The sequence below is a fragment of the Vigna angularis genome, chromosome 7 (genome assembly GCF_016808095.1).
Source record: "Vigna angularis cultivar LongXiaoDou No.4 chromosome 7, ASM1680809v1, whole genome shotgun sequence".
Classification (NCBI taxonomy): domain Eukaryota; kingdom Viridiplantae; phylum Streptophyta; class Magnoliopsida; order Fabales; family Fabaceae; genus Vigna; species Vigna angularis.
The window spans coordinates 10,801,550-10,873,638 of NC_068976.1; the positions used below are offsets into that span (position 1 = coordinate 10,801,550).

A 72,089-nucleotide genomic window follows, 5' to 3' on the forward strand; every position below is an offset into this window, starting at 1 on the left:
ATGGGCTCAAATTCTGCAGATTTGATGCTGCACAATTATGCAGTCTCGCTGAGCGAGAGATGAGTGAGCAGAACTCACTGCTTTTGTTTTCGCACAGCGAGCTGATGTACGTTGAGCGAGCAGAACACTTCTAGCTAAGCGAACTCCCTGCTGAGCGAGAGTTGAGGGAGAAAAACCTACTATTTTTGCTTTCGCACAATGAGTTTGGTGCGTTGAGCGACTAGTTCAGAATCTGTTTTGAATATTTCTTTGTTTTCTGATAACTTTAAGCTATGTTTTGAATTTGAGGGTGGTGTAGAAATATATATAGTATTCTATAGTGGTTCCCCTTCTGATAGGAGGTCTACTTCTGGATATTGTGTCTCTATTGGTAGCAACCTGATATCTTGGAAAAGTAAGAAGCAAAGTGTTGTGGCAAGGTCCAGTGTAGAAGCAGAATATAGAGCTATGGCATCAGCTACTTGCGAGCTTGTGTGGCTTAAACAATTGCTTAGTGAATTGAAATTTGGAGATGTCACTCACATGATACTTATATGTGATAATCAAGCTGCTCTCCATATTAGCTCTAACCCTGTCTTCCATGAGAGAACCAAACACATTGAAGTTGATTGTCATTTCATTCGAGAAAAAATCATATCCGGAGATATCAAGACTGAGTTTGTTAACTCAAGCAACCAGTTGGCAGACATATTCACTAAGTCCTTACGAGGACCTAGAATTGATTATCTTTGTAACAAGCTTGGAACATATGATTTATATGCTCTAGCTTGAGGGGGAGTGCTAGATGTTAAGATATGTGTTTCTGTTATTTGGGCTTAGTCTATTCTGTATTAAGGGCATTGGCCCATATCTTACAATATAAATAAACTACCTTATGTGTATGCTAAACACACAAGGAATATTTTCTCCCAATCTTCTCTATTTCTCTCTATTTCTCATAGAGAAAAATAAGAACAATGTCATAAACAAAAACTAAAGGGGAAGAACATGTTTTGAATTGTTACCTCAAGTCAGTTGAGAATCCAAGTGTGAGTATAAGTCTCACATTGGGTTAAATAAAAAAGTAAAATACCATATAATAATAAAGACCCATAAATTTATTGACTTAAGGTTTTTGGTTAAGAATAATATCAGTCTTTTAGGTGGTTAGATCTCATTGTTGTTATATAAATTGAGTACACTTTAATATATCTTAAAATATGGTACAACTAATATGACAAAAAAAAATATGAAAGCAAAACTTCCATATTTAAACCTCTAATACCAACTTGAAAAGGATTAAATCGTAAGATTTTTTTTTTGAGTCGAATAATTAAAACATTACCTGAGCATTTGTGTATAAAGAACTTTGGTCGTAGACTCTAATAACATAGAGCTATTTTACTTATAACGATTAAAATATTGTGCTATAACTTTAAAATATTTTTGGCCCAACTTTTCTATTCTTATAGTGATTAAAATATCTTGTTTTAAAGTATCTTTGGGTGTAAATTGTTATAAATAAAATCTTTTACCGCAACTAAATGATTTAGCTCATCAACACTTTAAAAGTTTCCCACGCAGGCAACAAAATTTTCGTCACAACTGTATCTTCGGATCAGCTCTTTCAAAATAAAAGAAACATTTCTGGGTCAACTTTTTCATATTAAAAATTGAGTAAACTCTCCATAAGACCCATTTTATATATATATATATATATATATGTATATTAATGTATATTAATTTAATCGTTGACCTAAATCTTTAACAATATTAAAAATACTTTTATTTTATAAAATTGATTTAAATTTAAAGTACACACTTTTTTTTAAATCACATCGATGTCATTCTAAACATATCCTTATCAATTTTGTTGAAAGTAAATTTATATTTCTCTTTATCAAACAATCTTATAAAATTAAATTAAACTTAAATGCCAAATACTTTTCAAAATCCTAATAAAAAATAACATGAATAAAACTTAGCTAAGTGGAAAAGAAGGATCTCATCACCAAAATTTCTTGCCCTTTTCTAATTACAATGAAGCCCCAACAAAACCAGTCTTATGTAAATAAGAGAGATACATTAAATTGTTTTTTCCCTTCAAACACTTTATTCACTTAACTTTTATCAAATATAATAAAGATCCTATATCATAAGAGGGATACATTAAATATAATAAGATTACCTTCAGCAATCTTCAAATTTAATTTCAAATACAGCTTCAGATATTCTTGATAGTTAACTTTATTACCTGAGCGCCCACACTATATTCATACCTGCACAATGTAATTTTTTTTTTCAAAAACCTCATAAAACAAGAAAATTTCTTTTAAAATTAAAAAATAGAAATTAATAAAAAGAAGTATAAGTCAATTGAAAGTATAACATTTAGCACGTTTAAAAAATTCAGAGATTTTTTAAAATTTTGTTCATTGTACGTCCATGGAATGCAATATCCATGCGTACAAAATTGTGTGTGAACATTATATCTATGTTCAAGAGTCAACCCTGAGTGGTGCTATGATTTGTGGTGCTTTAGAGAGTAAGTATTGCATATTTGCCTTAACTCTTCGATTTCATGCCCTAGTCACAATTTACTAATTGAGTTTCTTATAATATCAGGGATTTGCAGGAAATTCATAGTTATTATGAGGAATTGTATGAAATTGAAACACGAATCATTCAAGATTTCACAACTGGATGAGATTAAAAATTACGGAGACCATTTGGAATGATGGCCTGACCTGTAATTTTAATAAACAAAGAGTGAGGTGACCCAAGATGCGAGATTGCATCCTTTAACATACCATGCAAATTTCCTATTGGCTTTTGACTGCTGCTAACTCTTTCTTTAGGTTAAGCACTTCTACGCATTTTGAAGCCAACTGGTCTTTATACTTCTTATTTGTTATGACTGATTCATCGATTGCTTCCTTGTATCTACAACGGAAAGCATCCAGTTTTGCTTGTGTTCCGCGGAGTCTCATTCTGAGCTTAGCCATTTCTTTGTTGTTTGTTACACCATCCTGTCATAAAAAAAAAGATGTTTTTACTGGTGCAACTATGTTTTTACTGATTCATCCAGCACAAACAATCTAAATAAATGCAGATAAATTATTCCTAGAGGTATTCGCTTGACAATGTCAACAAGGGATTATATTATTTCTTTTTTCCAGATATACGCTGTATATAATAAGAATAAAATATCTACTTATTCACTGCAGACTATTTGCTTTCCTGATTTTGATTAAATAAGTTAAATAGAATTATTGTCTTAAATACTATAATGGGTATGTATTATTTATAGAGAGAGTTGTCGACTTAATGGGTATGTATTATTAAATACTAGAATCAATAAAATCATCAAAGAGAGAAATTTTAACATGGTATTAGAATCTAGGACTCATCTTAGAAATTGTCGACTTGCTTGGTTTGACAGACAGATATGGAGGGAGGGGAGATGCTGGGAAGTTCCATATCATCTGTCTTAATTTTTAGAGTGCGACTTATGTATCTATTTGACATGGTACAAAAATATTTACTTTAACCACTCTACTCGACACTCCTCTTGAGGTTAATGTCGAATTTCATCAAGATGAGGGAGATCCTTTGTCAAACCCTTTATTATATTGTCGGTTGGTTGGTTGTCTTAACTATCCAATGATTTCATTCCTCATACTCCGTTTGAAGCCCAACAGATGAGCCAATTTAAGCATTCCTCTCACCATCTTCATATGGCCACCATTTGACGCATCATTCATGAATCAAAAAGGTGCTGATGGCCTATTATTTTCTATTGGGAAGCTTATTAGTTTGGTTGACTAAAGTGATGCAGATTGGACTGGCAACCCTGGTACACAAAGATCTATTACTGGTCGATGCATGTTTCTTGGTTCTGCACCGATCTCTTTGAAGAGTAAAAAGAAATTGTGTATCGAAGTCCTCCACCCAATAAGAGTATCATTTGGCTCCGTGGACTCTTGGTTGAGCTAGGTTTCCCTGAAAAGCTGCCACACCTCTTTATGATGACAACACTAGTCCATCCAATTTGATGCTAATCTGGTTTTGCATGATGGCACAAAAACATAGTGGTGGATTGTCATTGTACTCGAGAAGTATTGGATGCCCATGTCATTTCTCTTCTTCATGTCACATCCCAACTTTAGCTTGCAGACATCTTTTCCAAGGTTGTACCTCAACATCAGTTTCTTGATCAGTGACATCATATTGAGGAAGATGTCAACAAGGGATTCTGATATTATTTTGTTTCCTGATACATGTGTATATTATGAATAAATATCAACTTAGTACTGTTGCTTCTTAATTACTGTAAATTGGGATGTATTATTATGGACGAGCAGAATCAATGAAATCATCAAAGAAAGAAATTCTGACAGGCAATTGGTATATGTGATCAATACAACCCATATTTGAACTGATAACCCCAATAAGGTACTTACCGCATGCATTTTGACTTCCATACAAGAAAGTTTCTGTTTTAGTTCTTCAACCTGGACCTTTCCCTTCGATAACTGATAAAGAATATGCATAATGTGATTACTGAAATTAAGATAACAGATAAAGAATATTCCTTAATGTAATTACTAAAATTAGTAGAATCTAGCCTTTTAGGCTTCTTTCAAAAAAAAAAAAAGAGAAAGTGAGCTAAAAACATCTTTTGAAAAACTCTTAAACATAACAACAATTGTAGGCGTTTATTTTACAAAGGATGGGTGAAGGAACTTCTACAAAAAATAAAAACACTTCTCTCCTCGTTTTCTCGTCTATCCCCATCCTTTTAGTTCTCTCAGATTATCTGTTTTAAGCTATAAAAGAAATAAAAAAATTCAAACAGTGTTCTACTATAGTTTTGAAACTTATTGATTTGACTTTAAAAGTAGGTCAAACACACCCTTAGAAACTTTCAAAAGGTACCATTTTCCTTTTACCTCATCCTGGAAATTCTTTCGCAGAAATTCCATTTGTTTCTGTTGATCTTCCATCTCAATCGTCAGTATATCTTTTTCTGTTGTCAAATAATATAGTTTGGTCTCGAGATTCTGTCATGTAACCTGGGATGATCAGTAAAACTTATACGGTACATGGAGTCTCAAAGATTTTTATACTCTTCCCAACCCCTTAATTATAAATATAGATATATGAATGCACAAATCTTCTAGTGACAATGAAGGAGAAACCTGAAGCACGTTCGGGTTGGATAGAGTATCTCCTTTATCAAGAACATCCAGTTCCTTCGGAGTTTCATTTTCTTTCTCTTCCATGGGACAGTCATGCGGCTCATTCTCCAAAGGTTGTACCTCTGAAGTGGCTTTTGACATCTAAAATACGTGCAAATAATATTATGCCTTGCAGTAAGTCACAACTCAAACCACGAAATTGTTAACAATAAATAGTCCTTACTTCTAGTTCTAGAGATTGTTTGCTTTCAGCATTGGTTGTTTCAATGTGCTTTTCCAGTTGATCCCTCTCTGAAACCTTTTCCCTGCAGCCATAAAATAACATGACAGGAATAGTGATTTAATACGTTTGACAGTTCAAGCTCGCGAGCCATCTAATGAAAAAAAAAAAAGACTGGGAGTAGCAAACGGGGTGGCTGAATAGAGTAACCATTAGAAACCAAGTCAAATATGAGAATGTCTAAAAAGCAAAAACTGACACAAGCTGAGATGTGTCGCAAGGAAAATAAATTTAGATACAAAAAGACAAAGGGAATGAAATTCCAGCTGCATTAACAGTGTCACGTCGTTATAACAAATGCAGTGTAAATGAACATCCAAAACATAAATTGTAGGATGCACATCTTTTGAATGTTTCTGTGACACGCTATCATAGTCAAAATACAAAAAATATGCTCAAATCAACAAAATAAAAAAAAAAGGTATGTTATAATTAGAGGGAAATTTTCCTAATTAGAGAAAATATCTATAGAATATTCTTAACTAAAGAAAATATAAGTAAGATCTTCTAGTTTATTTTTCAGTATATTGTTTCTTTATTTTCTTTTTTTTAGAAGATTTGATTGTTACAAATAGAGGTAAGAAGAATGTAATAGACATGAATGATAATAATAAAATTTATTCTCTGTTCAAGATGGTATAAGAACTCCTGATTTTGGGAGCTCTGTGTCCGCTGCAACAGTAGCCACTGCCGCTACTATCTGACCATTGCGATTGCCACCGTAGTAGTTGGAGTTGTTGATAGGGTACAAAGGTGCACCCATTTCCAGCGAACACAACACTAGAAATCACTCCGGCGTCACCACACGCCTAGTTCTGACAAGAGCCACTCGTCGCCACCGTCACAGAAAGGGTCGTCGGAGCCTCTGAATTCGTTCCACAGGTTGGTGACGTCTCATTTGGCCTAGATTTGAGTAGATTTTGAGTTCTGCTCCTTCTTCCCGATGTAGCCTACAAATTGTCATCGTCTTGAATAGCGCCGTCGGAGACACCTTATTGTGCTCCAAGGGATGGTAAAAATTATTCCTTTGGGTTCTAATGATCTTCCAAATGTGGTGGGTTCCTATCGGTTCGATGGTCAAAATTTCTTACAATGGAGCCAGTACATTCGAAGGATTCTCAAGGACGTTCAAGACTAGATCACATAGCAGGAGGAGGGCCAAGTAGAGATGACATTCATTTTCAAATTTGAGACAATGAAGATTCACTAATTATTACTTGGATGTGACATTCCATGATTCCTAAGATAAGTCGAAATTATATGTTTCATTCTTCTGCCAAAGAGATATGGGATGATTTACAGGATACTTTTTCATTAAAATAGGATTTTGGTGCCTACTATGTAATTAAAAGTAGGATATTTAATAAAAAACAGGGCTCCCTTTTCATATCAGAATATCATGAAATCCTTAATAGACTTTGGATTGAATTAGATTAGTACCAAACAATAAATACGTGTAAAACAAATGTTGTCACAGATGCTGAAGTCATGGAAAGAGGAAGAATCTTTAAATTTTTCCATGACCTGAATCATGAGTACGACCCAATCCAGGTACAAATCTTAGGAAGAGAAAAATTACCATCCCTATCAAAAGTATTTTTTATGGTAAAAGGCGAAGAAACTAGGAGAGTTGTCATGCTTGTGGGGGGATCTCCAACACAGACTCTGTCATGACAACCGAAAAAGGGTCCACAAGAGAACAAAAGTTGGACGAAATTCATTTGAAAAATGTAATCGTAGAGACTATTGTTTATACTGTAGAAGATCTGGATATACCAGGGAAACATGTTTCAAACTCCATGGAAGAAATAATGTTCTCGAGCACATGGGAAACAACAAAGGGTCTGCTCAAAGATGGGAAAATAATATTACCTCAAAACAGGAAGCCACCAATCAATCTAGTACTTTACCACCACTAGATCTTGATATGAAAGCTTATAAGGAGGAACTCGAGCGCTTGAAAGCGATGGCTGAATCAATGAGTAAGGCCTCTGGATCATGTACCATGTCCATGAAAGTTAAGATTTGTCTTAATATTGTTCGTCTTGTGTCTCTAAGTATTTCGGTTCTTGATTCAGGAGCAATAACTGATCATATGACACCTTTTCGTGTATCCTTCGACTCATACAGTAAAAGAAATAAAGAACAACTTATTACAGTTGTGAATGGTCAGGACATGTGGCTCTGGAAATATAATTTTGGACTCATCTATTGTATTAAAAGATGTTTTACAAGTTCCACAATTAGCCAATAGTCTTATTTATGTGCAAAAACTCACAAAGGATTTAAATTGTTTAGTAACATTTTTCTCAACTTATTGTGTTTTTTAGGACTTTGCCACGAGAAAAACGATTATTGCTAAGGAGGAGAGTGGGTTGTATCTGTTGGAGTCGAATGACCAAAGCAAAACAAAAATCATGAGTCAACAAGCTACATCTGAGACGTGAGCAAATTCCTAAATATGGTTTCATCATAAAAGGCTTGAACATCCTTCATTCAATCTTATCAAATCTTTATTTTCCCATTTGTTTACCAAGGAGTCTGTTGAGTCTTTTAATTGTGATATTTGTCAATTGTCAAAACATCATCATGCACCTTATCCTATTAGTAATAAAAAGAGTACTTCTCCATTTGATTTAATTCATTCTGACGTTTAGGGACTTGTCATAGAATCTATTTTTAGAGCTAAATGGTTTGTTACCGTTATTATTGTACCTGTGTCACATGGACATATCTTGTGAAAAATAAATCAGAAGTTTTCTAAATCTTTGTTAATTTTTACCGTCTTGTCCAAAATCAATTTGGAAAAAATATCAAAAGAATCAAGTCTAATAATGGTACTGAATATGTGGATCATGAATTTCTCAATTTTTTGTCTCATAATAGTACTATTCATGAACTAACATGTGTAAACACCCCTCAACAAAACAGGGTTATAGAAAGAAAGAATTGTCATCTTTTTTTTTAGGTAACTAAAGTTCTTATTTGTCAAATGTTTGTTCCAAAAAATTTACTAGGGGGAAACTGTGTTAACTGTCACATATCTCATCAACAGGTTACCCACCTGTATCTTAAATGACATTAGTCCTATAGAGTCTATATTGTCTTTTGTTCCTTCTTCCCCCCTAATATCAAGTCTACCTAGTCGAGTCTTTGGATTTATTGTTTTTGTTCACTCTCATCATCCTAATCGTAGTAAATTTGATACCAGAGCTTTAAAATGTGTCTTTATCATCCTCAAAGTCGTCGTGTCTTTATCACCATGGATGTCATCTTTCATGAAACACAATCCTTTTATGTCAGTCCACCACTTCGGGGGAGAAAGCACTTGAAGTGGATGAACTCTCCTTCTTGTCCTTACCATGATTGTCTTTGTAGGATGCCAAGATCTGAGCAATGAAGCTACCATAGTCTAATGTTCCCAACTGTACAAACCTCCAAAAGGGGGATTAATCCCTCCTCCACAGGATATGAATTGTCCTGTCTATACAACAATCAAAATGTTAGCTAACCCCCTTACAAAAATACACAACCTTTATATAGGTTGCTCTATTCTCCCCCCAACAGACTAACTACTACCCCCTGCATTAAAACCAATGCATCACCCCTTACTCCCTGCAATTAACTAACTCTCCAACTGTCTAGGTTCTCTCTCTTCTCTTATAAACTCTTAGTGTCCTATCATTACCCCCACCCTCAATATCAACCTTGTCCCCAAGGTTGAACTCTGGGAACTGCTCTTGCATGGTTAAGATGTCTTCCCACGTAGCCCCATCTCGCCCTCCTTCCTGCCACTCTATCAACACCTGAGGAATGCTGATGTCCTTCCTCTGTTGGCTCCTCCTGTGCAACACTCGCTTCAGCCAAAAACTAGGTCCCTCTCCTTGTAACTCCGCCGATAGTTCTTTTTCAATTTGTTGGGTCCCCACCGCCAACTTCAATTGTGACACATGAAAAACCGGGTGGACCCTTGCTATCGCCGGTAGCTTCAACTGAAATGCCACAGAACCCACTTGTTTCAACACCTCGAATGGCCCATAAAATCTAGCGGATAGCTTAGGATGTATTCTCGTGGACATGGACGATTGCTTATGAGGTCGAATCTTTAGATAGACCCAGTCGTTCACTTTTATCTTCGCTGGTCTCCTGCTTTTGTTGGCGTGTTTAACCATCTGGTCTTGAACCTTTTGTAGATGAAATCTGAGCTGAACCAAAGCCTCATCTCGGGTCATTAATTCCTGCGCCACTGCCTCCACCGCGGTCTCACCAGGGATGTATCTTGACAGGGATGGTGGTGGTCGACCATATACAGCTTCAAAGGGGTGCATTTTGCGGAGCCTTGGTAGCTGGTATTGTACCAGTACTCTGCCCAAGGTAGAACAACACACCATTTCTTCGGCTGTTCTGAACAGAAACAACGCAGATAGGATTCTAAAATTCTGTTTAGAATCTCGGTTTGCCCATCCGTTTCCGGATGGTAAGTTGTGCTCATGTTGAGCTGTGTGTTCCGGAGTTTGAACATCTCCTTCCAGAATATGCTTAAGAATAACAGATCTCTGTCACTGACAATGGATAGAGGTACTCCATGTAGCTTGACTACCTCTTTAACAAACATTTCTGCCACTGTCTTAGCTGTATAGGGGTGTTTCATTGCTATGAAATGGGCATACTTGCTGAGCCTGTACTACCACCAGAATAGCATCAAACCCTTGGGACTTTGGTAACCTTACTATGAAATCCATACTGACTTCCTCCCAAATTGCATTCGGGATGGGCAGGGGTTGAAGCAACCCTTGGGGCGAAGCTGCCAAATACTTATGTTGTTGGTAGATTAGACATCTTGCTACAAATTCTGTCACCTTCTTCTTCAAACCTATCCAATATAAGAATTGGGCAATCTTCCTGTAAGTTTTGTAAATACCCGAATGACCTCCTGTGGGTGTCGCATTGAATTCTTGCAACAGTTTCGGAATCCACTCAGACGCTGCAGATATCACCAGTCGCCCTTTATAGTGCAACCTATCATTCTCCAAGGTATAGGAAGGATGTGAATCAGCATCAACTTGCAATCCTTCCACTATTTTCTGGAGCACTGAATCCTCCTCTACCTCCCGTAAAATGTCCTAAAAATCCTGCCAGTAAGGCCTGGAAATTCCCTTTAACTCCAATTCCCCCTCTACCTCCATCTCTCTTTTTCATGACAGCGCATCTGCCCCTCTGTTAGAGGCTCATGTTCTGTACTGGATCTCAAAAGTATACCCAAGCAATTTTGCTATCTAGTTCTACTGGTTTTGTGTCGTAATCCGTTGCTCCAGCAGGTATTTCAAACTCCGATGATCAGTGTGCACTATAAATTGTTGTCCCAACAAATATGGTCACCAGTGCTGAATAGCTAGGACCAGGGCCATGAGCTCTTTTTCATATATTGACTTGCTCAAGGACACTGCTGAAAGTGCTTTACTGAAGAAAGCCACCGGTTTCTTGTTTTGAGATAGCACTGCCCCCACTCCTTTGCCTGAGGCATCACATTCAACATGGAACTGCTGTGAGAAATCAGGTAATGCAAGAACTGGGGCCGTTGTTATAGCCTCTTTTAGTTTCCGCATTGCCTCACTGCCCTGTGGCGTCCAGCAGAACTGACCCTTCTTCAAAAGATCTATCAAAGGCTTAGCGATCTGTCCATACCCCTTTACAAACCTCCTGTAATACCCTGTTAAACCCAGAAATCCTCTAAGGGCTTTAATGGTTCGAGGTTCTGGCCAATCCATGACCGCTGCCACCTTAGCCTTGTCCATCTCCACCCCTTCGTCTGTTATCAAATGCCCCAGGTAATGTATTTGTCTCCTTCCAAAATCGCACTTCTTCCTGTTGGCATACCACTTCTACTCCAGCAAAGTTCCCAATACCTCCCTGATATGCTTTATGTGATCTGCCCAGGTGCTACTGTAAATCAATATATCATCAAAAAACACTAGGACACTCCTCCTCAAATACTTCTGCAACAGGTTATTCATCACGCACTGAAACATTGCTGGTGCGTTTGTGAGGCCAAACAGCATGACTAAAAATTCGTAGTGGCCTTAGTGTGTGCGAAACGCAGTTTTCGGAATATCCTCCTCTCCCATCCTTATTTGGTGGTAGCCTGCTTTCAAGTCCACCTTAGAAAAAAATTCTGCTCCCTTGAGTTCATCCAAAAGCTCCTTTATCACTGGTATAGGAAACTTATTCAATGCGCGATAATCTATGCAAAATCTCCAACTCCCATCATTTTTCTTAACTAGGATTATTGGACTAGAATAAGGACTGTGGCTAGATCGTATGATCCCAGATGCTAACATCTCTGCTACTTGCCTCTCCACCTCAGACTTCATTGTGTAGGGGTATCGATACGGTCTTACATTCACTGGGTCAACCCCTTCTTTGATGGGTATCCTATGATCCCATTGCCTGACTGGAGGTAAGCCTGGGTTTTCTTTGAAAGTCTCCTCATACTCTTCCAAAACCGCTTCCAACTCCCGGCTCTGCTCCTGCGTCAACTGTTTCCCTGGAGTCTCCTTCCCACTCTGTCTGTCCCAAATCCCAGACTAACGTCACAGCCTCCACCTCGTTAACCTTCAGCAGAGCCTCGGGCGACACTAATTCTCTGGTCAAGGTGGGATCACCCTGTATGGACACCTTCTTTCCCTCTCTCTTGAACCCCATCGTCAGCGTCCCCCAATTAATGGTTACTTCTCCCAAGGTAGCTAACCACGCCACTCCTAAGATGATGTCCACTCCCCCTAAATCAAACAAATAGAATCTCTCCTTCACTTCTACCTCCCCATTTCCACCGTCACCCCTTCACAGCAACCTTGCATCTCCTTCCTTCGACCATCTCCCAAGCACACCTTGTAAGGTGGTGTTCCTTCCACAGGTAAATTCAATTCCTCCACCATCCTTCTGGCTATAAAGTTGTGGCTAGCCCTGCTGTCAATCAGCACCAGCATCGGCAGAGAAATATGAAAGCTCCATGGGTTTTTCCTCCTCTTCTTTCTCGTCTTCCCCTTCGTCTTCCTCCTCACCCTCATGCTCCTCTTCGGACAGCGATGACCTGGGCTGTAGGGACCTCCACAGTGGAAACATCTTCCTTCCTCTCTCCTCTTGATGTATTCCGCATACGGCAAACTCCTCGGACCCCGTCCCTTGACTCCGCTACCCACTGTACTCACTCCCCTAGCCGTTCCGTTAATCGGGTTTGCCTCCTTCCTCACAGATCCCACACTCTCCGTCATGCCCATTCTTGTTGGGTTGCTTCTATTCGGCTCGGTTTTCGCCACTATGCCTCCTCCTCCCGTGGAAGGGCCCCAAGTTTGGGTGTTCTTGGTTGTCGTCCACCCACTCGTTCTCAACCTGCGTTGTGCGTCTTCCACATCGCACGCAATCCTCATCGCCACCATCAAATCTTGTGGGTCGTGGGGTCTTAAATGGCATCGTATCTCCTCCTCCAACCCCGCCAAGAAGTATCCTAACAATTGCTCGTCAGAAAACGCCTTGGTCTGTCCCACCGAAACCTTGAAATCGTGCACGTACTCTTCCTCCGTGCCCATTTGCTTTATTGCAGCCATCCTCTCAAAAATTCCGGCCCGATTCCGACCACCGAATTTGATGACCATGGCTTCCTTCAAACCCTCCCAAGATCGGTTTCTCGCCTTTTCTTTCCAGAATTTGAACCAATAACATGCGCTTCCCTCCATGCTAATATACGCCAATTCGACCTTCTCTGATTCTGTCACCTTCTGAATCTCAAAAAACTTCTCTGCTCTGTTTATCCAGTTTAACGGGTCATGTCCTTCGAAAATGGGTAACTCCACCCTTCTCCGCCAACTGGGTGGTCCCTCTGGTTGTTCCCGTCTTTTTCTTCGTCCGTGTCTGTTCGGGGTCCTCCCGATTACCATCAATGGACCCTTAACTCCCGTCTAAATTTCCCTCTGTCTGCCTGGTACGAGCTCCCAAAATCCTCATCAATTCCTACAAGTCTTTGCGCATCGCCACATAGTCTTGACGTATTGCCACCGTTTCCACCTTCAACCCGTCCATGCCAATCTCCAGATGTTCCAACTGCCCCTCAACCACGTTCATGCGCCCCTCCATCCCGATCCCCACGCCCAATTGGATCCGGGAGGTCGGACCAATTGATAGGTTCTTGGGTCAAAAAAGACCAAGAACTATCAATATTCAATAGTAGAACACACTCACAAAACCAGAAAGATGAAAAGAATGGTATATTTCCCTCTGTAATGTTCCCAACTGTACAAACCTCCAAAAGGGGGATTAATCCCTCCTCCACAAGATATGAATTGTCCTGTCTATACAACAATCAAAATGTTAGCTAACCCCCTTATAGAAATACACAACCCTTATATAGGTTGCTCTATTCTCCCCCCAACAGACTAACTACTAACCCCTACATTAAAACCAATGCATCACCCCTTACTCCCCACAGTTAACTAACTCTCCAACTGTCTAGGTTCTTTCCATTCTCTTATATACTCTTAGTGTCCTATCATCGACTCTCGAGTAAGAAAAATTGTCTAATCTAAAGGTGAGGATCCCTAAAGATAACAATGAGGAGGTAAGTATTACTAAGGATTTACCCATTGCATTGAGAAAGCAAAGAAGATCATGTGCTAAATATCCTATTTCTCAGTATGTTTGCATTAACAATCTCTCTGATAAGCACAAAATTTTTTTTGCTACCATTGATGTCATAGAAATTCCTACCTCAATCCAAGAGGCCATGAAACTTGAACATTGGAATCAAGCCATGAAAGAAGAGATGAATGCATTAGAAAGAAATTCAACTTGGGAGATTGTTGATAAGCCCAAAAACAAGAAGACAATAGGGTATAGATGGATATTCACATAGATGTTTGGTAGTTAAGAATAAACTTTTAATGAATTCCTTATTTATTGCTTCTCATTCTAAACATAAAGCGGTTGTTATCCCATTTCCTTTTGTTTATAGTTATATAATATCTCTTATACAAAAATTCTATAAATGCAATCCGGACGTGCTAATTATAAAATTCATGATCGTTCTTGCTTGTGAAATGATGTTCATTAGATTTTATAATATTCTAATTGTAGATGGGGATATATATATATATATATATGTATGTATGTATATATATATATATATATATATATATGTATATATATATATATATATATATATATATGTATGTATTTCCAAAAGGTAAGGTTAATCTCCACCTAAGCTATTTATCTCACCAAATCTAATAAAGCTCAATGATAAACCAAACTTTCAAAATTTTTTTGCAACATAGCATGTTAAATGTAGTAAGAAAACATATTAGAAAAATAACAAAGTAGTACAAGAGAGGATAAGAGAGAAATAAATTTAATTAACACTAAACAAACCCGAAATTTTCCTTGGTATGTGAATGTTCATATGTAGTAGTCGATCTTTCACGTAGGGTTCTCCATTCTTCTTTACAAGATTCCAATTCATTCCCTACCTAACATTATAGACAAATTTGAATAATTTAAGCAAATGGAAGCATGATGATAGGAAATAAATCTATATATCAAACATCAAAACACCAAAAACCAAACTATCATAGTGCAACTTATCCATTACTGTCGATATGTGCATCACCAATCCATCTAATGATCATTCATGTTCAATTAGAACATCACAACTTAACAAAATTGTGGAAGATGGTGTACAATTTAAAACATTGGTCGATTTTGGATTGTGAGTCACACCAATTAAAACATGTTCTTCACTCTTCTCCTAATAATCTTAATAAATGAGTCTTGTTTCCTTTCTATTTAGTTCACTTTGATACTTGAGGTTCTTTCGTTATTGTTTGTTGAAATGTAATGAGTTTTATTTTATATTATTCATGTATGGGAACCCAACTTTAGGGTTAAGGTTGTATTATGCCCACCTTTCTATGCCGTTTCTATCGTTCGTCGTTTCCGTCACATCTTCTCTAGCGAAGTCAAGGTTAGGTGCACCTCAAGAAGCACGATTCATCCCTGGTGGTCTTCACCTCAGCAACCTCTGCACGCGTTGCCACACGTCGTCATGCATTGCCTTCCCAATGCCGGAATCACATTGTGCCATTGTCGATCATCTCCCAAAGCCTCCTAAGCATGTTTTGGTCCCTATTTTTCTGTTTTGTTGGTCGTGGCTCATACCTAGGGTTTCTTCCCTCAAAGAGTAGCTTCTCTTAAACAAGTCAATCATGATATGATTTCTTATAAAGGAAAGGCTCGGGCTGTGATATAATAGTTAAAGAATATCTTTGTGGATGATTCATTAGAAGATATCAACAAAAAGTTGATAAGTTTTACATGGTCCTAATTTTGAGAAGTCTACACTCGGATTTTGATCATGTACGTGATCAAGTTTTAGCGAGTACCAAATCCCGTCAATGGACAACTTAGTTACTCGACTCCTTCGGGTACCTACATTCGTAAAAGATGAGAATTCAATTGATGTTATTGAAACATCAGCAATGGTATCACCACAAGGAAGAGGAGGAGGTAGGAGCAACCAAGGAGGACGTGGCGATCAAGGTGGACGTCCTTAATGCATATATTGTAAGAAAATGGGCCATACCCAGGAAAGATTTTATTCCTTTCTGGTTTTCGAGATAAAGTTGTTCATGCAATTAAATTTGATAATTCAAAATCTAGAACTTCTAATGAAGAGTACCAAGAATTTTTAAGGTACAAGTTTGAAAAGTCTACCAATCTTGGTCAATCCTCTTCAATGTCAAATGTGTCAACTGCATGCATCTCCTAATCTGTGGAAGGTTAGTTCATGGATTCTTGACTCAAGAGCCTCAGATCATGTCTCTAGTAACGTTCCTTCTTTTTCCTTCATTTCCTCTCCAAAAATCCCTCATTTCATTACTATTGTCAATGGATCCAAAGTGGCATCTTAAGGAATTGGCAAAGTTTCCTTATCTCCTTCACTAAATTTAAATTTTGTTTTGTATATTCCTCAATGTCCTTATAATTTAATCTCTTTGAGCCAATTGACTCGCTCCTTAAATTGTTTTGTAACCTTTACTGCTAATTCTTTTGTTATACAGGAACATGGTATGGGTCGTCTAATTGGAGAAGGACATGAGTCACGAGGACTTTATTTCCTAAAACCTAGCTCCTTAGTTTCTTGTTTTTCAACTTCATCCCCAAAACTTCTGCATGATTGTTTGGGTCACCTAATATTGACTAGGTTGAAGATGATGGTTCCAAATCTCAAACACATTCAAGTCTTAGACTGAGTCTTGTCAATTAGGAAAACATGTTAGATCTTCCTATCCTAAAAACTCTGACACGATGTAATTTTGCTTTTTCCACTATTCACTCTGATGTTTGGGGACCAGGTTGTTTTACTTCCTTTGGTTTTAACTATTTTATAACCTTCATTGATGAATTCTCTCAACGTACTTGGGTTTATCTAATGAAAAAGAAATCTGAACTTTTACCCATATTTGTCTTTTTTTAATGAAATTAAGAACCAATTTGGGAAGACAATTAAAATCCTCATAAGTGATAATGCTAAGGAATATTTTTTGTTGTGTTTTCTTCATTCTTATCTTCCCGAGGAATTTTACACCAGTCAACATGTTCTCACACTATACAACAAAATGGCAAATTAGAGAGAAAGAATAGACATCTTATTGAAACTGCACGCTCCCTGATGTTAAATACTGATGTTCTTGTTCATCATTAAGGGGATGCAGTCCTCACTGCCTGTTTTCTTATCAATGGGATGCCTTCTTCTCTTGAAAATAAAGTTCCTCACTCTATAATTTTTCCACACGATCCTCTATACCATGTCTCTCCATGTGTATTTGGGTGTACTTGTTTTGTTCATAATGTCTCTTCAGGTCTCGATAAACTTTCTGTCAAGGCTATAAATGTGTCTTTTTAGGATATTCTCGTTTTCAAAAAGGATATAAATGTTATTCTCCCTCCACCAAAAGGTATTATATGTTTGCTAATGTCACATTCTTTGAGAATAAACCTTTTTTCTTGTCCTCTATGGAGGATCATTCATCTGTTCAAGAGATGCTTCCTATACGATCATGTGATCCCCTAGTTATTCCTACTTCTCCAACTTCAACTCAATCTCAAAATGCAAATGACATTGTTTGGTCACCTCCTTCCTTGCCTGAAGATCCCTGAGAGTCAGATCCTCCTCCACCAGATTCTGAAACCATGGATCCCTCATCCTCCTTGTCTTCTCTTAATTTAATCTCTTAGTGGTCATGCAAGCAACATGTCATTTCTTATTCCAGCACAGAAGTTGAGTACAGAAGTCAAGCCCAAACTTCTACTCAATTAACAACACCTCAAAGAAGAACATATCTCAAAATGCAAATGACATTGTTTGGTCACCTCCTTCCTTGCCTGAAGATCCCTGAGAGTCAGATCCTCCTCCACCAGATTCTGAAACCATGGATCCCTCATCCTCCTTGTCTTCTCTTAATTTAATCTCTTAGTGGTCATGCAAGCAACATGTCATTTCTTATTCCAGCACAGAAGTTGAGTACAGAAGTCAAGCCCAAACTTCTACTCAATTAACAACACCTCAAAGAAGAACATCACTTATGGCTCGAGATTTAACAAGACAGACGTGAGGATGGAATTCAAAGGAAACATTATTATCACGAGCAAATTTACTAACACTAATAAGATTTTTGGTAATGGAGGGAACATGGAGTAAATTATGTAAGTAAAGAGAATTGGAGAGACAAGAGGTACCAGAGGCAAGAACTGGAAACCCTTCCCCATTGCCAATATAAATTTGATAAATTTGATAAGGAAAAGTTAGTAAAATGTTGAATATTCAGAGTGACCAATCACATGAAATGAGGCTCTAGAATATGGTATCAAAGTGGAGGAGGGTCAGGATTTGAATTGGCAAGCATAGTAGTTGGAACTTTAGCAAAGGGTTGTGAATATGGATTAACCCAAGTATTAGGCTTTTGGGATGCAAAGGGAGAAGTGGAAAGGGGGAGAGGTTGATGAGTGGTGGTATCGTAGAGCACAAGAGAATCAGGAGGCTAAAAAGTAGTATCACTGCTATAAAAGCAAACATTTGCCATGTGGCCATATTTAAGTCAAATTTGGCATTGGAAATTGGCATAGCGACCAACACAACCACAACCACAAACAAACCTACCACCACCATGTTTGGAACCACCACAAGAGAAGTGGCCACCAGGAAATGATTTGGATGGAGAAGAATTCGGAGGAGAATGAGAATAATGAACTGAAGGTGGAAAAAACTTTGTCTAATGTTGATTGGTACAAGATTCACGGGCAAGAAGCAAAGCCTTAACCACAGTAATTCGGGGAGTCTCAAATTTGCTTTCAATGAAAGAGATGACAGCAGCAAAATTTGGAGGATGGCCTCAACATGTTCATCAGGTTCAACGTGTTCAACATGTTCATTAGGTTCAACGTGTTCAACATGTTCAACAACGTCAACAACAATAGACTTAATATGACCTAAGTATTTCTTCATGGTTTTGTTTTCAAAAGTTTGCACACGAAGATCAGTGTGCAACTACTAAGCGCAAGCTTCCATTTAATTGAAAAATTGTTCATGAATCTGGTCCCAAACTTGATAGGAACAACCACACCAAGCACCCAAGATAAAATACCTTTGGACAAAGTAGACTGAAGCCATGTGAGTAAGAATTGATCCTAAACTTCTCATTCATCATAAGTAGGATTGAGTACACCATTGATACAGAGAGAAATTGAGGGGGAATGACAGGATTAATCACAAACCAATGAAGTTTGTGAGATGTGATCATATGTTCAACGTGCTTCTTCCAAAGAAGATAATTGGAGTCATCAAGTTTTTCAATAACTGAGTGCAAAAGGAAGTGGTTAGGCGATGGGTGGGATGAAGAATTAGACATCATAGGTCGGTAACCAAAATCAGTAACCTACTCTGGATACCATATTAAGTCTGGAGGATTGTAAGAAACAAACAGATAATGTAACAACGTAGAAAAGATCAAATACCATATTGAGTACACCATTGATACAGAGAGAAATTGAGGGGGAATGACAGGATTAATCACAAACCAATGAAGTTTGTGAGATGTGATCATATGTTCAACGTGCTTCTTCCAAAGAAGATAATTGGAGTCATCAAGTTTTTCAATAACTGAGTGCAAAAGGAAGTGGTTAGGCGATGGGTGGGATGAAGAATTAGACATCATAGGTCGGTAACCAAAATCAGTAACCTACTCTGGATACCATATTAAGTCTGGAGGATTGTAAGAAACAAACAGATAATGTAACAACGTAGAAAAGATCAAATACCATATTGAGTACACCATTGATACAGAGAGAAATTGAGGGGGAATGACAGGATTAATCACAAACCAATGAAGTTTGTGAGATGTGATCATATGTTCAACGTGCTTCTTCCAAAGAAGATAATTGGAGTCATCAAGTTTTTCAATAACTGAGTGCAAAAGGAAGTGGTTAGGCGATGGGTGGGATGAAGAATTAGACATCATAGGTCGGTAACCAAAATCAGTAACCTACTCTGGATACCATATTAAGTCTGGAGGATTGTAAGAAACAAACAGATAATGTAACAACGTAGAAAAGATCAATCTGATATTAAAAACATAATGGTTGTACACTTTAAGTCTTTTTTAAATATACTCTGATAAGAAAAAGCTAACAGCAGTTATTGACAGTTGCCAAGACAAAAGAACTGCCATAACTGCCAAAAACACAATAACTACCTAAAGTTAGACAATAAACTATATCATAGTCCGTACATTACAGAACGTAAAGAGAGACCAACTAAATACAAGTCTAATACAAGTGTTGTAATTATATTTACAAAAATTAGTTTTCCCATCTTTATTATATATATAAACCCTAAACCCATCTTTATAAATATATATATATATATATATATATATATTTTAAGGTATAATACCTATTTTGGTCCCAATCTTGGTTGAAAATGTTCGAAATGGTCCCAATTTTTTGTTGTTGTTTAATGTAGTCCTAAAGAATGTAATTTGTGTTCAATTTGGTCCTTTTTTCAAACGCCGTTTAAATCGTTGACGGTCAAATGTCCAGATATGCAATTACATTGTGAAATGTCAATTATTGGCTTACGTGGAGTCTTTTGTGGTGTTGTGAGTTGGAAGGCAAGAAGAGGCCGAGCAGTGAGGGAGAAGAAGAAGGGAACTAAATGGCTGAAGGGGTGAGGCTACCGAACGGAGGAGGTGATGGAGGTGTGTGCCGCGGCAGCGCATTGAAGAAGGGAGAGTGGTAGTAGTAGCGGCGGCCATGGGGATTCCACTGTTGGCTATGAATGTTGTACGAAACTCGCGACTTAGGTTGGTGCTAGAGGAGGAAGACTCGTGATTTGTTGCAGGTTTGATGGCATCGCGGATGGAGATGTGGTGGTTGCAGGTTCTCGCGTTGAGTGGCGCGATTGTTACGGCGGCGACGGCCTGAAATGGGCTTTGCTGCGCAGCGGTGGTGGCGGCCTAAGGTTTTGGAAGCGCGAGGAAGATGATGCGCTAAGATGGTGGTCTGGCGAGCTAAGACACTAATCAGAAATACATTTTCAACAATTAGGGCTTAGGTGGTGGAGAAGATGATGGAGGTGCGAAGATGGTGGTTGGCCGTGACCATGGCGGCGGCGGTTAAGGTTAGGTGGTGGCTAGGGTTTCTGTGTAGGGGAAATTAGGGCTTATGGAGGTAGGAGATGATGATGACGTGTCAAGGGTGATGTTTCATTTATTGAACATCTGGACATCTGATCGTTAACGATTTAAACGTCGTTTGCAAAAAGGACTAAATTAAACATAAATTACATTCTTTAGGACAACATTGAACAAAAAAAAAAATTGGGACCATTTCGAACATTCCTAACCAAAATTGGGACCAAAATAGGTATTATACCTATTTTTAATATACATTTGTTGTGGCCAGTCAGTTTCTTAATTTTCCATGTGTAAGACATAGGAATATAGTTATTTGCTTTCTAAAGTACATTAAAAAGACCTTAGGAAAAAGGTTTGTTATATGGACACAATAATTATACTCAAGTTTCATGTTCTCTAATGCAAATAGGACAAGTTCACCGCTACAAGAGATCCACTTTCAGATATTGTCTTTATTGGTAATAACTTGATCTCCTAGAAAAACAAAAAAGTATAACGTAGCTGTAAGATCATGCAACAACAGAGTACAGAGCAATGGTTCTTGCCTTTTGTAAGCTTATTTGGCTCAAATTGTTGAAGATCTTACACCAACAAAGAATAAGGTCAGATTATAATATATAAGTGAGGTGGAATCCTCGTCTTACAATTCGGTTTTATAGGATAGAGTTGGACTTAAAGTCCACTTCTTAAGATCGTATAAGAGTCATTTAGAACTTATCCTAGTCAAGTTTTTTTAGGCTATTAAGCCACAGTTATCATACTCTTGTTAGACTACCCAAAAATATCCAAAATCACGCTTGAGATGTTCATTTCTCAACATGAGGTGTGTTAGAGATCTCAAATCAATTAAAAATAAAGTCAAATAATAATATATAAATGAAATGCAATCATCACCTTACAAGGCAGTTTTGTAGACTTCAAGGAACCCATGAAGTAAAAGAAAATAAAGGGAACTAAAACAAGTTTCCTAAATAGTGGAGCTGTAAACCTTACTTCTAATAATTTTGTTGATAATGATGTAATTTGTACATTGTTTGACTTTGTGTGTTCTTCTATAGCTAGAAGTGCTGCTTTCTCTTTGGCAGACCATATTGCCCTTTCCTCCTCTATTTCCAAAAGTGAATCAGTGAGTTGCTACAAGATCAAGAAGATACAATGAAATGCCTTAACAAGAGAAATGTCCTAAAAGGGGAAGAATCACGATAAAGTAGAAGAAAAAAATTGCTGAAGCTACACTACCATAGCCAACTCTTCCTTTTCTTCCATTAGTACTTTGATAGAGCTTTTCAAATTTTCTTGGTTGATATCAGATTCTTCCAATCTTTGCTTCTGGGTGGACAAGAATAAGATACCAAATTAATGGTTTGAATGAGAAAGCAAACTGGCTATTTAATTGTCATTGTTACAGTAGATCGCTACTTATGTTGGCTTGTATCTGCAATTTAGAGTAGTCAATTTCTGCCAACTGTTGATTAGTTCGTTCAACAGTTATAAAAATACCTCAATCTGCATACATGCATTGATCTCAACAAAAGACCACTAGCAAATCACATTAAATATTGTTAGTCATAATTTGGTCAAACTCAATAGGGATATATATCTGATAGGGTAATATCTTACCAAATATTTCCCATTATTAGGTAATGCTTTCATTCTTTACTATTGTATCTCTTCTTCATTATATAAAGGAATACTCATGTTTATAATCTACCTCCTTGATTAACAGCTTTTTGGGCTTCAAAGCATGCACAATGTATTGGCCAACTACCTCGTGCAACATTTTATTAGAATAATGGGCACCGCAATGAACTCTAAACCACTGGAGCATAGAGAATTTGATGATACTATGTCAAAAACAAACTATACCAAAAGCTTTAGTTATTATGAGAAGTTGATTACGTGAATGGTTTTTTAATTTTTATTTTGCTTAACATGTCTTCCAATTTTATATCATGTTTGCAACGGATCTCAACAGAAATCTTTTGAAAATTATGTCAATAATTTCAGATTGTCAATAATTTCAGATTCTCCGCTTCTCTCAACTATATTTTACTTTCTATAATTTTTCCGTCAACCTGTTAATTCTATCAGCCATCTAACAACTTAGTTAAAAGGGAAATTCTAGGAAACTTCACAGAAAAACTTACAAGAGCATAAATTTCCTCCTTCAAATGATATAGTTCAGTGGTTGATGTGTTCAGCTTTTCAGTCAAGCCTTCCAGTTCTAACAACAAACCTTCATTAATAGATATCACCTCTTCTTTCTCCTTCAACGTAGCTGTTATTTCTTCTTCTAACGAAGCAATTCTTGTTTCTGATTCAAATGCCAAAACTTCCAGTTTTTTGTGCTCATCCTGAGACATGACAAAACACATATATATGAAAATAATCAATTATTCTACTTAAAATTATATTTATACATAAACTTAAAATAATATATAAAAGTAATTCAAACATGTTCATAACTTAATAATACAGGCAAAAGGAAGGAATGACAAGGTGAGAGCTCAGGAATGGAATAATAACATCATAGAGAATGTGTAACATACAGTTCTTTATGGGTACTATCATTTAGGAGTAACTGACCATAAAACATTGTGACCAAAAGCATGAATTAGGAAAGAGCACTAAAGTTTAAACACATGTATACACGTACAAATATGAGAAAGACCAATAATTACACCAAATTCAAATGAATGTCAATCAACAATTTTCAACAAGCATACATCAAGTCCCAAAGTCAACCTGTAATGTCTGTTCTAGGCCCTTTGGTCTTTTAGGATCAAATATCTTAGAACCCCTTTCAACAATTGAATCACGTCTTCTTCCCGCAAGTGAATCACGTTTATTGATATCACGTTCAAGAAGAGAGATTTGGCCACGCAATTGTTTAATCTCTCGCTCCGCATAGGCTTTCTCACCCTAAGGTACACCTAATATGTTAGGGCATAAATTTGAAAAGTAAATAGATTACAATGAAACCAAGGAATCATGAGATGTGCCAAAAAAAGAACCTCAATTTTTGTTTTCTCTTGTATCGCAATCTTAAGTTTAGACTCAATTTCTTTTAACTTGGTTTTAACCTTCTCCAGCTCTTTTCTTGTAGTTTCTCTATCCTTGGCCACTGTAGATGATGTCAAACAAGATAAATCCTTTTCAAGAGTTTGAATATAAGAAATCAACTCTGCATTTTCAAATTTCTGTTGTTCTAAGTTATCCTGTAACAATAATAAACAGTTAGTGTTCCTATTCGCAGCATTGCATATTCAAAGAAATGAGCAGATAGGATAGAAAATATTTCTAAAATAAAGGCCAACCATCAAAGAATTTTGGGACTTCTGAGCATCTAGTTTTGATTCCTGAAGATGCTTCTGTAGATCAACTACTTGGTTGTCTAGAAGAACCTGCAGCACAAATATTAGACCAACTAGGACATCTCTAGAAATATTTCATAATAGAAAGGAAGCTTTACCTTCTCACTTTCAAGATCAAACATTTTCTTTCTTAGGCAAGAAATCAAATTCTGAGAATTATTCAAGATTAAAATTTGATCTGCAGAATCCTCATATACTGAGGTTTTGAAAACCTGTATCGAACCATAAAATAGTAAGCCCTCCAACTAAAAACATACACAATTTTAGATCTTAGTTAGAAAACAAATGATAACCGCTAAAGGCATTACATGAAGTAAATGTTCTGCAATTTCATTTTTCTTACAAATAGTGATGCTATAGTGCCTCAATGGCTCTATCAAAGCACTTACAAGGAGAGTATCACAGAGAGCAGAGAAACTTTTAATAGCATCATCCACCATAAACATAGCACTTTGAACAACATCTTTTGAGTTTTGAATTTCAGATGCAATTTCTTCAATTTCCACGGAAACACTGATTGGAAAGTCAAAATTTCCATCCTACATAAAGCTTCAAGAATCAGCGTTATAGGATAGGATATAGTATGAACCATAGTCATATAGAATTGTAAATTGATAGTTAATCACAGACATTACAAGAAAGCACGAATCAAAATGTTTATAAAATCATCAATTGCATACATTAATGTTGCTCACAGTTTCAGTGGAAGTAAGTTGCTCATTAGCCAATCGAGCTGCCTGTTGTGCATTTATAAGCTCTTCATAGAGCTAACCAGATGAAACAAAATATAGGAATTATAAATCTTAATTTAGCAATAAATGACACAGATTTATACAGTCTAAAGATTGCAAAAAATATATCAGACAAATACTCATGGGTGCCCAATTTAGTAATACAATTTATCTAGTTGCCCTGACCCTTGGAGTGACCCATCTTTGCTACCATATTTTGTCAATAAAAAAGGGAAAAATACCATAAATATTCTAAAAGATAAATTTAAATACAATATATACAAAGACAGGTAATATTTAGTATTCTGTCCTTTTCCCTTTATTCCAACTATAGAGTGAAAGTAGCAAGATAAACAGAAGAGGTTGCCGTGTTATTGAAGTTATTCTTGATATCTTGAAGTAATTTACACATCAATAATTTTAAAGATGACAGTAATCTAGAAGTCATCAGCAAATTTATAGTTCATATTAGGTCCATTACAATTGAAGGTTAAAATAAAATACAACTTTCTCACTAAGAAAATTCACCTAGTGTTAACCATCACCTGATATTACTATAGTGGATGGGGTCGGCCCTAGTACCGAGAACTAAGAAAAAGGAGATCATTTAATCCACGTACAACTTGTATTGTTGATCTTCCAATTTACGTTGGCAATAATGGGAAAAACATTGAAAAAGCATGTCTCAATATACGAACATATCGGATAAATCTGAAAGTCTCAAGTTCTTCCCAAATAACACATTAGTTGGCAAAAAATTTCAATTACGATGAGATCACCTTGTTTTCTCCAAGATGCTTCTTGTTGTAAATATGAGTAGTGTAATTTCAAATCTTTCGAAATTTCATCAGCCTTGTACATCCAGAGAATACTCTGTCTGATCAAGAGAGATGATACTGAATGAACAATCCACGAAACGGCTGTATTGTTGTATTGACACCATAACATATTCATTTTATCCAATTTTGGTGGTTATGGAGCACTTCCATTAGCAAATTCAAGTTTTTTCTTTGCACTACAAGCAATTAACATAAATCGACTACAAGAATGATAGCAAGTAGAATCAAGAAATGGTGATACAATATAATACTCGCTAGATTTTTATTCACATGGAGATACTAAAGGCTATTGTTAAAATAAAAGAGAAAGGGACATAAGATGAATCCCTAATGTGTATTGAGCACATAGGGTTATCCATTTATAAGCCCCACACTAGAATCCCGTGCTTCCAATTTGCAACTGGATCCTAACACCCACTATGCTCCGCAGCTGCAAAACTCACACAAGCTGACTGTGCACTAGCCCTTTCACTAATCTCCAGTAAGCATGGCGAGAGACATGGTGGAAAGCTCTGATATGATAACAATTTATTAGAACCTAGGAAAACCACAACATAAAAGTCCAGCTATTGTAGTTGGAAAGCCCAAGCCATTATAGAACCCACACTAGAGACCCATAATTTCAGTGGAACTCAAGTCACCTACCTTGTTGCAATTAGATCCAAATTTAGGATCAATGTGAGTGGACTACTATGCCTTTCTAGAGAACAGTTATGCTTTATCGAGTTTAATTTAAGTGGATATTTAAGGGGTTGTATTTGTAACTTTCTGAACATATATTTTCTGTAGATGAGGAAATTTGTTGAGACAGCAATATCATTGCTGTGTTTTTTCTGTGTTTCAATAAATATTTCAGCTAGTTCCTGCTGTGCTATCAAATCTAGTAATTAGCATCTCATAATCAGATTAGAAGGCATAGAGAAAGAAACACTGTTGACTTAAACGATTATTACCTCTTTGCATTTCTCCCTACCACATATATTCTGCTCTGCAACCAGATCAACAACATTATCCAAGCTTTGTTGGCTTGATAAGTTTTCCATTTCCAAAACCTTAATCTTCAATATGCAAGTTAAAAATATAAGACACAGATAGAAATAAAAACATGTGTGTATATACATTCTAATGCAGCATAAAGTAGAAAAATGGTTATAGAAATATTTTAATCATGTGAGTGTATAACTACTTTCATCAGACATAGTTATTTAGTTACAGCCATCATTATATGATGTATTCACTTGGAGTAGTTTGTTACAGCTGTCACTGTCAGGTTGTTATAATTGATCCGGTCAATTAGATGAGCTTATGTAGTCTATATATAGCTTCTGCAATCAGGAGCTCGAAACTAGAACAAATCTCAGAAAAATAAATACAAATTTCCTCTCCCAAATGTTTGTTTTTGTTGAAATATGTTGTATTGTATAATTGTACTTTTAGTTTTGGGCTTTTATGGGCTGGTCTATTTGCTCCTTATATAGGACATGTTGGTGTAATAGAAACTAGACACAATGGAATAATATTTTTATCACTACATTTTCTCTCCCAAATTTAACATGGTATCAGAGCAGGTTAGGGTTTGCAGTTAGCCACTCACTGCCCGCCGTCGTCCACCGTCGCCGCCTTTTCTCCGGCGAAGTTAAGGGTTCGATGCGCCTCGAAGAGCGCGACCCATCCCTGGTGGTCGCCGCCTCATCCTCCTCTCGACGCACCGTCACGCGTCGTTTCTGTGTGATCTCTCTCGGGCGCGTGGGCTTCACGTGCCGCCTCTCCCGTGTCGGATCTTCACCGTGCCACTGCCGGTCGTTTCGCCTCCGTCTCCTGAGTGTACTGTGGTCTCTGATATGCTGTTCCGTTGAGGGTTGCTCCGTTTAGGGTTTCTTCCCACAATCCTTTTTTCCCTCTTTTCTTGTTTGGCTTTATAATGGCTGGTCTTGGAACACCGTCTCTCTCTGCTACTCCAACCATTACTTCCGCAAAACTCAATTGGAAAAACTATCTATCTTGGTCTTCTTCTGTGGAGTCATGGTTTCTTGGTCAAGGACACCATGACCATCTTGAACAAGATGTTTCCACCGTTCCTGAAGAAGAGAAATCTCAATGGCAGAAACTTGATTTTCAACTATGTGCCGTCCTATGGCAATCTGTTGAACCAGAAGTCTTAGAAATTTTGAGATCCTACAAAACGTGCTCCTCCTTTTGGAGAAAAGCTCAAGATATCTTTGCTAATGATGTACAACGCCTCTTTGATGCAACTCAAAGAGTGACTTCCCTCAAACAAAACAATCATGATATGGTTACTTACATAGGAACGGCCCGCGCTGCTGCAGAAGAATTGTAAGAATTTCTTTGTTGCTGATTCTTTAGAAGGCCTAAACAAGAAGCTTGATAATTTTTACATGGTCTTAATTTTAAGAGGTCTACATTCAGATTTTGGTCATGTTCGTGATCAAATGTTAGCTGGTGATCAAGTTCCATCAATGGACAGCTTAGTTACTCGACTTCTTCGGGTACCTTCATTAGTTAAAGACGAAAGTTCAATTGGTGGTATTGAAACATCAGCTATGGTAGCACCACAAGGAAGAGGAGGAGGCAGAGGCAACCGAGGAGGACGTGGTGGCCGTGGTATGCCTCCTCAGTGCACATATTGTAAGAGGATAAGCCATACTCGAGAGAAATGTTATGCCTTACATGGATATCCAGACAAGGTCGTTCATGTTTCGAAATCTGATGAACCCAAATTTCAAATGAAGAATATCAAGAATTTTTGAAGTATAAGTCTGGAAAATCTTCAAATCCTGACCAATCCTCTTCCATGTCCAATGTGTCAACTGCTGGTATATCTCAATCTGTGGAAGGTCACAATCCATGGATCCTTGACTCAGGTGCCTCTGACCATATTTCTGTGTGCTATTTCTTCATTTTCTTCCATGTCCTCTCAGAAAATCCCTCATTTCATTACTATTGCCAATGGATCCAAAGTTGCATCTCAGGGAATTGGCAGAGTTTCCTTATCTCCTTCACTAAATTTAAATTATGTTTTGTATATTCCTCATTGTCCTTACAATTTAATCTCCTTGAGCCAATTGACTCGTTCCTTAAATTGTTCTGTAACCTTTACTGCTAATTCCTTTGTTATACAGGAACATGGTACGGGTCGCCTGATTGGAGAAGGACATGAGTCTCGAGGACTTTATTTTTTGAAACATAGCTCTCCACTTTCCTGTTTTACCACTTCATCCCCAAAACTTTTGCATGATCGGTTGGGCCATCCAAGTTTATCCAAGTTGAAGGTGATGGTTCCAAGTCTCAAGAACATTCAAGTCTTAGATTGTGAGTCGTGTCAATTAGGAAAACATGTTAGATCTTCTCATCCTAAAAAGTCTGAGACACTATGTAATTCTCCTTTCTCAACTATTCACTCTGATATTTGGGGACCAAGTCGTGTTACTTCTTTTGGTTTTAACTATTTTGTAACCTTCATCAATGAATTCTCTCGATGTACTTGGGTTTATTTAATGAAAGAGAGATCTGAACTTTTGTCCATATTTGTGTCCTTTATTAATGAAATCAAGAACCAATTTTGGAAGACAATTAAAATCCTTCATAGTGATAATGCTAAGGAATATTTTTCTTCAGCATTTTCTTCATTTTTATCTTCCCAAGGAATTTTACATCAGTCAACATGTCCTCACACTCCACAACAAAATGGTATTGCAGAGGGGAAGAATAGACATCTCATTGAAACTGCACGCTCCTTGATGTTGAATACTAATATTCCTGTGCATCACTGGGGAGATGCAGTCCTCACTGCCTGTTTTCAAATCAATAGGATGTCGTCTTCCTCTCTTGAGAATAAAGTTCCTCATTCTGTCATTTTTCCAAATGACGCCCTATATCATATCCCCCCACGTGTATTTGGGTGTACATGTTTTGTCCATAATGTTTCTCCAGGTCTTGATAAGCTATCCGCCAAGGCTATTAAGTGTGTCTTCTTGGGATATTCTCGTCTTCAGAAAGGGTATAAATGTTATTCTCCCTCCACCAAGAGATATTATATGTCTGCTGATGTCACATTCTTTGAGGATACACCGTTTTTCTTGTCCTCTGTGGAGGATCGTTCATCTGTTCAACAAATGTTTCCTCTACCATCGTGTGATCCCTTGGTTATTCCTGCATCTATACCTCAAACTCAAAATGTGAATGACATTGTTCCTCCACCTCTTCTCACATATCAGCGTCGGAGACAATCTCAAGCTCAGAACAATAAAGATCCTCTAGACTCATCTCCTCCTCCATCAGCTCACCAGACCATGGATCCTTCATCCTCCTCGTCTTCTACTGACTCAGATGATAATTTGCCCATTGCCCTTCGGAAAGGTATTCGTTCTACTCGTAATCCATATCCTGTTTATAATTTTTTGAGTTATCATCGTTTGTCTTCTACCTATTTCTCTTTTGTTTCCTCCTTATCCTCCCTTAAGACTCCTAATAATATTTATGAGGCACTTGATCATCCTGGATGGCGTCAAGCCATGGTTGATGAAATGCAGGCCCTTGACCACAATGGTACTTGGGACCTTGTTCCTCTTCCTCCTGATAAGAAGCCTGTTGGCTGCCGATGGGTTTATGCTATTAAGGTTGGTCCTACTGGTGAAATTGATCGTCTAAAAGCTCGTCTAGTAGCTAAGGGATATACTCAAGTTTATGGCATTGATTATTGTGATACCTTTTCTCCTGTGACTAAAACCAGTACCGTTCGTATTTTACTTGCTATGGCTGCCATTCGTCATTGGCCACTTTACCAGTTGGACATTAAAAATGCCTTTCTTCATGGTGATCTAAAAGAGGAGATATACATGGAGCAACCTCCTGGGTTTGTTGCTCAGGGGGAGTCTGGGTTAGTTTGTAAATTACGTCGTTCCCTCTATGGCTTGAAACAATCACCTCGTGCTTGGTTTGGTAAATTTAGTCGGGTTGTGCAAAATTTTGGGTTGAAACGATGTGAGGCGGATCACTCAGTGTTTTATGGTCATTTTTCTCCTGACAAATGTGTTTATCTCATGGTGTATGTTGATGATATTGTTATTACAGTGAATGACAACACTAAAATTACTCAATTAAAGAATCATTTGTTCAACCACTTTCAGACTAAAGATCTGGGTCGTCTAAAATACTTCCTTGGTATTGAAGTGGCACAGTCAAAAGAAGGTGTCATCATTTCACAAAGGAAATATGCTCTTGAGATTTTAGAGGAAACATGTTTGACAAATTGCAAGCCTATTGATAGTCCTATGGACTCAAATCAAAAGCTAATGAGAGATCAAGGTGAACCTTTCTCAGATCCAGAGAGATATAGAAGGCTGGTTGGAAAACTCATATATCTTACAATAACAAGACCTGATCTTTCTTATCCAGTGGGAGTTGTGAGTCAATTTATGCAGAATCCACATGTTGACCATTGGAATGCAGTGATTCGAATTCTCAGATACATAAAAGGAAATCCAGGACAGGGATTGTTGTATGAGGACAAGGGAAGCACTCAGATTGAAGGATATTGTGATGCAGATTGGGCTGGTTCTCCAATTGATCGAAGATCTACTACAGGATATTGTGTTCTACTTGGAGGGAACCTTATATCTTGGAAAAGTAAGAAACAAAGTGTTGTTGCTAGATCTAGTGCTGAAGCTGAATACCGATCTATGGCTTTGACTACATGCGAACTTGTGTGGATCAAACAACTTCTCCAAGAGTTGAAATTTTGTGGAAATGAGTCGTTGAAACTGTACTGTGACAACCAAGCAGCCCTTCATATTGCCTCCAATCCAATATTTCATGAGAGAACAAAACATATAGAAATTGATTGTCATTTTATTAGAGAGAAGTTGTTGACTAAGGAACTTGTTACTGAGTTTGTCAATTCTAATGAACAACTCGGAGACATTATGACCAAATCTCTAAGGGGGCCTAGGATTCAATTTATATGTTCCAAGCTTGGTGCATATGATCTATATGCTCCAGCTTGAGGGGGAGTGTTGAAATATATTGTATTGTATAATTGTACTTTTAGTTTTAAGCTTTTATGTGCTGGTCTATTTGCTCTTTATATAGGACATTTTGGTGTAATAGAAACTAGACACAATGGAATAATATTTTTATCACTACATTTTCTCTCCCAAATTTAACAGTTTTCAATAATCATAATCCCTCTGATTCTTTTTAAGTGTAAGGGTCTTTTGGAGAAACCAATAATTGTAATAACTTTTCTTGATTTTAACTAAATAGAAGAGATTTTCTATTTTACCCTTTTTCATTTTTACATTGCAATAAATGCATGTGTAAATTAATTAAATATTAACTGAAGAGTAAGTGTACAACTGACAAAAAGAGTAACTAATATTGTCTTGATCTTTGAAAAGGATGGTTAAACAAAAACAAAAGAGAGAGGAAATTGTTGATAAAAAGAGATGTGAAAAAGGGAAAGAAAACAAAACCTGCTCTTGAAGTCTCTTGATAACAAGAATAGCATCTGATTCTCTAAAATTCGCATTTTTCTCAACAATCAAGCAACCATTATGGGCATAATTTACAGACTCAACAGATTCCTTAGAATGGAAAGAATTTGAATCAATTAGCTGTTTTCTCAATGATTCAAGCTGTATATCACTTATAGTTCTCTGCAATAAGAAACACGTGGGCATTATATATCTAATCTAGCAAACTCTGAATCTGGAAGTGAATCAAGAATTAACAGGGGGAAACCTCAGTTTCAAATTTTAGAAACAAACTCTCATATTCTGCTTGCAATTCTAGAAATTTGTTGTCCTCCTGCTATATTTGCTTGATATTAGAATACAAATTACTAAAATTTCAAGAAGTGAAAATAGCAATGAGACATCTAATATAACAAACCATTGGCAAGCTTTTCTTCCGTGGTGCCTTTTTCCTGTTTGTTACATGCAATAAAGCACAAGGGTTTGGGAGATTACAATCCTTGTTAGCATCATCTTTATTATTGTCCTTTTGCTTAAAGGGCTCATCCACATAAACATCTTCATTTACAAGTTCCTCAAAAGGAAGAAGTGGTCCCATGTCTCGATTTGGTCTCACAGGTTTAACCGTAGAAGCACTAGGTTGGATGATAGGGTATACCTACCACATAAAATAAATGAATCAGGATTCCAAAAATAAGATACGAGCAACAAGACAACTATCACAGTCCAAAATAAATGCTATAATATATATGCATAGATAATGTTAGTAATAATTTCTAAAGTTTAGAAGAAAATCATTTTTCTCTCTTATTAAGTCTCATTACATATATATGATATATATATATATATATATATATATATATATAAATTAAAAGTCCCATATCGACTAGAAATAAGACCAAGTATATAAATGGGTGCAAACCTCACCTTACAAGCTGGTTTTGTGAAGTTGAATTAGGCATAAAGTCAACTTCTTAACATGGTATCGGAGTCATTAGTAGAACCTATCCTAGCAATATTTGTTGTTTGTTGGGTATATTGTTTCACCCACTATATACCTCGACACGTGAGCGGGTGTGTTGAAAGTCCCTCATCGACTAAAGATAAGACCAAGGTTTTGTGGGGTTGAGTTAGATTTAAAGTCTACTTCTTAACAATATATATATATATATATATAAATATATATAATTGGATAAATTTGGAAATAAGCACTGCCTATTCAAGGAAACAAATCCCTAAGATTGTGGGATTGATATGCTAGTAATAAAACCATGAACAGCATATATACAGAATTAAAAACAGGAATCAAATCTGAAACTTCCTTCAAGCTGGTGCACAAGTGTTCTTCATTCCCAGCTCAAATATAATTCTCTCAAAGTTATTGTTGTTCAGCCCCTTGGTAAGTATGTCTACAAGCTTTCCTTGAGTAGAAACATATGGAGTGCTGATCAAGCCATATATTTGTAGGTGTTTTAATGGTAATAGCACGATAGACCCAACAAACTTTTCTAAAATAGGCTCAAGTATGTCTACAAGCTTTCCTTGAGTAGAAACATATGGAGTGCTGATCAAGCCATATATTTGTAGGTGTTTTAGTGGTAATAGCACGATAGACCCAACAAACTTTTCTAAAATAGGCTCAAATACCATATGAGAAAGTCTAATTCAACTACACACAAACCAACTCTCAAGGTAAAGTTTACACTTATATATTATAGTTGGGTTATATCTCTAGTCAATTTCGATCTCCAATAGTAACTAATTCTAGGAGACAAGGGAAATAAGGAAGGTAAACACAAAGGATAATGTATGATAAAATATTTTCTTATATTACACACAAACCTAAAAAAGATAAAATAAAAATTAAAGTTAAAGCTCATTTAGCTTGTGTTTCAATGTAGTATCAATACACTGGTGATAGTGGCCAAAGGTAGACAAAATAAAGAACATGCTAAAAAACCTGAAAGATCCATAACAATAAACTACATCCCCACAGTGTCAAAATAGCAGCTATAGGCCAACTCTGTTTTGCTCCATGAATGTATTGCAGTCTTGTTAATGTAGGTTAAGTATAGATAATTCAGATATTGATTGGACCAGAACAACTAGTAAACCATCTGCCTACAAAATGCATCTTAGCACTTCTAAATTTATATCCGTTGCTACAGCTTAAGATTGTAGCATAGAAGTTATTAAATTTTGCCTCAATAAAGGATGGAAGTTATACAATTAATTTAATCAGCAAGAGACATAGATTCATATCACAATTCATAAAAATAAGACCCATCAAAACAAACAATCTATCAAGAAGGTGAAATGTTACATTTCCTGGATGCTCCTGTGAAAGTTTTCCTATACACCATGTATCCCGCCTCTTGTCCTGCAGTGCATGCATGAAAACGTAATCACTAAATGGTAGAGAGCAAAGGAGGAGACAAGGACAAAAACATCATGTAAAAGCACAATAGTTTCACAGGTTGACATTAAGAAAAAGTAAATATGTTTACATGTGCAGCAATTGCATGAAGAGAAATGGAAATAACAGAATTAAAGATGAGATTAGGAAAATCAGTTTCTGGAGCAAAGTTTCATTACCTACAATGCTTGCATAAGCGATATTGGTGATTATTGCTTTAGAAGCAGGTTGTTAGTTCTTATAGCATCCTCTTTAATTGTGATTAGTATTTTACATTTGGAAGAAATAAGCGGCATCCAGGTTTAAGCAGAGACATTTATCAATTATCGAGTGCATATTATTGACTTCAAGTTGTGTACTGCTATTATTGACTAATTCATTGTGGGACTTAACATTCTCCTTGTCACTGTTCTATAACTCCAGACTCAAGTGTTACAAAACCCGAAATTTCTTTGAGAACAGTATTTGGAGTATTTCCTTACCAAACATCAAACAAAGGGCTCATTTTTAAATCAAGGACCTACTTGAAGGCAATAGAGTTAACCCAAGATACAGAAGAAAAATCAAAACAATCAGTAGTTACAACTTTCAGCCTAAACTTTGGCAACAAAGCAATGATGGAAAGAATCTGAAATGTAGTAGCTACAAATGATTCAGTCTCTGCAGCCCTTAGGAATTAGTTAATAATAGTTATGTATTACAAGTTTGTGATAGTAGGAAACTGTATGTGACAGCTATTTGTAGAAAATAACTAGCAGTTCACTCAATTAATAAGACAAGGCTACACTAAAAGGCAAGCAAATCATACCTTACTTAAGAGTTTCCTCTAAAGGGAAAGGTGCTGCACTAACCAGTCTAGTTTGAAACACCATCCACATTATGATGAAGGTTGCTCGCTCAAAATACCCCCATGGCTGTAGACCAACAAATACCCCCATGAATCCAAATGTAAAACTTTGGGGAGAAGGAAGTGTTCCCATTGATATTGGAATATACCAAAGGTTAGTTGGTAAACTAATTTACTAGTCTTGTACCTAGGCTGACATTGCTTTTCAAAATGTTAAGTCGGTTAATGCACTCTCCTTGTGAAGAAAAACCTTGAGGCAGATTCAGGAAAAAGTTTTCTTTAGAAAGAAACAGTAACTTGGCTAGAAAGCCGTTGCTAGAAACCAAGTTTAGAGCAATGGTCCAAGGAATTTGTGAAGGACTAGAGTGGATCTCTCGCTGAAGTTGCACTATGAAAGCGAGGGTACAATAAGCACAGCCAATAATCCCATCGAGCATGTAAAACAAATCACATTGAGATTGATCACCACCACTTTATAAAAGAGAATTTGGATGCTGGAATTATCTGCTTGCCATTCATGCCTTCCAATATACAGCTGACATCTTTGACCAATAGCAAGACTTGTGTTTTAGAGCTTGATAAGCAAGTTGGGCATGATAGATATCAGTGCATCAACTTAAAGGGGTAGGAATTAAAGGTAAGCAGTGTGCTTTGCTCTACGCATCAAGGATTTTATTTATTCTATTTAAAATATATAAGATATTCATTATTACTTGTTTTATTTTGTTTCCTTTATTAGTTGATGAATGAAGGAATACACTTTAATGTAATATTTCTATATAGGCGGTAATTTTACTACATATATTTGTAGAATGTATCCAAAACATAGTAAAATTAGCTTTAATGACCTGGAAAAAAAATTAAAAAGAAAACATGGCATGCTTAATAATACCCTTTTAATATGCTCACGACTTTCATCCCTATTTGAAAATAGAACCATTGAACTCAAATTTTCAATTTTCTTGGCTTGTTCCTTTACTCTTTTTTCCCATTCAGCTTGAGCTTTCTTTTCCTCCTCTAGTTCCAAAGCTATGCGTTCCCTTTCCAGTTCAGTCTGACAAGATAAACATTGTAAGATGCAGAATACACAAAAAAAAGATTTATAATTAACCCAAAAGAAAAATCCATAAACCTGTAATAAAGTATTTCGAAGGCTCAGAATCTCCTTTTCCAAATGCTCTGAATGAGAACCCTAAAAAAAAGACCAAAGCATAACTATGCCAACATTTCAGGAATTAATTTTTTTGCCTACTTTCTCTCAAACAATATGCTCATCAAATATAAAATAGCAACTGTAAAATTTGACCCACCATCAATTTGGAGCGAAGATCTTCAATCTCTTTCTTTTGGCGCTTTAATAAAGCAGCATCGGTCAAAATCTGTGAACAAAAACAGAGTGAGAAAATTACTCTGAGAGATGCACATCAATGCAGAACCAAATCATACAAAATAAGACAGAAGGCAGAACTGCACTGCTAAAGTAAATTGTAAGAGCATCTATGTATTAATAATGGAACCAGACTGCAAGAGAAGATGCAATGAAAATATACTTGCTATGAAGAATAACTTTATTAGACAAGAGAAAGTAACAGAGAAAACAACTTTGAAATTGCAAGCAATACAAAAAATAAAAAGAAAAAAATCAAAATAAAATAGCCCTAAAAACAAGGGAAATGGATTAGACGAAACCTCATTCACTTGAGCACAATTTGTGACACGCAATGCTCTACTTGCGAATTGAAGGCTGCTTTTAGTTTCATCTGTATGTATCTGTCATATAACAAATGTAATAAAACAACTAAATTGAAAGAATATTAAAGGATAATTTTATGCTCCTTCATAAAATATGAAATGTGATCATAGGGTGTGCATAGAAACAATACAGGATATTGATCTGTCTGACAAGTGATAGCTAGGAAACTTAATTCTTAGATTAAATGGATATTAATCAAGTGATACACAAAACACCTCGCAATATTGTATCTCCAAACAATTATTTCATTGTAAAACGTCGTAGCCGTTAAACTCACAGATATTTTATTTAAGAGTGTCAACACAGGAATACCTTACCTGCGCAAGCGTGATATTACATATTATAGCCGTTTTAGCATTTCCTCCTAGAGAAGGTTGCAAAATTCGAGTCAGCTTACTATCTCGATATGGAACATGACCCCTGCATAAGATATTATATTTTCTTCTTTCCTCATTCAAAAATTTAAATAAAAAAGCTAAATATAATCATTTAAACTTACCCTTGACTTTCAGCACCTTCACTCAACTTTTTAATCACGGTTCCCAAAGTCATCAAGCTTTTGTTTATGTGAGAGCCTTCTTTTAGTCGAACACCTTCAGCACCAGTTTTTGCAGCACGCTCTGACCCAGCAAGATCCACTAAATTCTAGAAATAAGAAGATAACTATTACTGATAGGTTTCTGACCAAGAAACCCAAACCAATACTACAAAAGCACTAACAGAACACTGTATAACCTCTCGTTTTATTATTCACAGAAAGAATACAAGGATAGGGCCACTATGAGAGCTTAACCTCCCCCTACAGGAATAACATTTCCTGTACAGATTACTAACAGTCTAAAAGTCCCCCCCACAACTAACACGCCTATCTATTTATACAAACTCATTCCCGCCTTTCCTAACTGTTGACAGTTAGGCTAACTAACTCTTCCTTCTCCTTTCATATACTCTCAATCTCCTATCATTACCCTCCGCCTCCTAAACAACCTTGTCCTCAAGGTTGAACTCAGGATATTGGTCCTGGATAGTTGCCCTGTCTTCCCACGTAACGCCTTCTCTGCCCCCTTCTCCCTGCTGAACTTGTCTATTATCCAGGACCCTTACTGGCCAAAAAGTCGGTCCCTCTGCCTGTAGCTCTGCTGGCAATTCCCTTTCTACTCGTTGGTCCCCCACTGCTTTCTTTAATTGGGATACGTGAAACACCGAATGTATCCTTATTGATTCTGGCAGCTTGAGTCTATAAGCCACGTTCCCCACCTGCTGCAACACTTGGAACGGTCCAAAGTAACGGGCTGAGAGTTTTGGGTGCAGTCGAACTGGCATGGAAGATTGTCTATGTGGCCTAATCTTCAGATACACCCAGTCATCCACCTTAATATCCACCTCCCTCCTCCTTTTGTTCGCCTGTTGTGTCATTAAGTCCTGGGACCGGTTCAAATGGAACTTCAACTGTTTAAGGGCCTCATCTCGTGTCATAAGGTCTTGGGCCACTGCTTCTACAGGTGTCTCTCCCGGAACAAACCTGCTGAAAGATGGAGGTGCTCTGCCATACACTGTTTCGAAAGGTGTACACCGTGCTGCCCCTTGGTAACTGGTATTGTACCAGTACTCAGCCCAAGGCAGCATTGCATGCTAGCTTTTAGGTTGCTCTGAACAAAAGCATCGCAAATACCCTTCCACAATTCGATTTACTACCTCCGTTTGTCCATCCGTTTCAGGTTGATAAGCGGTGCTCATCTTGAGCTGGGTTCCCTACATCTAAAATAACTCTTTCCAGAAAATACTTAGGAACAAAGGGTCTCTATCACTTACAATCGAGACTAGGATCCCATGCAGCCTTATGATTTCCTTGGTAAACACCTCTGCCACCGTTTTAGCCTAATAAGGGTGTTTGAGCGCCATGAAATGGGTGTACTTACTTAGCCTATCTACCACCACTAAGATTGCATCGTGTCCCTGCGACTTTGGTAGTTTCACTATGAAGTCCAAGCTTATCTCTTCCCACACTGCTTGGGGTATCGGCATGGGTTGTAATAGTCCTTGGGGGACGCAGCCATGTACTTGTGCTGCTGACACACCACACACCCTGCAACGAACTTCATCACTGTCTTCTTCATACCCACCCAATACAAAGATTGAGCTATCCTTCTATACGTGCGATACACCCCCAAATGGCCTCCCATTTTGGTCACATGAAATTCAGCTAACAATTTGGGAATCCACGCAGAACTAGCCGATATCACCATCCTCCCCTTGTAATGCAGCCTATCATTCTCCAAGGTGTAAGCTAGATGACAATTTGGATCCCTTTTTATATCAGCTATCAATTTTTTAACGTTTCATCCTCCTCTACCTCCCTCAGAACTTCTTGAAAGCCATGCCAAAATGGCCTGGATATTGCCTGCAGCTCCATTCCCTCCATTCCTCTTTCTTCTCTTCTCGATAAAGCATCAGCCCCTGTTGGTGCTTCCCGTTTTATAGACTATTTCAAAATCATATCCCATAAGCTTTGCCAGCCAATTTTGCTGGCTTTGAGTAGTTATCCGCTGCTCTATTAAGTACTTCAAACTTCGCTGGTCAGTGTGCACAACAAATTTCCTCCCTACCAAGTATGGCCTCCAATGCTGGATAGCCATAACCAAGGCCATCAACTCCTTTTCGTATATGGATTTATTCAAAGACCCTTCGGACAGCGCTTTACTAAAGTAGGCAATAGGTTTTTTATTCTGAGTCAACACTGCCCCTACCCCTCCTCCTGAGGCGTCGCATTCTATATGAAATGCCTGATTAAAGTCAGGCAATGTTAATACTGGAGCAGAGGTTACAGCCGCTTTTCAATTTAGCCATGGTTGTTCGTGCTTGTTCAGACCACCCAAACTGACCCTTCTTTAATAATTCAATCAGTGGTTTTGCCAATTTCCCATACCCAACCACGAAACGTCGATAGTACCCTGTCAAGCCTAGGAAACCTCGCAGGGCTTTCAGGTTTTTTGGCTCTTCCCACTCCAAAACCGCCTTTGTTTTATCACTATCCATTTTGACGCCTCCTTCTGAAATCTAGTGGCCTAGATAACGAATCCTCTGCTTCCCAAATTCGCATTTCTTTTGGTTGGTCACCCAACTATGCTACTCCAACAACTGTAACACCAGCTTAAGTTGTTCCAAGTGGTCCTTCCAGGTGGGGCTGTAAACGAGGATATCATCGAAGAAGACTAGCACACACTTCCGGAGATATTGCTGCAACAAGTTGTTCATCGTGCTTCGGAACGCGGCTGGCGCATTTGTGAGACCAAATGGCATCACAAGGAATTCAAAATTCAAAATGGCCCTGATGCATTCGGAAAGCGGTCTTGGGAACATCTTCTTCGCCCATCCGGATCTGGTGGTACCCAGCTTTTAGATCGATCTTGGAGAAGTATTTGGTCCCCTTTAATTCATCCAGCAGTTCTTCTATCACGGGTATTGGGAATTTATCAGGGACGATGGCTCGGTTCAGAGCTGGTAATCCACACTTAAACGCCAGCTGTCGTCCTTCTTTTTCACTAAGATAACCGGACTGGAAAAAGGGCTCGTGCTTGGCTTGATAATCCCCCCTTTCAACATGTGTGCCACCTGCCTTTCAATCTCTCCCTTCATAAGGTGGGGATACCTGTATGGACGCACATTAATGGGATCCACTCCTTCTTTGAGTTGAATTTGGTGATCCTTCTCACGAGGTGGGGGTAAGCCTTTCAGCTCTTGAAATACCCGATAGTGCGCCTGTAGCACCGCTTCTAAATTTGCTTTCTGCGCTTCGGTCAAATCACCGTCCCACTCACCGTTCCCCTCTTTCTCCACTAGGCCCAAATCCCAAACCAACACCCATGACTCAGCATCTCCCAATTTTAATAAAGTTTTTGGTTCTACCAGCTGTCGAGACAAAGCTGGATCACCCTTTATCATGACCTTCTTACAGTCCCGGTTATATACCATGGTCATCTCTCCCCAATTTATCATCATTTCCCCCAACTTTGCTAGCCATGCCACACCCAAAATGACGTCGACACCCCCCAATTCGAACACATAGAACTCTTCCTCTACGGTGGCTTCTTCCAAGCTTACTCTAATCTTCTCACAACGCCCCCTGGTCATTCTCTTGTGCCCATCTCCTAGACTCACCGGATACGGTGGTGTGTCTATTATGGGTAACTTCAATTCCTCTATTATCACCCGGCTGATGTAGTTGTGGCTTGTGCCACTATCAATGAGTACTACCACTCTCCTTTCCCCGATCTTCCCTGTCAGCTTCATGGTTTTTGGTGACGTCAGCCCTTCGACAGAGCAGGCTGACAACTCTAGCGGTTTCTCCTCCTGATCGGCTCCTTCTTCACTCACGTCTCCCTCCTCATCCTCCGCTAAAAGCAACACCCGCAAGCTTCTCTCAAAGCAACGATGGCCTGGGGCAAACGGCCCCCTACATCGAAAACACCTACCTTCCTCCTTCCTCTTAAAGGAATCCTGGGTAAGGAAGATTTCTCACCATTCTTCCTCGATTCTCGTTTCCCATGGAGGTACTCGCCCTCGTGTTCGTGCTCGCCGCCGCACCTCCCTCTCTCCTCGACGACCTCGTACTCTCTGTTCCCCTGTATTGATTCATTGGGGGTCTACTAATTTTTGATCGCATCACTACTCCTGCTGATCGCGACCCCAATGAGTTACTCTTGAACCCACTATCGTTACCTCCCTTCGCTCATATCATCGCGTCTTCCACGTCGCGATTGATTCGCATCGCTGCCATCAATTCCTGGGGATCTTGAATCCTCACCTACCCTTTGATGTCCTCGCGTAATCCGGCGAGAAAATAACCCAATACTTGTTCTTCGGGCACGCCCTTGGTCTGGCCCATCAAACTTTCGAAATCGCGAACAAATTCCTCCACCATACCCTCCTGTCGCAGCGTCGCCAACCTCTCAAACACCATTCCCATGAATCCTCCTCCGAAACAGTTGACCATGGCCGCCTTCAAACCTTCCCAAGAACGGTTCTTGGCCTTCTCTTTCCAGAATGTAAACCAGTAGGCCGCACTTCCTTCCATGCTAACGTACACAATCTCCACTTTCTCTTCATCGCTCGTCACCTTCTGTATGTCGAAGAATCGTTCCGCTCTATTGAGCCAACTGAGGTGCTCCATCCCGTTGAACATGGGTAACTCTACCCGTTTCCGCCATGGTCTCTGATCCTCACTGCGGTCGCCGACCCTTCTGCCTCCAGTTTCCCCCACTACTCGATGTTGATTCTCGTTCACGGAGCTATCGTCAGAATGTCCCTCCGAGTTATTGACCTGAGTGCCCAGGATCCTCATAATCTGCTATAAATCCCTCCGTACTGCGGCTAACTCTGCTTTCATCCCCTCCATTGTAATTTCGATCGCCTCCAATCTTCCCTCCGTATCCCTCTCCATTCTTGTTCTCATACCCAATTTGGATCCGGCAGGTCGGACCAAATTGATAGGTTTCTGACCAAGAAACCCAAACCAATACTACAAAAGCACTAACAGAACACTGTATAACCTCTCGTTTTATTATTCACAGAAAGAATACAAGGATAGGGCCACTATGAGAGCTTAACCTCCCCCTACAGGAATAACATTTCCTGTACAGATTACTAACAGTCTAAAAGTCCCCCCCCCCCCCCCCCACAACTAACACGCCTATCTATTTATACAAACCCATTCCCGCCTTTCCTAACTGTTGACAGTTTGGCCAACTAACTCTTCCTTCTCCTTTCATATACTCTCAATCTCCTATCAATTACCAATACGAAAAATTACACAAGAATAGTCATTTGAAAAAAGAGAAAAGATAAATGCATGTGAATAACAATAAAAAAATGGAAAAACTTTTCCCCTAAGAGAATACGTGTTAGTTAAAAATGTGACATTAACATACCAACACTGATACACGGACAGCATCACAAGAGCTGCCACTTTCTTCATCTTTGCTTCTATCCCTACTCTCAATTATCTATTAAACACAAGATACTAATTAGAAGCACCTAATAAAACGAGAAAAAATAAATTATCATCGCCAGTAACACTTATTACCATGCGGAAAATAGTATGGGACCTACTACTGTACACATTCATATTTGTCTCTCCAATATGTCTATGAGCTGATACAATTGCAAATAACATAAGAAAAAGTTAGTCAACCATTACAGGTAGCAAAAGATATACTAAAAAGTACAGTTGGTATAAATATGGTGTTTGCTAGAGGGAGATAAAGCAAGTCTAAAAGATAGATACTTCACAAATATAGCATACTGCAAAGTTAACCCAAGGCATGCAGAACCACACAAAAATTCTACCCAACAAAGGAACCAAAGAAATCAAGTTGAAATTGCCGTTCTCTTCCATTTCAATAGCAGTATAAGTTCAAATATAATTGAATGAAAAATTAAGCTACAAAAAAATGGAGCTAAAATGCAAAAGCATAAGTAAAATGCAACAGATAAATTACATTCTCCAAACTCCATGAGATTAAGGACTTGCTGAGGAGAGGCAACAATTTCTTCTCGCAACCCCGCAACATATATCCCACGCTGTGATTTCAAAGAGAAACTATATAAATATTAAGGAATACATATATAACACCAGTGACCAGATATGGACAAGCTTGCAAAATATATGTAATCAACCTCTAGATTTTCATGAATCTGCAGTTTTCGATGTTCAGGGGCCAATAAATCATTTATCTCTTCATTGTAAATCTCCATGTATGACATTCTAAGAAGAAATTCTCGATCCACGTCCTAAAATAAGTATTAAGAAACAGTATTCCAAGAACTATGAGATCAATATCAAAAAGAGATCATGAAAAAATAATAAAAGTTAACAATGTTGTCAAAATTGTTGGTGGATGAGTTACTGTAGTCCACAATAGTACAATAGTCTCTATTGATAATCAAAACCTAATATTTTGAATCTTATTGTAATAAATTTACTTGAGAAATATAAAAGAATAGGTAATAAATTTGAGTAAATTTTCCTATCTTGGGATCTCATATTTATAATAACTTTGGATACATCATATACAATGAATGAGAGAGAAGAGAAGAGTATCTCAAAAGATATATCCAGTAACTAGGTACAACACAAAGCAACAAACACCTTTACAAAAAATTCAATTTAAGACTATTTATTCTAACACTCTCCTCAAGTTGGAGCATACAAATTGTATGTATCATGCTTGGAACAAATAAATTCAAGATCTTCTCAAGAAGTTTGTTAATTCATCTATAGGTTCATCATTTGATCCAACAAACTCAAGGCAAATTTCCTTGGACATCAACTTTTCTCAAATAAATGACAAACAATTTCAATGTGTTTAATCCTCTCATGGAACATTGAATTGGAAGTGTTGAAATAAAAGAGAGACATAGAATATAATCCCCAATGTGTATTGAGCACATAGGGTTATGCATTTATAACTATAAAAATATAAACTGATGGGCCTAAGCCTGTTACATCTAACAGGAAGCAACACGGAGAGCAACTTGGTTATCACAATACATCTTCATTGGCTAAATCTAATTCTTGGAGAAACTATTTTACCCATATAAGCTCACAGGTGACGGATGTTATTGCTCTATACTCAACTTTGTGGATAATTAGGCAACAAAATTTGTTTCTTGCTTTCCAAGAGATAATTGATAGATTCGAGGAAGTTTGCGAAGATCCTATGGCTGATTTGATGAGGTTGCGTCAAGAGAGTTCTGTCCAAGATTATCATGACGCCTTTGATCGAATAGTGTCGCAAGTTGAACTCTCGAAGGCTAATCAATTAAGTTGTTTTCTGGGCGGGTTGAATCAAGATGTCCAGATGATGGTTCGTATGTTTCAACCTACTTCAGTAAGGAAAGCTTTCTCACTAGCCAAAATGTATGAATCTGCTAACAGCACCACTTCACAAGGGAAGCCATTCCACAGGCAACTCAAACCGCCTTTGTTGCCTAACCCCATCCAGAGCGCGGAAGATCCTCGGCCAAAACCATTCTCCAGGAATCTAACCCCTGCTTATATGAATGAAAGAAGGGCCAAAGGGTTGTGTTATTTCTGTGATGAACCGTTCACACCAACCCATAATTTAACCCATAAAAAACTCCAGATTCAGGTCATGGAATTAGAGGAAGACGTCGCTTCTGATGAAGACACCCCAAACCCAATCGATAAGCAGGAAAACAAGGGGGAAGAGCCCTTGATCTCGACTAACACATTGACAGGAGTTGATAGTTTCAAAACTATGAGAGTCACTAGGCTTTGCAGAAAGAAACCTCTACATATCCTAATTGATAGTGGGAGCACTCATAATTTCTTGGACGTTCACATAGCCAAGAAACCAGGATGCAGAATTGTGAACATGGATCCTTTGAATGTCACAGTGGCAGACGGTGCTAAAGTTCAGATTAACACAATGGTTAAAAAAATTTCTTGGGTATTACATAATGCAACCTTCAAATCAGATATGTTGTTGTTACCATTAGGATGTTGTGATATGGTTCTTGGTATAGAATGGTTGATTACCTTAGGGGATATCACGTGGAACTTTGAAAAGTTAACCATGGAATTTGTGGTGCAAGGACGAAGACTTGTGTTGAGGGGTACAACAAATTCGGGCCTCAAAACCATTAGGAAACAAAGGTTACCTAATACGCTCACGTAAGGAGTCCACATTTCAATGATACAAATGTGTGATAAGGGTGAGAGTACCTTATTACACTCCTTATCAAAACATGCAGAATCCAGCAATATCCCTGATAATAGTGAGAGGTTGCTATTGGAAGGGAAAGCTAAGGTGGAACTGGCTAACAGAAGTCTGCAAAAACAAGAGGAGAGCCTTAAGTTAGCTAAGTTTCATACGAAGAGAGCACGAGAAAGGATGAAACAGTTGGCCGATAAACATAGATCCGAAAGAGAATCCTAACTTTAGTCCTTGAGGACAAGGACTTTTTCAAGAGGAGGGGATTGTTATAGGATATTATTAGTAGTCAACCGAACAGTGGAATGTAGGAAGAGGCCAAGCGATGAGGGAGAAGAAGAAGGGAACCGAACAGCTGAAGGCGGTAAGGCTACCGAGCGAGGCCGAGCAGTGAAAAAGAAGGAGGGAACCGAACCATTAAAGAGGTTCCTACCAAACGGTAGAAGCACGGGAGTCGATCGGTTGAAGAGTTATAGAATATTATTTAATAGCGAGATACTAAACTCTGTAATCTTTTGGTATAAAAACAATTGTATTCTGTAAATTCAGATTGGCGAATGAATAACATCAGAATTCTCTTACTCTTCCAAATCTATTCACTTGTGTTCGGATTCCTTTCACTTACCTGGATTCCCTACGTTCTGGGTTCTTATTCAAGACATTCGTCTTCCTAGAAGAACCATATCAGATTGTTTGATGTTTGTCGATTGGTTCGTCGCTCTTCCGCATTTGTCAAGTGCGTCTCTCGTTCGAAGCTTACGTGCGTTTTGATTCGTCGTTCGCGTTCGTCACTCGTCTCAGTTTGGTCGTAGTTGTTCGCGTTCGTCACTCGTCTCAGTTTGGTCGTAGTTGTTCGCGTTCGACATTGCGACCAATTTAATTGGTGGATTCGTCTTCGTTTTGCATCTCTCGCGTTCGTCTTCTCTTTTCGAACGGTTTAATCGGTTGTTTGTTTCACTTCGGTGAAAATTCTGTTTCATTGGTTTATTTTCTCCAATCTGGTATGTTTTTGCTCTCGGCGTATCCCAGTTCATGTCCTGCACTGTCTCAAATCTCGTTTTCTACCAGTAATTGCTTTCGTTTTGGTGTAATTGGCTTATGCTTGAATTTCTAATTGCCTCTACATATTTTATTGGTTTTGTTGATTAATGCGATCACTTCGTTATGGCTTCACCTTCGTTTCCTACTTTGATAGCTGAGAAATTGGAGGATTCGAATTTCTTGCATTGGAGACAATATGTTGAACCAGTAATTAAGCCACATAAGTTGGAGACGCTTGTGGTTAATCTTGTTGTTCCTGCTTGTTATCTCACTGAAAATGACCGTCTGGCTGGTATTGTGAATCCTGACCATGAAACTTGGGAGGTTTAGGATCAAACTCTCCTTGTGTGGCTTCAATCTACTCTCTCTAAGTTTGTTTTATCCAGGGTGCTTGGTTGTACTCATTCGTATGAAGTCTAGGAGAAGATTCATGAGTACTTTAGCCTCCAGACCAAGTCTTGCACCAGACAGCTTCGCACTGCCACGAGAGCTGTTAAACTTGATTCCAAAACAATGGAGGATTATTTGCTAAAGAATAAGAGTTACTTGATGAGCTTGTTGACGTAGGTGTTCATGTTCAACATGAAGAGCATGTGGCTAGGGATGGCAACGGATCGGGTCGGGTCGGGCACGAGTATTGCCTACCCGCAACCCGACCCATCGGATAAAATTGTACCCGCTACCCGATCCGTTACCCGTCGGGTACCCATTTAAAAAATACCTACAGGTATTTTAAAACCCGCGGATACCCGCAAAAAATAAAAAAGAAATATTTAATACATATTTAAAATAAAATTTAAATAAAATTACAAAATATACATATATATATAATATAATATAAATTAAATTAAATATAAATTAAAATTTAATTTTAATTAAATTTAACCTAATAAAATATAATTTTATTTTATTTTTAATTAATTTAATTAAAAAATATATAAATTATTTTTTTTTTAATTTTTCGCGGGTAGTATACTACCCGTACCCGATCCATTTAGAAGCGAGTATTAAAATACCCGCTACCCGTTACCCGCGGGTAGTAAATATCCGCAGATAGTTATTATCCGTCGCGGATTTTACCCACGGGTACCCGTGCCCGCGGGTAAAATTGTCATCCCTACATGTGACGCTATTTTAGAAGGTCTTCCTTCTGATTATGCGCCAGTTGTGTCTATTATTGAAAGTAAAAAGTGTGCTCCTTCTATAGCAAAGATTGAAGCGTTGTTGTATGGTCACGAAACCAGATTGACTCCATATGTTCAAGAGACACAGTCCTTAGTCACGCCTTCTCCAAAATACACTCAAAGCACTTATTCCCGTGGGGGCAATCAGCGAGGTGGTTTTCATGGCTCCTCTCGTGGAGGAGGAAGTTCTGCTCGTGGTTGTGGTCGCAAGTTTGCCAATTTTCAGTGCCAAATCTGTTTAAAATTTGGCCATACAGCCAATGTTTGTCACTTCCGATCTGACATTTCATTCCAGCCACATGAACCTTTGTTTTTTATTGATCCAGTCACTCAACAGTCCATTCCTTACTCAGTTGGTTCCTACAAGACTTCCAACACATGGACAAATCCAAATACTAAATCCATTGCCACTGCTGGTCCTAGTGCTATGATGATGAAAATTGTTTCTCAAGGTACTGACAATACTTCCTGGATACCAGATTCTGGTGCCAGTTTCCACGTTACTAGTGAGCCTCTAAACATTAAACAAATGCAACAGTTTGATGGACCACATCAAAATTTCATGGCAATAGTGCAGGTTTGAGTATTTCTGGTGTTGGCTCATCTTCATTTGTCTCACCTTTTTTATTCTCGAGTCCTGTTTCGTTAAAATCATTTGTTGCATGTTCCTTCCATTACCAAAAACCTCTTAAGTGTTAGCCAGTTTGCAAGGGATAATTATGTTTCTGAGTTTCACTCTGATAAATGTCTTGTTAAATTTCAGGGAACGAAAAACGTCCTTCTTCATGGAGTTGTAGGACCTGATGGATTGTACTCATTCACTAATGTTCATCTTTTCCCTCACTCATCTTCATTGTTCTCTTCTGTTCCCTGCTCTTCTAGCTCCTGTTTCCTTTGCAATAAATATTGATAATAAGTCTGTGTTTGACAGCACTAGTTTTCGTTTGTGGCATACCAGATTAGGCCACCGTAGCAGTCATGTTATGAACCTTGTATTCAAATAATGTAATCTTCCTTAATATAATAAAGTTGATTCCAGTTTCTGTAAATCTTGTGCTAGAAAATCTCATAGGTAACCTTCTCATGATTTTGCTTGTCTATTCTCCTTTGGAATTTATCTTTACTGATTTTTGGGGCGCTGCACATATTACTTCTCATGCAGGATACAAATATTATGTTTCTTTTGTTGATGAAGAATGCAACATTGTCAGTTTTTCAAACTTTCAAAACAATGGTTGAGTTGCAGTTGATTCTAAAATTAAAAATGTTCAATCTGATTGGGGTGGTGCGTTTCGTCCTTTCATGCAATGTTTAGCTCATCATGGCATTGTTCATAGACTCATATGTCCTCATAATCATCACCAAAACGGAGTCATTGAACGAAAACATAGGCATATATATTGTTGAATTAGGCCTTACTTTGTTACATCATCCCTCTCTTCCTTTGGGGTTTTGGGATTATGCCTTTGTCACTGTTGTATATCTATCTCATTAATATATAAACACACATGTAACATAATATAATATAATAGCAGAGTCTCTAAGGTCTAAAGTTCTATCTTTTCGGCCCAGTTTAAATAAACCTCTACATAAATATCTATATATATACAAGACAGACAAAAATAAGTGAATTGAACTTCTGCACTTAACTTTTATGAAGCTGTCCGGTTTAACTTAAGAGTTTGCTCGGAACACAGAAGCCCCAAAAGCTCTTCTAGCTTGAATTGGATCTAAACAGGCCTTACGCACATATGTTGATTCTAGCTAATGGAAAAACACAATTCATTTGCTTTCTTACTCCTATAAGTGTGTATAAAGAACTGTATCCAAACATTGTTTATATCAATTAGAATTCAATTTCAATGGCTGTGTCGCTTTTCAACTCTTGTTACTGGTTTTGTCACAAAAAAGAAATGAAAGTAAGGAGTGGTTACTTGTTGAATGATTCGAAACAAATCGTTAACAGAGAGAGGAATGACTCCAGGTTCAGCTTTCGAGCCTCGCATCGTGTAAGTCTTCCCACTGTTCGTTTGCCCGTAAGCGAAGACAGTGCCTACGATTAACATCACATCACAAACCCTAAGTTATTCAATCCAACTAATTGACCAACAGCAAAATGAAGAAGAAAGCAAATAGCAAAGCATGCTGCAAACCGTTGAATCCCCGAACTGCGGCCTCCACAATATCCTTGGTGCGAGCTTCGTAGACTTCCGCGGTCGCACAACTACCGCTGAATATTTGGTCTGCGAAACATGAACTGGGTTGAGAACGAGATTTGCAAGAAGAAGAAAGTGAAGAGAAAGCAAGATAAGAGTACCAAAATCAAATTTGGAGAGGTTGGGAATGGCGATGGAGTTGCCGGAGATTCTCCAGAGACTTGTTTTCGCATCATCTTGAGAGAGAGGCTTTGCACGGACGCTGACGTGAATCTTCTCCATTGCAATCACAGTCCTAAGCAACACCTCAAATTTAATTTTAATTTTGCTTTTCCCGCCTTTTGTGACGAATTAGGGCTGGTCTAGTTCATATTGAATGTGAAAAATTTGAAAGGCTTCGATTATATAATTACGTTTAAATCCTCGGATAGTCCTCGTATTTGTATGAGAATTTCAGCTGAGTCTTAATATATAAAACTGTCTCAATTGGGTCATAATATTTGTAAAAATGAGCCAATTTTATCCTATCTGTTAAGTTGGACCAGACGGCGTTATTTGGTACTGTGGTACACGCTGATGTAAAAGTGTTTTATTTGGTGAAATTTTTTTAAAAATTAAAAGTTTTTTACGTTAAGGAATTTTTTCCTAATCCAATCTTACAGAACTCGTCTAGATCTGGTCAATCCCTCATGGACCTCGTCACTGGTCGCCGACTACCGGTCTTTGCGACACGTTGCATCTTTCTCACACGTTATTTTAATTTAGCCTTTTGTGTCTTCTGTTTGCATTAGGCTTCGGAGAAGAAACTATCCAACCCCATGCGAGAAATCAAGGTGCAGAAGCTGGTTCTCAACATCTCCGTCAGCGAGAGTGGCGATCGTCTCACCAGAGCCGCAAAGGTCTTAATTTTTTTTATTCTTTTTACATTTCAATCCTTATTTTTGCTTTATTTTAGTTTTAATTTGAACCCTTTTTTTATTGTTGTTGTTACAGGTGTTGGAGCAGCTTAGTGGCCAAACCCTAGTGTAGAATGTTAATAAATCAGTTCCCTTAATTTAACTAACATGTAATTGAGGATAGGGTCAAAAAATGTGATTTGAGTCAGCTGACCTTTTAGAAAGTTGTTTGCTACTGCACTTATGTGTCTATAGTATTCATATGATAGGCGTTTTGATCCGTGTCTGTGTCTTGGAGGCACGCTGCATTTGCCTGTGATTTCAGTATTAAGGATTATGATAAAACTGTGGCCTTGGTTTGTTGTGTGTTACAACTTAAAACCTTGTTTGGAAAGTCACGCAACAACCTTGCTACAATATTTCCTAACAGGTATTGAAGCAGGTTACAAGTATTGAAGCTGAAAGAAATGAGATGGAATGTTCATACAACATCAAAAGTTCAGATATAAAATAAAACAGTCTCCTGCACTCAAAAGGAATGCAGATTCCAAATAAGACTTTAAGATAAATAAATCAAAAGGAAAGGAATCACTCTACGTCAAACTTGTACAACTTACCAGCTAAAATTTTTACTCATATTTTATACAAGATCAAACATTACTCATTTACAAATTAGATAATTAATTAAATGTTGAGATGTGCATGCAATTAACAATGTTTTATGTAAGGGGGAAAACGAAAGAAGAAGAAAAATAAAACCAATATTGGGAGATGGGAAAGGTTAATAGTTAATATATTACTCCAATGGATAGTTTGTCTTTATTCTTTGATTTTATAAGTTTGTTTACATATACAGATTAATCCATTCCAAGGCGTTCATGGAGTGAGTCTCGGACCGTAAACCACATCATCATCATACTCATCAAATCCGAGCACCCCGAAGAATGGTGGGTCCACCGCTTCCATAGATTGTGATTCTGATTGTGACTATGACAAGCTAGAGCTATTACTCGGAACTCTATCACAACTCTCCAACAGCCTCTGAAAGTTTATCTTTTAGCTTCAATACCTAACAGGCATATTTCCTTCAAGTGCCTTTTTTTCGTATCGTGTACTGTGTGACTGGAGTGGGTTTCCTCTTTTTGCATTTTTGTGCTTGTCAATTGAATTTGATGCATTTTACTTTTGTCATCAGTGATTTTGTTTCTCTTATCTTTGCTCTTAATTTGGAAAGCGGTGCTAGCAACACCTTTGATCGCGACCTACGATGGCTGATTGGATGGAGGCTGAGGCGGGCGCGCATGAGCGGAGGAGACGAGCGATTTTGGGGTTCCTCTGGTTCTCTTTGGATTCAAGTGGAGGATGCAGAGACCAATTGGTCTGGTGGGAGAGGCGAAAAACCTTGATGGGTTTCGGATTGGTAGAATGCAGTTGATTGTCTTTGCTTCTCTAGGATTTCAATTCCTCTTCTCCATTGACCAAATCCCTAATTATCTTTCAAAAATGATTCTTTGACACGGTTTAAGTAAATGACATTCATTTGACACGCAGTGGGGCCCATTCACTGTCAATGTCATCAAGGGTAAATTTGTCATTTGATTGCGCTGGTAAAAGAATAAATGAAACTGTGCGTTTCAATGAAGGGAGCTGCTGCATTAGGGTCCTCTCTCAGATTTGAATTTGTCAGGTCGCCCATTTGATTTTGAAAGAGGAACTCTTCGTGTGCGTGCTAGGGTTAGGGTTGTGAGAGAATGCGAGAACTCTTCATGACTGCCACTTAACCGGAGACTGGACCAGATCGGAAAAGTTCGAACCAGCGAACTCAAAGTAGATGATCGGTGTGGAGCGCGGAAGGCTTTTACCATGGTCTCCGTCCACCGCAATGCTGCTATCAACGACCTCGCCCTACATTCGTCCAATCAACGCGCCATCACCATTGCCCGTGACAACTGCCTTGCCGTCGTCAATTTCGTCCGCGGCCGCTGCAACTGATGCTTGCGCCTCAACAAGGAACTTACTCTGGTCAAGTTCAATGCGCCCAGTGACCACTTTTTTATGGTTACGAAGGAGAAGGTTTTTGTCCACCAGACTGAGGATGCACGCATATTGTTCGAATTGGAATGCTCCAAGCCCGTTCTATGTGCTTCTTCAAATTCTTGCCCTGTTTTCTCGAATTATCATCGAATATCAAGTTGGTTATTTTTATTTTCTCTATTTCTTCCTTTGGTGATGCTGATTTGTCTTGTATGTTAAAAATACCTAGGGTTTAGGTAGCATTTGATAAAGAAATTTTGGTATATTGTCACTAGTTATGTTTTTCGGGCGTCAAATATTTGTGATGTTTTGCAGTGGGAAGATTTTACACAGATTTTGGAGACTATTTTGAAGCATCAATTTTACCTCATTGTACCCATGTCAATTCTAATTCTTCTAAAACAAATTGCATATAAAATTTAGATCTGATGTAATTATTGATTTGTTGCTTGCTTACTACATGTATCCTCCACATGGAAGAAGAGCAAATGCTATAGAGCAAGACCATGTCTAAATTAACAAAGTCAACAAAAGAGGCAGTTGTGGCTACTTTGAAGTCTATTATATATAAAAATGATCTACATTTTTCTCAATTATTCATTCTAATTTGTACCCTTAATCTTGTATGCCTTGATTGATAGGTTGGAAGAAGAATAATGCATGATTCATATTGGAAGTATATGCTGGATTATGTATGGAAACCATTCTAAATGTGATAATGTGGTTGATCTCATGGCAAAGTTCATCTTATCTTGTTTATGTTACTTTCTATCATATGATTAGCCTTTGTTAATTTCCATGGTACATAAATGTTATACTGAGTTTTCATCATTGAATAGGTACCCAATTTATATTGTCCCAAGTCGAAACAATGAAAAGGAATTGGAAGCATGCTTTCTCACTTACCATACTCTGTCATCATCTTTCGAAGGTATCGCAATATTTTTGTTTTTCGAATCAATAATTGTAGTTCAAATTGTTGTATTTTCAAATATTATAGTATCGGATTGTGTTTAAATGAGTTATATATGATCAGATAAGCATGCCAAAGAGTAGATTATACTATATTTCTTTCTAAAGGCTATTTGAAGAGGTAAGTGCTACACACAATTTCAATTTCAGTATATGAAAAAGTTAACAATATTTTATGAGAAACTCAAGGATGAGCATTGCATAACCCATATGTTTGTGCATGGTTTGCCAAAGAAAGGTTGAATGTCTTTGTCTCCTTGGCACTTATGATTAATATTTAGATATATACATAACGGATAAGCAATATGCAGAGATTAATATTTGAAGAGCCTGGTTGGAGTAAGAAAAATATTGTCAAGGATTTCTAAGGAAACATCATAGGATGCTTTGAACAACACACCTTGTCTGCTTCCTACATGGATTTCTAAGTTTTCTTCTCAATAAGTAAGTTTATACTTTAGTTGATTGCATGTGTTTTTAATGTATCACTCTAGTAACATGTTTGGATCACTCTAATGACAAGTTCAACCTTAATGTATACATACTAGTTTTTTCCAAAGTTTTCTGCATAGTTTATCATCTTTAGTTGGTTGAATGTTGGGACACTGGGTTATTGAAATCATAAATGTTGCTTGTTAGCAGTAATTTGGATTGGAATGTGAATTATTCTATGATAACAACTCTTCATTTTTTCCCTTTAGATTAAGACTTAGCTCGTTACCTTGTGTTTATCATCAACAGGAGAATGATGGTGTTCTTCATAGTTTTGTAATAATCATATCATTTGAACCAAGAGCTTTAGTGACAAATTGGAAGTTGTAATAAGGAAGAACTTTATGTGGGTTGTCATGAAAAGATATAAATCTAAGGTAGACTAATGGAATCCTACTATTCTTTGGCATATAGAGAGCTTCTGATATAATGTGTAAATCTGAATAGTTCCTAAGGGCTTTTGTAGATCAGTTAGAAATGGTCATGCCGACTTGGAATCACACTACACTTTCATGACCAAATATACCATTCTGCCGAAGGATGTACATTTCTTATAGTCTTTCTGAAAGTGTGTGACTGAGTATAATTGTAGTTCTTTGAATAAATTTTTTGGTATATTTATACAACAAACTTAGATGCAGAAGCTACTATTAGTTGCTTGTATTGTGGTTTATGGTGATGGTTTGTTGAGATGTGGATCACTGATGGTAATTTAAACATGCATGCAGTTCCTCAAGTGTTTTTATGCTGCCTGTAATCAGTCTCTATCACCTTTAATCTGGATACTAAATATTTATATTAAAGATCACCAAAAACATATGAGGAACTACTTCGAATTTTTTCTGCTCATATTTATATTAGGTCATAATGTTTTTCTATATAATGATGATGAGGATTATAGAATATAATTGTATATGGTTTTATTAAAATAATGCTGAGGTTTTATTCTTACCCGGTTACCAAATTATAAATCTCAGAAGTTTTGGAGAGTGAAAATAGTATTCTAAAATTTTTGGAAATTTTTTCACTCAGTGGTCAGGTTTTCCTTTGTTTATAGTTTTATGTTGTTTAGTTTATGTAGGCAATTGTTAGTGTTACTTTTGGCATTATTCATGTTAAACTTTTTGTTTCTAATTATTTCTTTTTGAATTAGTGGTGGTGGCCTATACAAGTTGCTTCATACCCTGACTCTGAATGCTTCTAAGTACATTTTACAAGCTCTGATAAGTACTTGATTGGATTCTCTCTTGCATGTTACGTGTACTTGATTTGATTGTGTGTTCATATCACATCAATTACCCAAAACTTTTCTAAAAAGAAGCATGATGAGTACAATATTTTTATAATTTGAGTGTACACACATGTTCATGGTGAATTTGAGTACGTATCTTAAAATTAATTTATTATTTTATTTTATTTATGTAATTTCGTTTCATGCAATCCCTTTTTCACTGTTTTCATCAAACCTTCTCATGAGATGGAATATCGGCTGGTGGGTAAATCTTAAACATGAAACACATGTTGATTTAGTCTTCGGTTCTCTGCTCTACATTCAAACTCTTGCTATAAAAATATATCTTATGCAGTGCATACCAGATTTGGAAGGCATTATTGGTAAGAAGTGTGCGGTGCTGCAGCATGGGGAAAGATAGTGGAAAGTAAAGTTATTTAATAAAAGTTATTTTGGTCGTCATAGTTTTGGTGCTGGCGTTTTTGACAGAAAATGAATTGAAAGCAGGAGATGTTTGTGTATTTGAACTTATTAGCAAGAAGGATGGTATTTTTAAAGCTCATATTTTCTAAAAGGATCACTAATTTGTCTGCATGAAAGCTGTGGTCTTGCTGAGGAATTTGAAAGAAAATGTTGTAAAGAAACAAAGATATTGTAATGGGGTGTTCCCAAGTATTAGACATTTAAAGAGTGTTACTGTTATGTAATCAACCAGTTATGTTTATTGAAATATAGTACTGCATTAGGTGATTTATGAGTTACTGTTATGTAATCCAAAGCTTCTACGTAAAATAAGTTGTTTCACTCACTGTAATTTTCTTTTTATTAAAGGGAAAAAGTTACTGCTATTATATATCTACCATTATAAAGGAAAAATGAATAAATAAAACTAAGAGGAATAAGTTAACATTCAGCTGCTTCAAAAGCAGTAATAAAGGAGAATCAAAAAGAACATTCTTAAAAGTAAATATAAATTAATTTTGATTTTTCAAAAATCTATATAAATTAATCACTATATTGTTTTTTATTAAAACTATTTTTGTTTTATTAAATCATAAATGTGGTATAAAATTTTTAAATTATATTTTTTTCTTGAATATTCGTATAAAAATGCTCAAAGTGAAGAAATAATATTTTATTAATATTATAGAAAAATATTAGAAAACAATAAAAATACTCTAATTCACTCTGTGACTTTAAAATTCAGAAAAATAAGACTTAATTTAAAGAAAAAGGCGAAAATAATAGTATTGACATAATCCAATTTCGTCTTATTAACACAATATTATTATTATTTTTATTTCTCTTTTTATCTTATTTGATTTCATTATTTTAATTCTATTTTATTTTACTTTATTATATTTCATTTTAATTGCTCTGATTTTTTCTTGTAATAAGTGGTTATTACACTGAAAATTTGTGGTTGATTGTCACAGACATTTTGTACAATAATAAATTGATGAACCTGATTTCAAGTGCTATCTTAAAGAATAAAACCTTTATTTCCCATTCACAAAACTTAACAAGAATACCAATGATCACATTTTTGTGGTGTACAAGAATGAAAGTGATCGACTTCAATACCAATGATCACATTTTGTAGTGCTTATGTGGTTATATACTCAATTGCTTATGAACAAGAATAGTTGTGGTTTTTTATGTGAGATTTTATCAATTTTTATGTGGAGTAAATGGTTATCTACTAAGTCCTAAGTGGTTATTTCATAACGGTGTTTTGTACAACAATAAAAGTTGTTTAATTCAATCCTAATAACCACATTTTTTTGGTGCAGTAAGTGGTTATCTACTAAGTTCTAAGTGGTTATTTTATAACGGTGTTTTGTACACCAATAAAAGTTGTTTAATTCAATCCCAATGACCACATTTTTTTGGTGCAGTGAGTAGTGATAGGTGAAAAGTTTACTTGTTTTTGTTGCTTATATTGTGGGGCTTTTGAGTAAGTTTTAGTGTTAATTCTCATGAAAAGTGTATAATTGTTGATATAAATATAATTTTGCATGTTTAAATGTTTTTGATGCTTTTGTTGTTTATTTTGATGAAAAATAAGGATTGGATATCATAAAAGACTTGGACCAGACTCATAGGTGCAGTTTTGCCGAGAAAATCGCGCCCGGGCGAGAAAAAAGGGCGCCAGGCGCAAATTTGCCGAGAGGTTCGCGCCCGGGCGCGAGATACAAAGGGGCGCCGGGCGCCACTTAGAAGAATTGGGACGCTCGTCAAGCGTGCAGAGAGGCTCGTCCAGCAGAGGACGCTCGTCCAGCAGAGGACGCTCGTCCAGCAGAGGACGCTCGTCCAGCAGAGGACGCTCGTCCAGCAGAGGACGCTCGTCCAGCAGGGGACGCTCATCCAGAATAGGAGAGGACGCTCGTCCAGCAGGGGACGCTCATCCAGAATAGGAGAGGACGCTCGTCCACGTTCGTCCACGTTCGTCCAGCAAGTGGACGCTCGTCCATGACCAAGAGGACGCTCGTCCAGAATTGGGCCGCTCGTCCAGAAAATTGGACGCTCGTCCAGAATTGTGCCGCTCGTCCAGAATTTGGACGCTCGTCCACGAAATTGGACGCTCGTCCAGCAATTCACCCGTGACTCAATTATTGGACCTTCTTTATATCAGAATCCAGAGGCCATTTGCAAAACCAGATCTGACGGGGGGAGAGCAGGGGAGACGCTGCTGCAGCTGCTCCAAGGGGCTTCCATGGTGGAAAAATTCCAATTTCCACCATCCAATCCATCATTTCTCTCTTCTATGTTGTATATGTGTAGCTAAAACTCCATTTCACTGGGGTAGAGAGTAAATTTCTGAAACTCTTTGTAATTTCTCTATTAATGCATGATCTTGTATAACATTGAGTAGCCATTTGCCAACTAAAAAGCCAAGACAATACAACAAAATTGATCGTGAAGTACACCAGCTATGATCACAACACAATTCAGATAATGCAAAAACTAAATTACAGATTCCAATTTCATAGACTGCTAGAATTTCAAGAAGGATCAAGAAAAACACTAGATCAGATCGTCCCATCTTTCCTAAACCTTGAAGTATCATATTGTATGTAGCTATATCAGTATGATAAAATTTTTCTCCCATTTCAGCCACAACAGCCCAAGCCTTAGTGAAATAACCCTTTTTGACAAAAGAACTCATGATAGAATATAACAATAACTCACAAGAAAATAAAAGAAAATTAAATTTAAAACAGATTACAAATTTAGAATTTCAAGAGGATCCAGCTACACTACTCTGTTGTATGACACGTAGGCATGTCAATGTATTACTACTCTTTAATGACACATAGGCGTGTCAATGTATTACTACTCTTTAATTCTTCTTCTACATTGTCATGTTCTTCATGAAATTTGATATCATCAAAACATGTATTTATATGCTCCATGTCCATGCTTCTTCTACAATAATTCAATAGAAGAATAATTACTACTTACTTGCCTAATTAATAACATGCTTAACTTAATAAAATTTATAGATGTTCATAACCAGAATAATAAATAACCACCTATGAATGAACAAATAACCACTTACTGAAACTGTAAAAGTTATTCATGAAATTCAATATTATCCAAATATGTATTTATATGGTCATTGTTCGTACTTCTCCTAAAACAATTCAATAGAAGAATAATTACTACTTATTGGGCTAATTAATATCATGCTTGATAATCAACTTAATCATTTTTTTTAGATGCTCATAACCAGTATAAGAACTAACCACATACGAATGACCAAATAACCACTTACTGCACCTGTAAAAGTTATTCATGAAATTCAATATTATCCAAATATGTATTTATATGGTCACTGTCTGTACTTCTCCTAAAACAATTCAATAGAAGAATAATTACTACTTATTGAGCTAAATAATATCATGCTTGATAATGAACTTAATCATTTTTTTAGATGCTCATAACCAGTATAAGAACTAACTACATACAAATGACCAAATAACCACTTACTGCACCGTTAATTTTGAATTTTTATTTTAAATGACCATTCTGGAAACAATTACTTCACAGTTAACATTACAAACCATTATGCTATCTCATGAAATTAAAAAGGGTATAAAGTTAAATAATTCAATCGGAAGAAGAAGTCAAATTCAAGTAAGATGACAAATATAAATCCAAACATTAAATAACTTCAAAAACCTCCTGGGCAACACAAAAATATATTCTTTTGCAAATAAAACTTGTAATCACTCACCTATTTAATAGAACTTCAGTGGTTGTGGACAGATATGGAGTATGCATTTTAAGTTTTACAGGACAATGATCATAGTTTTATCAAGCTAAAACATGTAACATTAAAATTTGTCGGTCATCCATCCAACATACCCAACCAGCAACATTTCAAATACATTTTAATTCAATTCTTAAATGCATACCCAATTAACTATAACTGCAAAACAACCTTCCATAATCCAATAAAATATTGATTCACTCAAACCGAAAATCAAAACAGGTTCATACATATATATACATGCTCTGCACCCACACCATACAATTATATATTAAAGAAGATTTATCAAATTAATACAATAAAATATGTCTACAGCATTTTAATTCAAACAGCAGAGAATTCCTGCAACAATTTTAACCCAAACAGCAAATAATTTTTCTGCAGTAACATCATCAAAACAGCAAAGAATTTTTTGTAGCATTCTAATCAAAACAACAAACAATTTTCTGCACCAATTTAATGTTAAAACAGTAAAGTTTCTGGTGCAGTAACAACAATCAAAACAGCCCAATACAACAAGATTTTCTACTGCAGTAACAGCAAAAATAACAAGCAGTTTATACAACCTTTTTCATCCAAACAGCAACTATAAACAAAAAAAACAACATCATCACTGGTAGTGCTCAAAAGGGTAAAACTACCACACACAAAATTTGAAAAAAACCTACCTCAAAGTCATACACCACTGAAGCGACACAAGTCGAAACGTAAACCAGAGACCACAACCCTCAACTCCACAACCACTGAAAATAATCTTGCAGAAATGAGTTTACATCACAATGTACTTCAAAAAGGAAAAGCGAAATCAAAATAGAAAAACCCTCACTTAGGAGAGATCAAAAACAAAACCCCTACCTCAAACTCACAAACGAGAGACGAGATTGGGAGCGGCACCAACGATGGAAGCACTGATTGAAGCACCGAAGAAGCAGAAACCAGAATAGAGGCACTACTGATGGAGAAGAATGACTTTAGTCAAAGAAAACCTAAATGGATTTTCTAACGAGGAACGCGAAAGAAGAACGTTTCCCAAATTCTATTTTTTCCAATTTTACCCTCATCCACTGTGCATTCTTTTTTCCAAAACGCTGACGTGTACCGTGTCATATGAATGTAGCTGGCGTGTCATGGTATTACTACTCATTATCTTTCTCTAATGTAAAAATGTTCTGAACAAATCTCTAAATAAACAATTACATTTCGTGCCACGTCACCCATTCAATTTAATGTATAATGCCACCCTATCAAAACATAAAATACAACTCAGCTCAATTTAACGGCGTCTGGGACAACTTAACGGATAGGGTAAAATTGACTCATTTTTACAAATATTATGACCCAATTGAGACAGTTTCAAATATAAAGACCCGAGATTCTCATACAAATATGAGCACCATCCGAGGGTTTAAACTATCACAATAACTATCAAAAATTGGAATTTTTTATTATTATTATATATACTATGGAAGCACATAAGCTCCTCCGTGTGTCCTTTTCATTTTAGTATTATAAAAATAAAAAATAAGTATTTTAACTATTATTAAAATAAAAATATTATTAAATAGGTAAAAAATTATATACAAAATTATATTTTTCCAATTCTATCTTTATAATTACTATTTTTTAACTTTAAATAATAATTCATAAAAAAACTATATTTCAGTTTTATATTTTAGTAACTACTTTTTTAATTTAAATAATTATTCATTATAAAAAAATTATTTATTTTTTATCATTTTAATTACAACTTTTCAAATTTAAATAACTAATTATAATAAAAAATTATTTATACAATACAACTCATAATATTTTTATTTTGATAATTAAAATTTATTTTATCTATAATCATATAAACATTTTATTTTTCTAGTTTTATCTTTTAATTATAATTTTTAAAATTTAAATAAATTTTTTACATTTAAAAATACGTAAACACATGGCTCATAAAATTGATAAAAAGAAATAGGTATTAAGCTACCGGTTAACAATGGCTTCTTTATTTCTTCATGTTGAAAAAAATAAGATTTATAGAGCTGGAAGCAATTGGATAAATTCTCCCTAAAGGTTTACATCTCAGTAGTATCAGTTGATGAAAATTACTTTAAAAAAAAAATAAAATTATGGGGGTTTTATTCCACAATTATTATTCTTAAAAATAAAAAGAGGGGTAATGAATATTTAAAAAAAATATCAAAAGAAGTATTGATCTATTCTGTAATAAATATGAACAGGTATCAACTATTCATCACAAATTCTATCTACAGATACTCGTAGGCATGAATATTTTTGTCATTCTTAGTTGTGCACGTTGATTAGTATAAGAGCCTAAAAAGCAGAGTCTTAGATGTAATAGAGTGTTTTAAATAATGAGACTTGATTATTTCAATGATAAAAAGTTTAAAATATAAATAAAAAATTTATAAATTAGTTTCATTATCTAAAACCATATCATCTCTCTAGATTTATGTTATTAGAGTTCTCCACCCTTTCTCTAAGATTTATGATTCTCAGTCCATTGCCTAAAGAACATAGATCGTATGAGTGATCCTTGAAACAAGGTCTTCTACTTCAACCCATTCGTTTATGTAAAAGAGTAAGTTTATTTTTGCTCTTTTCTTCAAATTGTGCATTTTTCCATGCATGTGAGCTATCTGAGCTTGTATATGACTTTTGAGTTTTCTATAAGACTTTTTGCTAACCAGTGGTTCTAATAGTGTGTCTTGATCATGTCTATGTTGTTCGTAGGAGCAAATAAGGTTTTCTATGCTTGTCGAGTTGTCTTAGGACTGTTAGTGTTTGTTGGCCATTAGTAAGGGAAGGGAAGTTAGATGCTTTAGTGCGTAAGTTGTGTAAGGCCCGAGGAAAATGTAGTAATTAGGGAATGAAATGGTTTTGAGACTTGAGTAGTATTGGTTGGTAATTGATGTTTAACATTTAAGCGTTTCTTTTTAGAATTATAATTTCAATGTTAATTAACTAATGTTATTGTTGATTAAATGGAACACATGATTGGTATGTTGTTATTTTGATGATTTGTGTGTGTAATATTACCTATGTGATGTGTTGGCTTGTTGATAGAAGGATGGTTTAGGATTGGATGGGTGTAGGTTCAATTATAGAAAGAAAGAGAGTTAAGGGAAACTTTTTGTTTTATTGAATTTTAGGCCCAAGGGTAAAAGGGTCATTTTGCCTTTATTAAGTGGTTCATAAATTAAGTTAAGGGGTGTAAAAGGAAAAGGAATAAAAATAAAATCAGAAAAAAAATAGAAAGATTATGTGAATAGTTGTGATATTTAGTGGTTATTAATATTTTAGAAAGTAGTTAAGAGAGGAGAGGAAATCTTAGTGGTTTTAGAGATAAAGTGAAATATTTTATTAAAACCAAAAAGATAGAGATAACATAGAAAAAGATAAAAAGGAAAAGAGAGAAAATGGTTTGCACATTGTTACCCTAATTCTAAAAATGAAATTGAGAGAGAAAAGGGAAAGAAAAGACGTTTTCTAGGAGAAAAAGGAAGAGTTGCAAAAAACCTTAATGCAAGGGAGGATTTGTGGTGTTTTTGAAGTTAGATAAAGTTCTAGTATTGGCCAAGGTACGGGGAAGTTTACCTTTGTTTGCTTGTTTGTTGTATGTTATATATTCTTGATTATCTTGATTGATAATCATTATTTTAATACATGTACATGATTATGATTATCTGTAGATATTGTTGGGTAAGGGTTTGTATATGCAAGAGGATATGGTTTATGTAATATTTGTGATAGGTTTTCCCTATGAATGTATGTATGATTTTGATGGGTTATCCCATAATAGGGTTTGAAGTTAACGGGGAAAAAAGTTATGATAATTGGGGGTTTTACTATGCAAATATATGTTATATAGATTGTATGGAAATCATATGCAAAATGTTGGGTTTGGTTGGGTTGTAATCTGCATAATGATGGGTTTTGAATGATTTAAGTGATGTAATGTATGTATTAAGGTCTATTCATAAGGGTATATGATGCTTGAATGCATGCATGAGGTTTTGAGGGAGTTTCCCTCGTGATTTATATTTGTTGAATGTATGTTTGAACACTAGAATTCTATCCAGGATGTGTTTTGATTCGACAATGATCAATTATCATTAGTTATAATTGATTATCTGCGTGTTGGTTTTGAGTGTAGTTTCGAGAATAATCAATTATCTGGGATAATAATCAATTATCCTTTCATGCGTGATGATTTTTGGTGATTTGCTAAGTAGAAACATTAAGATAATCGATTAGAATCAATGATAATCATTATCACAACGTATTTTGTGTACATATGTGTGTTTCGAGAATAATCGATTATCATTTATGATAATCGATTATCCCAAAGTATTTTTACTAGAAACAATGCGTTTTGATGAAGAATAAACGTGGATCAAGCCTAAGGAGCTATGGAACGTGATGATAATCAGATAATCAGATAATGAGATTAGTGGATATGTTTAGGGTCAGGTTTGACTTGGGGTTGAGATTGAAACATGATTAAGTGTTGGGATGTACCTGAGTATGTGGTTGATGAGCATGAGAGTGGAGGATAAGTCTGCTTGTTGTACTTGGTAAGTCTTGGTGTTGTCTGCGGATAGGTGCTCCCTTTTGCCTTGTGTGCATTGGAAGGGTTGTTCGGGTATTAACCCTTCCTTGTGTGGGAGTAAAGGTGTTTTCCTTATCCTTGTGTGTCAAGATTACATGTTCCTTAGCTGGATTGCGGGACTACTTGATCGTATCTGTGTGGGGAATCTATAAATTGGGTTGTAGGAGCAGATACAGTCGGTGAGGTAGGGTACATGAGTGTGATTGATTCTTTCCACAATAGTGTTATGGTACAGTGATGCTCATGGTGTTGTTCATGGTTGGGATAATCATGATGGTGGTGTATCTATGATGATGATCATGATATTTGAGATGCTCCAGATGATGCAATGTTGATAACGGTATTGCAATAATGGTTATAGTAGGTAGTTAGCCTAGGCGCTAATGAATGGATAGACCGAGGGTCTATGTGTGAGATGTTAGTGATGACATCAAGGTTCAAGGGTTAAGGATCGAGAATCGAGGATTGAGGATCAAGGATCGAGAATTGAGTAATTCATTATGATTAAGTTGTTATGTTAAATGATTATGAATCTTGTTGTTATTATTGTTGGGTAGAGGGTGGTTTATTGTTGATATTTAATATGTTTATATATTGTTATTATGATTGTTTCATTGGTAGTTTACCCCATACATGTTTGTGTTTTGTGTGTTATGAATGATATTATTGGCGATGAATGTATAATGTATTATATATGAGTAGATGATGTTACAAATGGTGTTGAAGTATGATAGATGCAAGAGATGACATAGGACAAACTTGGGATTTTATTCAAAGTTATTATGTTTGAACAATGTAATTGAAGTTATTTTATTTCCTTTGTTATTTCATTGGACAAGTATTTTGGAATTATTATGTTTTGAATAAATTATGCCTGTTTAATTGTCAAGGTTTTTGAAAATACATTTTGCACTATGTTAAAGTTTGAAATTTACTGGTTTTTGAATAATCCGTGACACTTTAGAATTTGGGGCGCTACAAGTTGGATAGTGTTAGTTCAATGTAGTTTGCTTGAACATGATTGTTGTTTTGTGTTGAATTGTATGATGTGTTAAATTGTTTTAACTGAGTTTTGATTGTGCTTAGATTATGGTGATTGATAAAATTGGGGAATTGGCCATTTGGTGTTCGTTTTGCCATTAAAAACTATTTTTGAACCAAGTATTGAGATAGGAATAACAATTTGATCATCTGAACATGTCTCTGGTTTCCCAAATCTTAGATTTGAAGTGGAAATTGTCTAATATAGTGTTGAGCATGACTCGTGTGGTGTTTAACGCTAGCTTGACATTTCAGGTTTGGAAACATTTTAGCTTCAAACTGCCGAGTGCCACTTTTTCCCGCTGAGCGACCATTTACAAATGGTTTGCCATTAAGCAATGATAGGACAACATTTAACGTTACCTTCCACTATAGATCTGAAACCATTTTTATTCTATCTTGATGTGCGAGCAATTTTGCGAAAAGAATGACATTGAATGTCATGTTTTCATGTTTTTGGTTGATTTTTTTTGGTTATTTAAGTATTTATATGTATACTTTTGATGTTGCCAATTAATGACAGTGTGATTATATATAAGACAAATTTGATATTTTTTAAAAGAAAAATAAAAAGTAAAAAAAATGATATTAAATAAATATGAAAAAATTGTGTTAAAATATTATTAAAAAATTAGATAAGGAAGGAAGATGCCAATATAATTTCAATTTTGCAATGGACTTTACAGAACCTATTTTGCACAAACGAAGAAAGTGGCGCTAAAATGGAAAATATTCTATAACATCTTGTAAACAAATAATATAATTTTGTCAAAATAACTGCAGACGATCTTACGTTTGTATAAACACTAACTTTTCGGAGAGAGCTTGAGGCGGTGGATTTAACTTTTTCGGTTAGAGAAAACTGACATTGTGGTTATTCATATGGTTGGAGAATGTGGTCCCTTACTCTGACTGTCACCCAGATCTTCATTGTTATCACTTTTGGAATCAACGCATGGAGACAATGGAAAGAAGGAGCAGATTGCAACATAATTCTTCTGGCTCTCGCAAGACCAGTCTGGGGAGGAGAAACTCGTTTTTGACAGACATGAGAGATGAAGCTTCTTCAATTTCATTCCTGCTATCTGATCCAGGATGATGTAAGTGTTGTGTTTCACTTACTCTACTGTTTGGGGTAAGTGGTGAGAATCTGGAAGAAGAAACAGTTTTCCACTGATTACTGCTGCCGTGCTCATCTTCAGAAGATTCAGAGTTCTTTGAACAAGATGAAAACACATTGACAAATAGTTTCCAGAAATAACTCTGGATTTTGCAGCCTCCTTGCCTTTGCTGCACAAATGTATAAAGCTCAATTTCCATAATTTTCTTTATATCATCAAACCATTGGAAACGACCGTGTGTCAGCATTTCTGTCAGATAATAAAAAAAATGTTATCTATATTCTATAATTATATTTATATATTATGTGACACCATTTTCACTTTTTTCTTAAGAAAAAAATACTAGCATGTGTACACCAAAAACAGGAAATTGTTACCTCTATATATTAGTGTAGAAGTATTGATGTTGGAGAATTTACAGTGAAAACCATCTTACTCAGAGCATTGCAATGGTGGCGCTGTAGGAATGAGTAGCCGTGGATCATAATCTGTCTCGCTTGCCACCATTGCTGTACTCGAAGAATGTTGAGATGAAACATAATCTGAATTAAGAAAAAAAAGAAAATGTTTATTACATTAACAACATTCAGGAAGAGTGTTACTTAACAGCAAGACCTTCCAACATTCATTTCATATGACTCTTATCAGACAAGTACATAAAATTCGTTGGTGCATCAAGAATTTACAATAGCTATTCATAATATAAAACTCTTGCCTTCTTTCTTGCCATAGGAATTCTTACAACCCTGACATCCACATCCACTAGAGCATCCAACTTTAGCCTTTTTCAAATATTAGAAAGAAAATGGTGATATTAGCAGATACAGGAGATTAAAGGGGTGAAAATGTTGAGCATGAGGAAATTGACATATACACACAACCTGATAACATTCGCAATACTTTTTCAGACATGTAGATCTTTTGCATTTGCAACCTCTTTTGTGTCTTGCAGAATGTTCCTGTTATATTTATAAGACGAATCTATCGATTCATTTTCGGTAAAGAAAAAATCAGATATCAGTGGCAAACGGTACATTCTTTGACACAAATGGTACCTGATTGCGGGATTCAATTTGTCGTCTACACTCCAAGATGATCCCTTCATATTGTGGTCTGTTTAAGCAGTCTTCGCAACCACACGTGCCAATGCAGTAGATTCCAGCATTAAAACACTCACAGTAACTGCAATGTGCTCAAATAAAAAAGACATATACTGTGTTATATCATATAAAATGAGATACCAAAACATACACAGATTCACTTACAGTTTTATACATTTACTCTTCTTACAGTTGCACCGTCTACAGCCACCTTGATTAGCAGGGACTGATGTTTTCTTCCTGAAGAAAAATGCAATATTTGGTAATGCAACTAAGCATATAAAGAGTAGAAATCGTGAATTATTATAAGATAAGATCACAAAAGCTGACTTTTTCTTGCCGGGGCTAGGCGATTTGTTGAATTCCTCGGGGTTTCCAGCACCCGTAGCATCAAGTTCATGACTATCAATTCTAGCTTCAACCGATGATTCCCCACTGACATTAGACGAAGGTATGGATCTCTTCATGTTCATCCCTGGTGAATTATGTGGTAAAGGTAAGTTTCCACAACCTTGCTGAGGATACACGGTGGAAGTAACAGACTCAACCAGCTCGATCCTTTTCACGTTGTTTGATGTTGCATTCAGTTTTTCATGGGAATTGTTACTTCCAATAGCACTGGAAGCACCTTCCTCAAATTGTAGGCGGCGTCTTCCAACTTCATGGTACCTCATAGCGGCCTACAGTGATTGTAGTAATAATTATTATATATCACGAGAAAATCTTCATAGACTCGAAAAACAATGTAAGTTCCAGACAAGACAACCTAACTATAACTCTTTATCCTACGAAAGAACCACAAAATCCAACTAAATGTTAACCCAACTCCAAAGGACTACAACGAAATAGAAAACAAGTTTGATTATATCAGAGCCATCTTGCAAGATGTTCTCTGCAGTTATAATTGAGGTCAGCACCATCTAATTGTGAAAAACTTCACATCCTTTAAGATCCTGCACAGGATCAGGCATCCACTGAAGTGTACAATTTTCATGATCCAATCAATAATTTTCTTCAAGGAATTAGAAACATCTAAGTAACACTGATCATCAAATGATGTGATATATGTTAAAATTATATATACAGACAGCAGGAACCCGTTGTTCACCTGAGGAAGTAGTGGATCATGACTATATCGTTTCTCAACATCACTGTATACTGGTATCTGTTGATGAACCTTGCTAGAATCCTCTGACAGAGGCAAAGATTCTTTATCACCGAGACCATCTTTCATGCCAGTGTTTAATATGTTCGACTGAGTTGGGTAACTACGTGATATTTCAGCTGCAACTGTAGATTGTTGTTCTACATCTTCGTCAGCAAAATACATTTGATCAATATCCCCTGGATCAGCCAAATATTTATACATAGACAAATTATCTTCATAGTGTTGCGTATTCGCGTCAATGTTGGCGTCAAAAACCTTTCGAGTGTCAATTATAAACGTCTCTAGCAGTGGCTGATGAAAATTTGATTTCCAGTAATATCCAGGAGCTTCACCATTTTCACTTTGAGATTCTTGTGTGCTGGTATGAACAAATTTAGTAAGCAAACAGCAAGTGCATTGTCAATAAACAAACAGGTACACACAATTGAAGTCACAAAAGAAACCTTTGCATGAACTGTCTTTGACGGTGACTAATACTTGGAGACTTGAACACAAGGGGTGGAGAATTGAGACCTATAAAACTTCGAGTGCCATGTGAAGCTTTGATGTTTATTGGTGATAAAGAGCTTACATATCTAAAATAAGAAGATTCCTGAAATTAAAAAGTTGAGACTTGTTCATTTATTTATTATTCGTTATCTGATACAGCAATTGAAATCAAATAAACCAGTCTGAAACATCTCTTTGCACTTCAAAGAGGTTAAAAAATCAGGGTCAGACCAAAATCAACATGTAAAACACAATGCATACAACACCCATTAAAAAAAAATGATCTTTTCTTTCTCTCCGCAATTCACTTTACACATTAACGTAATGTGGCTTCAAAACTTTTAGAGTGCAGAACACCATCACTACAGCAATTCTAGGAAACAGAGTCAAAGCCATTGAATTTTAGTCGCTGTGACTTCAACTTGTATGATTCACGAAACCTTAAACTTGTAAACGAGTAAGGTCCATCTAAATTATACAACAAGCACCATCCCAAGCAAGCTTGTCGGAGTAATTCACGTACCAAATAAATTCAATTCGCTTATTCCAAGATTTCCAAACCCAACGTTAGTCTCCAATGCAATGATCAGCAAACAAGAAACGAGAAAAGAAAAAACCAAACAAGGTTTCATTCATCACAGTATGCAGAAAAACAACTCCCAACCCAAACCCAAAGCAATTCGAGATTCACTCAAACCCTTAAATAACCAAGAACCGCCAAACTAACTGTCTCAAATAAACAAAGAAACACACAAAAACAGCCAAAATTCTTAAGGCTTCCAAAGCTCTAACGAAAATGACCACCGAAAAAGAAAAACAAAAGCCAAATTTTTTCATGAAGTGAATGTTAAACTAAGTGAATCTACTTCTTGAAGGGATTCCAGTGAATTGTTGTTGTTGTTGAGAGCGGAGTCAGAAGAACTGCCATTGTTGTTCTTGGAAGGGTCTGGAGAATCCATCGTTATGAAAACAACTAACTTTCTACTTCTTCTTCTTCTTCTTCTTCTGTTCTGCGGCGATTAACCCTACACTATATAAAGATTTCGCTTGATTTCTTTATTTTTTATGCTTTTAATTAATAATTAATATCCAAGGCTGTAATCGGTTCACTGAAACGAATGATAGGAGCGAAAAGCGGCAAGCGGAAGAGTTAGTTGCCACGGCGAAGTTTTAAATGGGAGCGGGAAATCGCTCTCTCGCCTTTTCGGGTCGGGCGGGTTTCTCACTTATTCGGGTCAATTTGTTTTTTCGTTTTCATAATCACGTGAGTATAGGTCAATAAAAATAATCGCTATAGTAATACACAACAATAAAAAATAAAAGAAGAATAATTTATTTTACTAGAACTAAATACATACCTGAGTTTTTTTTAAAATTAAAATATACCTTTATTCAATTCTTACTATTGTTCTTAGCTTCTTGTAATCTTATCAGAAGGGAATTTACAAATAATATGAATAAGAACTAAAATAAATTAAAATGATATAACGACTAAAATAGATGGTATTTATTTTTCTGTACTAGAAAAGTAAAATGATTTTAAAAAGTCAATCACAGGATATCAAATATTAGAAAGACAAAATTGTGAGTTGTGAGAAGGTGAAGGATTTTGAGAAAATGTAATATTTATATGGTTTTAATTCTAGACACTGAATCTTTTCCGTTTGAATTTTAATAAATCAGTAAAAAAACAGATTTGTTATCGTATTATATTTGAAATATTTTCGAAATTATCTATTGCGGGTAATTTCTACAAAAAAATGTATTTGTTTATAAATTTGAGTGTTTTTCTGTTTAGAAAATATTTAAGGATTCATTTTAGAAGGTGGGATTTTTCCTCCTTCTATTATTCTAATTAATTTATTTATATACTTTATT

At 36.6% G+C, this 72,089-nt stretch overlaps 1 protein-coding gene, 1 long non-coding RNA gene and 1 pseudogene across 29 annotated transcripts; 1 reads left to right on the forward strand and 2 right to left on the reverse strand.

Moving 5' to 3' along the window:
* Nucleotides 1-1,987: 1,987 nt before the first annotated feature.
* LOC108319300 (kinesin-like protein KIN-7O) lies at nucleotides 1,988-51,170 on the reverse strand. 8 transcript variants are annotated; one of them, XR_001831291.2, is made up of 34 exons: nucleotides 50,929-51,168; nucleotides 50,765-50,854; nucleotides 50,546-50,664; nucleotides 44,327-44,440; nucleotides 44,149-44,230; nucleotides 43,734-43,801; nucleotides 43,579-43,653; nucleotides 38,151-38,296; nucleotides 37,969-38,071; nucleotides 37,588-37,668; nucleotides 37,209-37,277; nucleotides 37,031-37,090; nucleotides 36,791-36,952; nucleotides 34,959-35,015; nucleotides 33,054-33,293; nucleotides 32,904-32,972; nucleotides 32,636-32,818; nucleotides 27,098-27,202; nucleotides 25,255-25,341; nucleotides 24,964-25,113; nucleotides 24,673-24,786; nucleotides 24,518-24,604; nucleotides 24,215-24,418; nucleotides 23,946-24,122; nucleotides 23,348-23,554; nucleotides 22,440-22,529; nucleotides 22,194-22,334; nucleotides 14,881-14,978; nucleotides 5,404-5,485; nucleotides 5,181-5,321; nucleotides 4,932-5,042; nucleotides 4,443-4,514; nucleotides 2,727-3,008; nucleotides 1,988-2,258 (listed from the first exon to the last, which is right to left on the reverse strand). XR_001831291.2 is itself a non-coding variant. In XM_017550386.2 (34 exons), exons 1-33 carry the CDS (start codon nucleotides 51,047-51,049, stop codon nucleotides 2,802-2,804), a joined length of 3,912 nt encoding a protein of 1,303 aa, XP_017405875.1. In that variant the 5' UTR covers nucleotides 51,050-51,168; the 3' UTR covers nucleotides 1,988-2,258; nucleotides 2,790-2,801. The 8 variants fall into 8 exon arrangements, 7 of the variants coding, with proteins under 7 accessions (XP_017405875.1, XP_017405876.1, XP_017405878.1 ...); XM_017550386.2 differs by having other exon boundaries at nucleotides 2,790-3,008; XM_017550387.2 differs by lacking the exon at nucleotides 1,988-2,258 and having other exon boundaries at nucleotides 2,616-3,008; nucleotides 32,904-32,969.
* Nucleotides 51,171-51,442: 272 nt separating this feature from the next.
* On the forward strand, nucleotides 51,443-57,142 carry LOC108323424 (uncharacterized). 21 transcript variants are annotated; one of them, XR_008250378.1, is made up of 5 exons: nucleotides 51,444-51,666; nucleotides 51,761-54,389; nucleotides 54,537-54,628; nucleotides 54,734-54,790; nucleotides 54,981-57,142. It is a non-coding gene; the product is annotated as an uncharacterized LOC108323424 (long non-coding RNA). The 21 variants fall into 21 exon arrangements; XR_008250375.1 differs by lacking the exon at nucleotides 54,734-54,790 and having other exon boundaries at nucleotides 51,446-51,666; nucleotides 51,761-53,083; nucleotides 53,215-53,245; nucleotides 53,351-54,628; XR_008250368.1 differs by lacking the exon at nucleotides 54,734-54,790 and having other exon boundaries at nucleotides 51,459-51,666; nucleotides 51,761-51,799; nucleotides 52,520-52,610; nucleotides 52,859-54,628.
* Nucleotides 57,143-67,126: 9,984 nt separating this feature from the next.
* On the reverse strand, nucleotides 67,127-71,170 carry LOC108319272 (protein tesmin/TSO1-like CXC 3; annotated as a pseudogene).
* Between the last annotated feature and the right edge of the window lie 919 nt (nucleotides 71,171-72,089).

Coding starts and splice junctions, on each gene's coding strand:
- LOC108319300 (XM_017550386.2), bottom strand. CDS start 51,049: ATGGAGAAGATTCACGTCAGCGTCCGTGCAAAGCCTCTCTCTCAAGAT. Junction 44,441..50,545: donor TGTTTCGAATCATTCAACAA/GTAACCACTCCT, acceptor TACTTATTTTAG/GACGTGGATCGAGAATTTCT. Junction 35,016..36,790: donor GTCGTGAGCATATTAAAAGG/GTATTATTAAGC, acceptor CATGCACTGCAG/GACAAGAGGCGGGATACATG.